Here is a 72,089-nt window from a genome sequence, read left to right on the forward strand (position 1 = left end):
TTTCCAAAATTATATTATTCCTTTCCTAAAATAATAAAATCTGATAGAACAAAATTATTTTCTACTTTCTATCATGTCCCACTATAGGGAGATAATTCTTTTGTTCTTTTTGATTCAAATGGATAAAGTACAGGACGAATGCCATTTCCTATGGTTTAAAAAATGAGTTTATATGTATATATTGTTTCACTCAGGCATTACACTAAATAAATAAATAATCTCATCTCTGTGGTTTGTATATTAGAATAATGTTTTTTGACTCTATTTTCTCTGGTAGAAATTGGCCAGTCCTAAGCATTTTTTATGAAACTATGAGATACTGTGTTAGATCCTCATTTAGCACAATACTAAGCTGACCAAGTTACAGATACTATTTGAACAGAAAGCATAGCCACAGTGGGATTCTCACAGTCAAATCTGAAACAATGCAGAATGCTTTTTATTCAAATTCAGAAGATATACATGACTGAAATTGTTGCTGTCTGAAAATGATAATTACAATTTACCAAGTTCACTCCCATGTGTAATGGCATTTAGAAAAACAAAGATGAAAAGAAAGGTTATAGAAATTAAGGCTCTTTAAAAACCCAGAAGTAGGAGTATATTTGTTGTGTTTTCAATTGTAATGTAAGTTTTCTAGTTAGGGGACTTTCCAAAGAGGATATTTGCCATAAAATGACCAGTGGAAGAGCATGAAATTCCATGTTATTTAGATTTCCTTGAAAGAATTATTTTTTAAGACTATGGCTTACTAAAATATGTGACTGAGATGAGCTAAAGATCCATGATTAAAAGCTTATTTCTTGTTTCTGTTTTAAAGAGGGATTCAATCAAACAGGCTTAGCCTGGGGCGCCTGTTCTGAGGGTTTTACTCACAAGTTTCAGGGTCTTTGACCTCCCTGAGATTACATGAAAAGTCTATCCAAAGAGGAAAAGTTTTCTGTGCAGAGGACTTATAGCTTGCATTAGATTCTCAAAAGGGTCTGGACATAACCTCTTCTCTCCCTACAATGTTACAAACTAGTGGAGAAAATGAGTTCATAGAGCTCTTGTTAAAAGCACTAAGAATGACAATGTATATATATTTCATCTTTTAATACCTTATTCAATCACTAAAAATAATCCTATACATTGGTATGAAAGGCAAAAAGAATAAATTATAAGGAAGTTTTGCTCCCAGTTTAAAAACATTGATACCTAAATAAATGGCCACTTTCATTTGTTTCTTACCTGACAGGTTTCCCAGATAAGGCAGTGATACACAGCAGGAACATGACCAAACTGTTACTGACATGGAGCTCATACATGCTCATCTCCTCGGGGATGATTCCAATTTGAAATCACTAATTAAGAGAATGATCCCAGTTTTGATCACATGACTCTGAAGATTTGGACTTGCAAGCGAAGTTGAACTTGATGACATTTAAAATTAAATTTTCTTTATCTTGCCAAAGCGCCTGCTGAAGCAGATTGCTGGACTACAGTGATGTTGAAAAATTAAAACTCACAGTTAGATTTCACTATTAGAAAAACAAAAGCTATAGTTATTGCAGCTTAGTTTTGATGCTACGTGTATTCCTTACAAATAGGCAGGCCATAAACTAAGCAGATGACATCACTTATCAAGGTCTGCTTATGATCCCTTTTAAATCCAGAAAACACTGCTGTCGATCTATTTTTTTGCAGGAATCCTAAATCAACACACCTTTATTACTCTTGACTTATCCTTGGCAGGGTACAGGGTACTAAGTCAGATTTTACTGTTGCAAGGTAGCAGAAGCTACAGGGTTATCTGAAACTTATCACTTCTCTTAATAATGTTCCATTTCCAAGTCTATGATCTAGTAATTCTGATAAAAATATTAGATATAGGCATTTTCCGGTACTAATCAATTAAACAACAAAAAAAAGGCTGATCCTTCCTTACATCACACCTTCAAACTCCCCTTCTCTACCACATTCCTCCACCCCCTCTAATTTTCATATTCAAAACTCTGCTTCCAGTCTTTTCTCTTAAAGGACAATCTGGCTGGATGCGAAAATGCTTGGGTTGCACATTTTTTTCCACTGGTATTTTGTAGTTGTTGGGCCTCTGTGCTCAGGTTTTAAATGTGGTGGCAAGGTCTCCTGCTTAGCTTTTTTTCTTTCTTTCTTTCTTTCTTTCTTTTTTCTTTCTTTCTTTCAAGATTTTACCTATCCATTTGACAGAGAGAGAGAGAGAGATCACAAGTAGGCAGAGAGGCAGGCAGAGAGATGGGGGAAGCAGGCTCCCTGCTGAGCAGAGAGCCCGATGTGGGGCTCGATCCCAGGACCCTGAGATGAGGAGAGGACTGAGCCAAAGGCAGATGCTTAACCCTCTGAGCCACCCAGGCGCCCCAGTAGCTTTTTTTTTTTTTTGATAAATGAATTGACCCTCATCTTTCTACCCAAAGGACTCTTTCTTTATTTTTAAATGTTAGTTATTTTTTAAAAAAGATTTTATTTATTTATTTGACAGACAGAGAGCACAAGTAGGCAGAGAGGCAGAAAGAGAGAGAGAGGAGGAAGCAGGCTCCTTCCGGAGCAGAGAGCCTAATCTGGGGCTCGGTCCCAGGACTCTGGGATCATGACCCGAGCCAATGGCAGAGGCTTTAACCCACTTGAGCCACCCAGGCGCCCCAAATTTTAGTGATTTTAGTAGTATATATCTTAACATTGATGATCCTGGGTTAATTTTACCTGGATCATGGTGTTCTTTTTTAATATGCACAATTTGTCTTTTGTTTTAATATCAAAGAAATTTTATTGAGTTTAGTTTTTGTATTTGTTCTATTCTACTGCTTCGGTTTTCTTCTTCAGAAATGCCACTTACAGGTGTGTGTTGTTTCCTTGGCTCTCTCTTATAGCTAGCTTTTCCCTTCCTTTTCCTTTTTAATCTTTTTTTATTACTTTTGTGTCCCTTCATTGTTGTTTTCCACTTTCATGCTCTGTGCACTGTGTGTCCTGTGGTAGGTATTTTCTTGTATGCTCCTTGTATTGATTTAGAAATGGTTTCAGCTCTTCCTTCTTTATCTTCCCTGAGTTTTACTAGTAACTGTTTCATCTTCTTTTTTCTCTGGTCCCATTTCCCCTGACTTCTCTATCCATTTTATGGTCTTCATAGCTGTATTTGTTTCATTAAATTTGCTTTAAATTTCCTGTTGGAATATTGATATCATTTTCCTAGGGAGATTGGCTGCTTTGCCCACTTTGTTTCCTAATAATGCATTGGTATAGATGGTGTATTTGTCTATTTTTTTTTAACTCTTCTGATCCTTGTGTTTTTATTTATTGATTTTTTAAAATATTTATTTATTTATTTTAAGGGGAAGGGAAGAGAGGGGCAGTGAGTAGGAGAGGAGTGGAGGGAGAGGGAGAGAGAATCCAACAGGACTCCTCACTGAGCATGAAGCCTAATGGGGGCCTTCAACTCACAACTCTGAGACCATGACCTGAGCCAAAATCAAGACTTGGATGCTTAACCAACTGAACCACCTGGTACCCTACATTCTTGGGCTTTTACAAAATATATATACTACTCTTCAGGACAACTTGAGTTTCAGAAAAATTGTGACACTAGTAGAGAGAGTTCCTATCTATCCACCCCCTTAAATTCCCCTATTACTAACATCTTACTTAGCCCAATACATGTCACAATTAATGAGCCAATATTAATACACCATTCTTAACTAAAGTCTGTACATTATTCAGATTTCCTCAGTTTTTATATAATGTCTTTTTCTGTGCCCCTGTTCCATCCAGGATCATTCTCCTTGGATTTCCCTTGGTTGCGACAGTTTCTCAGACTTCTTGTTTTTGCTGACCTTGATGGTTTTTGATAGTACTCATTAGATATTTGGTTGACTGTCCCTCAGCTGGGACCTGTCTGATCTATTTCTCATGATTAGACTGAGTTATGGGTTTTCAAGGAGAAGAGTAAAGAGTGCAAGTTTCATTTCCATCATATCACATCAAGAGTGTGTACTATCAACATGCCTAATTGTGGATGTTGACCTGATCGCTTGACTAAGGTAGTGTTGCCCAATCTTTTCTGCAAAGTTATACTCTTTCCTCCCTTTCCCTACTGAATTCTTTGGAAGGAAGTCATTATGGCAGCCCACCTTAAGGAGGGGGAAGTTAGGCTTATCTGCTTGAAGGCAGAGTAGCTATATAAATTATTTGGAATTTATCTCCATGGGTGATTTGTCTGTTCTCTCCCATCCATTTATTTATTCAACCATTTATTTATATCAGTTTTTGGTGATTATAAATAAAGCTGCTACATTCATGTGCAGATTTTGTGTAGACATATGTTTTCAAATCAACATGATTGCTGGATCATATGGTAAAAGTATGTTTAGCTTGTTAAGAATCTGCCAAACTGTCTCCAAAGAAGCTGTGCAATTCTCCTTTCCCAACAGCAATAAATGTGAATTCCATTGCACCAAATCCTCAACAGCAATTGTTATTGTCAGATTATTTTTGGATTTTAGCTATTCTAATAGCTACTTAGTTGCATGTTGTTTGAATTTGCAATTCCCTGATGATAAAGGATTTGAATATCTTTTTATGTACTTACAAATCATTTGCATATCTTCGATAAGATGTCTGTTCAGATCTTTTGTCCTTTTTTAAAAAAATATTTTATTTATTTATTTGAGGATAGAGAAAGAGAGCATGAGCCTGAGGGGAGGGGAAGAAAGAGAGGGAGAGGGAGAGGGAGAAGCAGATTCCCCACTGAGCAGGAGCCCAAAGTGGGCCTCCATCCCAGGACCCTGAAATCATGACCTGAGCTGAAGGCGGACACTTAACCAACTGAGCCACGTAGGCGCCCCTCTTTTGCCTCTTTTAGTATATGTACTGCCAAAGTGAGCACTCTTTTGCCTTTTTAAAAAAGTGAATTGTTTGCTTTTTTCTTACTGAATTTTTAAAGTTCATGTATTTAGTAGACACAGGTCATTTATCAGATAATATGTTTTGCATATATTTTCTTCAAGCTTATGACAGTGTTTTTCACAGAACGATATAAGGTCAAGCTTACCTTTTTTTTTTCTTTCCTGGATCATACTTTTGTTATTTGATCTAAAAAATCAGTTGTAGGGGTGCCTGGGTGGCTCAGTAGGTTAAGCCTCTGTCTTGGACTCAGGTTGTGGTCTCAGGGTCCTGGGATCGAGGCCCGCATGGGGTTCTCTGCTCAGCAGGGAGCCTGTTTCCCCCTCTCTATCTCTGCATGCCTCTCTGCCTAAATTGTGATCTCTGTCTGTCAAATAAATAAATAAAATCTTAAAAAAAAATAAAAAATCATTAGTAAACCTAAGTTTACTTGGTTTTCTTCCTATATTTTCTTCTAGGTGTTTTATAGCTTTGCATTTTACATGTATGTTTATAATTCACTTTGAATTAATTTTGTGAAAGGTATAAAGTCTAAGTTCTCTTTTAAATTTTTAAATTTTTACGTATAGACGTCACTATTGCTAAAAAGTCTGTTCTTTCTCTATTCAATTACTTTTGCTCCTTTACTAACGATCAATTGGCTATATGTGTGTGGGTCTATTTCTGGGCTCTATATTTGTTCCTTTGATGTATGTGTTTCCTTTTTTTACTGAAATGTCTCTGGCTTGATTACTGTAGCTTTGTCATAAGTCTTTAAATCACATGATGAGGACCTTCAAGTTTGTTTTTCTTCTTCCGTATTATCTTGGCCATTCTAGGTCTTTTACATTTCCACATAAACATTCTACTCAGTTTGTCAATATCTACAAAAGATGTTACTGAGATTTTGATTGAGACTGCATGGGATCTGTCAATCAAGTTGGGAATAACTGACATCTTAACAATATTGTGTTTTCCATCCATGATCATGGACTACACATTCATTAATTTAGCTCTTCCACTTCCTCCATCAAAGTTTTATAGTTTTTAGCATATAGTTTGTTAGATATTTGTTAATTATTTCATATTTTGGTACTATTGAAGTGGTAATTTCTTACTATCAAATTCCAGTTGTTCATTACTGGTATGAAGGAAGGAGCTGACTTCTGTATATTAGCCTTGTATCCTGTGACCTTGCTATAGTTACTTACCAGTTGCATGAAGTTTTTTTTTTTTAATGTTTTCTGGGGAATTTTTCTACATACACAATCTTGTTATCTGAAAACAAAAACATATATATTTCTTCTTTCCCAATCTTTATATCTTTAGTTCTTTTTATTATCGTATTGTAGTTAGGACTTTTAGTATAATGTTGAATAGAAGTTGTGAGAAAGGACAACCTTTCCTTTTTCCCAGTTGTAGGGGAGAACCATTCAGTTTCTCACTAAGTGTGATGTTAGCTGTAGGTTTTTTAATTGACATTCTTTGTCGTATCAGGTTGAGAACGTTCTCTTTTTCCTAGTTTGGTGAGAATTTATTATTTATTACTTATTTTTTAACATATAATGTATTATTTGCTTCAGGCATAACGGTCTGTGATTCATCAGTCTCACATAACACACAGTGCTCACTAGAACATATTCCCTCCTCAATGAGTGCTGGATTTTCTCAAAAGCCTTTCTGCATTGGATGATAAAATTATGTTACTTTTCTTCTTTAGACTGTTGATTATTACATCTTCTTGCAGAATTGATCCTTTTATCGTTGTGTAATGCTCCTCTTTCTCCAAGAGAAATTTTCTTGTTCTGAAGTCTACTTTGTCTGAAATTAATACAGCCACTCTTAACTTTTGATTAGTGTTAGGATGCTTTATCCTTTTCTATCCCTTTACTTTAACTTGTGTGAGTCTTTATATTTAAGTAAGTGTCTTGTAGACAATATATAGTTGGATTTAGTTTTTTCAATCTGCTCTTACAACCTTTTAATTGATATATTTAGACCATTCGTATTTAAAGGGATTATTGATATAGTTGGATTAATATCTACTATGTTTATAACTATTTTCTATTTGTTGCACTTGTTCTTTATTTCTTGACACCCCTGCCCCCTTTCCTGCCTTTCTTGGTTTGAACTGAGCATTTTATATGATTTAATGTTATATTCTCTCTTACCATATCAATTATACTTCTTTATACTTTTCAATGATTGTCCTAGATATAAAGTATATGTACAATGAATCTAAGTTTACTTTCAAATAAAACTATACCATTTCTTGAGTAGAGAAGGTACCTTGTAACAAATATTCCCTCTCATACCTTATAAATTTATTTTCACTCATTTCACTCAATATGTCATTCATTCATTCAATATGTTGTTGAACAAACATTTATTATATCAATTAAGGAGGAAAACAAAAGATTTTTACCTTCATTTATTTGTTCTCTGATGATTTATCTTCTTATACAGAGATCTGAGTGTCTAGCCAATATAGTTTTCCTTCTCTCTGTAGAACTTCTAATATTTCTTTTAGAGCAGGTTTGTTTTTATTTATCTGAGAGAGTCTTTATTTCTCCTTCTTTTTAAAAAAATGTGGGTTTTTTTGTTTTTGTTTGTTTGTTTTCATTTTTTGTAATCTCTACACCCAAGATGGGGCTCAAACTCACTACTCCTGAGATCAAGAGTTTTATGCTCTTCCTACCTTGCCAGCCAGGCACCCTTCTCCTCTTTTGAAGGATAATTTTATTGGTTATAGAATTCTAAGTTGGTAGATTTTTCTTTCATTACTAAATACTCCACTCTTTTCTTGTTCGCATGGTTTCTGATGAGTGGTCTGCTATGGTTATTCTTTTCTTCCATAGGTAAATTGTTTCATCTATGCAGCTTCTTTTAAGGTTTTCTCTTTTTCTATCTCTCTCTCTTTTTACTTTGATTATGCAATATATAGGTATAAATATTTTGGTATTTATCCTGCCTGATAGTCTCTGAGTTTCCTGAATCTGTGGCTTGGCATTTTTCATTAATTTTGGAAATTTTCCACCCATTTTTTCTTTAAAAATTTCTTTTGCCAACCTTTCATCTTCTTCCAATCACAATTGTGTTATAACTTCACAAATTGTCTACAATTCTTAGATGTTCAAGGCTTGCTTTCTTTCTTTCATTCTTTCTTTCTTTTTCTCTCTCTCTCTTTCTTTCTTTTTTTCTTTTTTTCCTCTTTGCATGTCAATTTGAGAAATTTCTATTGATCTATCTTCAATCTCACTAATTGCTTTCTTTGCCAGATCCAATCTACTGATATGCCCATCAAAGACAATCTGCGTTCTTTATTTCTGTCATGGAGCCTTTGATTTCTAACATTTCCTTTTGGTTCTTTCTTAGCATTTGCAACTCTCTGATTATATTATCTATCTGATTTTCCATATTGTCTATATTTTCTATTTAGAGTCTGTAATATACTAATCATATTTATCTTAAATTCTCTGATAATTCTAAAGTCGTGATGTATCTAAGTCCTGTTCTGACACTTGCTTTGTCTCTTTAGACTATTTTCTCTCGCCTTTGAGCATGCTTTGTAAGCTTTCATTGAAAGCCAGACATAATGTATTAGTGGGAACAGAGGTAAGCTGATTTTTTAAAAAAAAATTTTAAAGATTTTGTTTCTTTATTTGACAGAGAAATACACAGTGAGAGCAGGAACACAAGCAGGGGGAGTGGGAAAGGGAGAAACAACACTTCCCATGAGCCGGAAGCCCAATGTGAGTCTCGATCTCAGGACTCCTGGATCATGACCTGAGCTGAAGGCAGATGCTTAATGACTGAGCCACCCAGATACCCTGTAAGTTGGTTTTTAGTGGGAAGTTTTATGTTAGCCTGCCTAGGAGCTGGGCTATTTTCATGTCTACTGCAGTGTACCTGTCAAAGTTATCAAATTCCTCTAGTGTCCTTGTTTTTATTTCCCTGTCGTCTTTGGGTTTTTCTAAGAACTCCTCCCTGGAGTGTGTCTTCTAGCTGCTTTATTTCTAATCCATACTGGTTTCCTGTTAGTGTTGTGGAAAGGTGTGGGTAAAGAGAAGCATTCTATAATATTATAATTATATCTCATGCCTTTAGTTAGCCAGTGTCCATTGACCTTGTCCATAACTGTTTTTTAACCTCAATTCCCCTTAATCCCCTTAATAATAGTTAAATAGTTGATAGTTGATAATAGTTGATAATAGTTAAACTAGAAGGGGATAGAGTCAAAGAATGCCCTTCCCCAGTGTGAGATAAAGATCTGGTAGTATATTTTCCCCTGGAGAATAGACCTTTGTTATGGAGAACACTTTGGTATATTTCACAGGGGTTACTCCCCACCCCCCCTTCTTCCTTCCTTTTTCCAGAGTCCTGAGCGGTTCCTTCTTGGATCTTTACTTCACTTCTTGGATTTTCAAGTAAGAACTTGGGAGTTTTCTGAGGCAAAACTTACAAAATAGGCAAGGGCCCCCCAAGACTGAGAGTCCCCAAGACATTCTCATTCCCAATCTAGCCTCAAGCTATTCAACCTCCAGTTATTCATCAAAATTACTATTTATGTATTCCTTCCAGATTCTGGTTATAGCAGCTTCTGCTCCTGGTAAAAAAAAATCTCAAGTATGATTCTCTAGATTCACCCTTCTTCTCAGATTTCTTGGTGGTAACTGGCCTTAGAATCCCAGTTTTCTGACAGATCCAATATAGTCATTGATTTTCAGTTCATTCAGCTTTTTTTCTTATAAAGATAGAGTGATGATTTCTTAGCTATTTATGTGTCAGGGCCAAAACCAAAAGTCTGCTTGTTCTTTTTGTTATTACCAAATTTAAATAGCTCAAATTGTCTTAGACTAGCTATTAGGCAGAAGGTACCTCAATATGTGGAGTGTGGGGCTGGGCAGTGGGGACAGGTGAGTTTCCAAGATTTCTCTGCTTGCTCCTTTGTTGCTACCATGATGGACCTTTTCTTGTATATAGGGTTCTCTGTGGTCTAACTTCCTCTGAGTCTCAGAGCCAAATTGGATTCCAGCACCCTCTGTCATTAACCCTGAACTTCCCAGGATCCTCCACTAGGTGCTGATACAAGGAGACATAGTCTGTCTTCTAAGATGTCCCTTTTCTTTTGCAAAAGGAGGAATTTTTTGAGATTTGCTTCTTCTTTGTCCCTCTCATAATTTTCATGCCTTCCTCCACCTTCTCCAGTAATTATGCCCTGATATATTTAATTTCTGTTCAAATTGGTTTCACTCAGAATGGGATATTTGTTGATTTTTAACATTTGATACCAATAGCCTTCCTCTAAACTCCCTGTTCTTCCCCACTACATTCTGGCAGCTTCCTGCATAGGACTTGCTGATCTCAGTTTCTTTTGGCCACATTTACACATAATTTGGAGTTTGTGGATTTTTCTTTGTCTTCTACTTTTACCAAAGATGTATTTCATAGCTTTATTTTTGTTCTCCTTTTTGCTCTATTTGGTTTCCAGGAGAAGTGGGAAGATTCAAAACTAAACAGTCACCATATTCCTAACCTCTGTTCCAAAATTGGACATAATAAAAAAAAAATTAAGAAATGACAGGAAAGTGAACGCCAGGGTCACTGTGTTGCCTGACGCAGAGTTCAAAGTAAATAGTGCCCTCTGGAGTGGCCTAAAGCAACAGCCTTTATAAACACAGGACTTTCTGCCAATCGTCCTTATTCTTGTAATCTAAAAATTGTGTTTTCCTTTTCTTTATGATGTAACATGCTCCCAGGTGGGATTTTGATAAAGAAACAAGTGGTGCTGTAAATGTAAAGTAATTTGCTCTTACTTGGAAGAGTCAGGCTGTAAAAATTTGACTTTGATGGGATAATACAGGAGAGAGAGGCAATTAAACTGGTTTTCACTTTGCCAGTCCACCTTTGAACCATGACTGTATAAACAAATGATTATAAATGATTTTAAAGGTTGTTCCATCCACCTAAACACACATACATTCACATGGAAGAATTTTCTTTTTTAATCTACATAAGCACTCCAATAAAGTTTTTAGGAGAGAAATGTTTCTTCAGTAGTTTATGCCAGTTTCCTTCCTCAAAGCAGAAAATCTTAAAATAAAAATATCTTCAGTCTATGAAATTACATATGGTTTTCACATTGCCTCTGAGTAATTACTTAGACGGTAATAAAAAAATATTTTAAATACATTTGCATTTAAGCATATAATTAACTGTGTCCATGTAATTTATGTTTAAAAGAAATCTGGCAACTTATTGAGGAAGCTAAAAGAAATATCAAAATCTGTTCTTCTCAATAAAAGCAATTTTACTGAGTTTTTATAAGAATATGTGTTGGAGAAGAAATGGAATTTATGTGGTGCCAGTCATATTTTATTGCAAAATTAGAGATAAATAACAGTTTTCAATGCCTCATAAAACTGGCTTACTCTGACCCACACATTTCCATATAACCATAATGCATTAGCCTTGAAGAGCAAAATTTCTTAAAGAGACTTCCAGAGTCTTCTCACACTTGGAGGACTTAACACACTCTTTCTAGTCCTAAGAAGTACAGCCTGGCTAGTGACTTGCAACCAGAAACATAATGTTGAGGACCCCACACCCCAGTGGAAAAAGAAAAGCTGGGTTAGGCTAAGTAATATTTATCAGTCACTTACCTAGAAAGCCATACTTACAAAGGAAATGAGGATCCGGAAAACACAGGGAAGAAGTTCGCAGTGGCCATCCTGGAAATGAATGAGGAATAAGGGCAGGGGCAAGGGCATAAAAAGTCTATGTGCTTCTTAGGGCTGTGCAGATGGCTTAGCCCATAGAGGAATGGAGAAGATTTGGGGCATAGACACAAGGTTTAGGAAAAAATAAAAAGGCAAGATTTCCTTCCAACCCAAAACTAGATAAAGATTTCTCTAGATTGGGGAAACAGGAAGTAATGAAATAGAGGGTCCTTAAGTCCAACATCCTGGTCAGAAATACGAGCGAGGATGTGAGTCCAGAGAGGAAGTCGCCTCTCAGAAGGGCTTAATGCTCTGCTGCTACCTCTTGAAAACCTTCGTGATTTTATCTTTGAATTTGTTATTATAAGTGAAGTCTGATGGGAAAAGGGAGCATGCACATGAGCAGAGGACCATTTTGCAATGGTGCCTAAGTCTAGCATTTCAGTGGATTTAAAGTGAGTAAGTGCGTTACTGAGTGATCAGTGACACCAACAGCCCTGGGGGTCAGAGTCCATGCTCCCCATCAGAGGCAGAAGTCAGTTCAAATGCAGAAAGAAGGCAGTCATATTCTAAGAAACAGGAATGAGTCAAGCAAGAAACCTGACATATCCTTTCCTACTTGTATGCTTCTCTATGTTAGCCGACCACCTGTGCTGAGAATGATGACCTAGAAGGAAAGGATATGATCAGGAAACCCATAGTTCTTTTTCCTGTCAATCCTTCGTTACTCACCAGTAACCCGAAGGTACAGTGTGTCGATAGAATGTACATATATCAAGAAGTGAAAGGAAAACAATTGTGTGGTTTTATGCCAAGTTTCTACTGTTCTGGCAAAAACAAAAAATATATATATGCTGTAGCTACAAATGATGTGTCATTTAGGGATTGTGCATATGTGTTAAATGTGTTAAATATGTGTTAAATTTGCACTTAAACCTGGCATTGCACACTAGAAAGAGGAACAGTGAAACTCATAGTAATTATTTAATATTTTAATTTTTCTTTACTTAGACAAGCATTAAATAGCAAATAAAATACACTATGACAAGGTGAGAGAGAGCAGAATAAAAGAAAAAGATTTGCATTTTGGATCTTAGTGTTATTCTCTTCCTGCTTTTCCTACAAGTTATGTAGCTGCCTCTGGAAGTAGTAGAGTAGTTATCTATGTAGATTCTTCCAGATTCTGTCCTTCGAGGCAGTAGAGGGGCATATGGGCCTTTTTATTTATAGATAGAAAGGACATAGCACTCACATGTGGATGGGTGATGGAAGACAAGGTGGTCTTTTCTCCCAACATCTTAGCACTATGACTGATGCCCAGGATCTTGACATATGCCTATGGAAGGGGAGGATTCCTTGATAAAACTGAATTTACAGTATTATCTACATTTCCCATTTCTTCTATAATAAATTACCACACACTTAAAATAATGCAAATACAATTGACCCTTCTACAGGAGGGTAAGGGGCACTGATCCTCCTCATACAGTTGAAAATCCTGTAACTTTTGACTTTCCAAAACTTGACCACTAATAATAGCCTACTGTTGACTGGAAATCTTGCCAATAAAACACTCAATTAACACATATTTTATATGTTATATGTATTATATACTGTGTTCCTATATTAAAGTAAGCTGAAGAAAAGAACCTGTTAATAAGGAAAAGAAAACACATTTACAGTATTTACTGTATTTATCAACAAGATCCGTAATTAAGTGGAACTGTGTAATTCCAGCCTGTATTGTTCAAGAGTCAACTTCATATTGTCATACAGTTGCAGAGGTCAAAAGTTTAAAATGGGCCTGCAGGGGCATCTGGCTGGCTCAGTCCATGGAGTATGTGACTCTTGATCTTGGTGTTGTGAGTTTGGGCCCCACACTGGGTATAGAGATTACCTATAAATAAAATCTTAAAAAAAATAAGGGACACCTGGGTGGCTCAGTGGGTTAAAGCCTCTGCTTTCTGCTCAGGTCAAGATCCCCGGGGGTCAAGATTGGGGGATTGAGCCCCGCATCTGGCTCTCAGTTCAGCAGGGAGCCTGCTTCCCTTCCTCTCTCTGTCTGCCTCTCCGCCTACTTGTGATCTCTGTCTGTCAAATAAATAAGTAAAATCTTAAAAAATAAATAAATAAATGGGTCTGCAGAACTGTGTTCCTTCAGAGGCTCTGAAGGAGCATCTTGCCTTTTCCAGCTTCTAGAGACCACCTATATGACTTGGCTCCAAGTTCTTTTCTCTATTATTAAAGCTGCATAACATATTTTCTCTCTGCTGCCATTGTCACATTGCCTTCTTTCTTAGAAGGACACATGTGAGTACCTGGAGCCCACTTTGGATAATCTGGGATTATCTCCCGCTCAAGGTTCTTAATTTAATCCCATCTGCATCGGCAGAGTCTCCTTTTTGCCATATAAGGTAACATAGTCATAGTTAGGACTGTGTGGGATTAGGATTTGAGGGGCCTGTATTCAGACTGCCACACCTCCCATCCAGTGGCTGGAGAGTTCAACATGCAAATTAAGATTAGCTCTAACAAAATAAAACTTTCTTGTAAACTTGTTGGCTGAGACTCATACACTTTACCTCTAAGTTCAAACTGGGCAAAGGAAGAAAATAAAACAGTCACCATTAACAATTCCATCAATGCTGGTGACGAAAAGGGAGTTTGCGTTCACTAGCAAAGGATTTCTCTCCCAGATTATTATTGTTAAAATTAAGGGCTTTTAGAACAAATTTCTTGGGGCACCTGGCTGGTGGAGTTGGTTAAGTGTTGGACTCTTGGTTTTGGCTCAGGTCATGATCTCAGGATCATGGTCTCAGAGTTGTGAGATGGGGCCCCTTGTCAGGCTCTGTACTCAGAGCGGAGTCTGCTTGAAAGTTGCTCTGCCCCTCCCCCCTCAAAATAAATAAATCTTAAAAAAAACCCACACATTTCTTAAAAATACAGTTTATCCTCATATCATCAATGTTAGTTATTTTGTAGTCAAAATATTCACTATCATTTTTTATTTTCTAAATTATTCATTCTATGTTGTATAAAGTCTTATAATCTCAATATCATTTCTACTGCAAATTCTATAGATATAATTATTTAAATATAGTTAGATATAGATGGAGAGAGAGAGAGAGAGAGAGAGAGCGAGCTCTAAAGAACACTTCCACAATCATGCCAGGATAATGGGGCTAGTATCCATATTCCTATGGTATATGTTTCCTTTTAAAAAGAACTACTTTACTATTCTGCATTATACTGTTTAATATTCAGCACTAAAAATGGTGATGGCCATAGAAGTACTCAAAGAAAGTGTTTATGTGGTTGGACTGAAGTGAATTTTATGCTAATGGGGAAAAAAATCATCAAAATAACCAATTGGGAAAAAAATACAATAGCCCTTCAATTCATTTATTATGCTGTCAAATATACTGTCAGCCCTCAGTTAACACCATATAGGATGAAAAGGCACCAATACTCAGGAAAAAGCAATAATACCCTTGGTCCTAAAAGACTGGAGAGTTTATTACATCCATATAACTTAGAAGTATTTCTTGGGACACCTGGGTGGCTCAGTGGGTTAAGCCTCTGCCTTCAGCTCAGGTCATGATCTCAGGGTCCCAGGATCAGGCCCCTCTTTGGGCTCTCTGCTCAGCGGAGAACCTGCTTCCCCCTCTCTCTCTGCCTGCCTCCCTGCCTACTTGTGATCTCTGTCCATCAAATAAATAAATAAAATCTTTTAAAAAAAAAGTATTTCTTAGTTTGGCCTGCTATAACAAAGTACCATAGCAGCATGGCTTATAAAGAGAAACTATGTTTCTCATAGTTCTGGAGGCTGGAAACCCAATACCATAGTGCCAGCATGGTTGGTTCTTGGGGAGGACCCTTTCCTGGTTTGTGAGTGGCAGTCTTCTTACTGTGTCCTTACCTGGCAGAAAGAGGGCAAGAGTGTTCTCTAGGGTCCTTTTTATAAAGGCATTAATTCTATTCGTGAAGGTTCCATCCTCATATCTGAATTACTTCCTGGAGGCCCCACATCCTAATACTACCATACTGGGGATTAGGAATTCCACATGAATTTTGGGGAACACAAGGATTCTGTCCATTGCAAAATTCATACTCAATCAGAGAAACCGTTACTGCATATGAATGGTATGGTAGACAGTGTAGGACTACCCAGTGACTACTTCCTCCAACTGCTTTTTCTACCACCAAACTGTGTTCATATTTTGTTCATGTAACTGGTTTCCACTGTTCTTTAGGAGAGCACTTCTCAAAGTTCAATGTGCATACAAATTATTTGAGGATATAGCTAGATTGTAGACTCTGATTCAGCAGGTATGGGGAAAGTCCTGAGAATCTGCATTTCTAACAAGCTCCCAGGTGATGTCTGCTCTGCTCCTCTGTGGACTGGGCTTTTGGAGGTGGTGACCTTATTTCCAGCTCCAAGAGGTGGATCCTGAGTACCCAACACCAAACATGGTAACTCCAGTCTCTTGCCAGTGAAGATTAGAAATGTGAGAGTGACCCAACTGAAGCCAATATGATGCAAGCGTCATTCTGTGGGGTGGGTTTTGAGTATTTACTCTTCTAAGTAAACAGTGAAGAGACACTCCTTCCTCTTCACCTGCTGAGTCTGCTTTTGAGTCCTAGAGCTTCCTTGGCTATCCTGGGACCCTATGGTAAACCAGCCTGGGTATGTAGCTGCTCTACTGAGGAGAGCATAGTGGAGTTAGAAGGTCTAATTGGAATAAGTATTGGCTATAAAAAAATCATGTATGGCAAAATCCATGTTTGTTTTTTTTTGTTGTTGTTTTTTGTTGTTGTTGTTGTTTGTGAAGGAGACTTACATTCTGATGGCGAAAAAAAAATGCATTGCCAACTTCAGAACCTTGCAGCAACTGGAAAACATTTACGTAACTTTATGCTTTTAAGATTTCTTTCAGTTTATGTTAAAAAATATCCTACATGTGTAAAACACATAGTTAAAAAATGTCCAGACTAGATAAAAAAATTCCTAAAAGTTACCCATGCCATTAAAACATTCAAATTTGTATTGCTCTGAGATATAATGAGAAAAGTATGGTTGATTCTTACTTAAGGAAGTGAAATCCCAGTGGGTGGATGGAGCTGATAATTTAAGGGATTGTGCCTGGTGGGATTGGAGTGAGAGTAAGAGGTTTTCTTATTCACCATTGTAACAGGGCATCCCTCATTCTGCTAACATGAGTGCTTATGATTGTTTTAAAATAAGGTTGTCAAGTAACTGTCATTCGTCATCATTGCTGGGGGTAAATCCAGGAGATGTTGGTAAAAAATCAGCTTTGAAAAGAAAATAACTGACTACCTCTCTCTGAACTTGAACTGCTCAACTGGCTACCCCTATCTCCTGTTCTCCCTCCTGGGTCCTTCCATGGGCAGATTTGGTGCCATGATTCTCAATTCCAGTTGCATATTGGAATTGCCTACAACATACAAAAATAGGGATGCATGGGCCCTTCCCCCAGAGATTCTGGTTAGATAGACTTTGTGCGCCCCCAGTATGGGTCTTGATAGCTTTTTATAATTTTTAATGTTGGTATAATTTCTTATACCCAAGAGTTGTATAAAGAATTCCCACATGCACTTACCCATACATCCCCCACCATGTGTTTCTCCCTCCCCCCATGTGTATATATATGTGTGTGTATACACACACACATCATGAAGACATGATTCTCTTTTATCCCTAAATACATCTGTGTGTATTTCCCAAACACAATGAATTCCCACATATAACCCATATAACACTTATTAAACGTCAGAAAGTTACAATACTGCTATTTAATCTGTAGACCTTATTGAGATGTCAGTTGTTCTAAAAATACCTTGCATAGCAAAAGAAAAGACCCCATCAGGAGTAGTTTTTGTGTGTGTGTGTTTTTAAGATTTTATTTATTTATTTGACAGAGAGAGCACACAAGCAGGGGTAGGTAGAGGGAGAGGGAGAAGCAGACTCCCTTTTGAGCCACTGAGCAGGGAGCCCAGGTCCTCTTCCAGGACCCCCTGAGCAGAAAGCAGACACTTAATGACTGAGCCACCCCGGTGCCCCAGGAGTAGTTATTTTTTAACAGCTCCCAGGTGATGTCAGGGTGCTGCTGGGAATTGGAAATCATGGATGCATTCAGCAGAAACTGGGAGTCAATGAAAAGGGAGGAAGTTATAAATCTTCCTGGAAGATGCTTGGTGCTTGGGGAACAGGTATTTGCAGAGCAGCGCAGGAGAGGCACTGGGGAGAGTAAAGTCTGGGAGGGGTTGGGCGAAACTGCACCAGGGCCTAGGCATGGGAACTCTACCGGCCTTGATTTGGGGTGAGGCATGGCGACCCTGAACTTCCCCGTTGGCCCTGCCCCCCCCACCTCCGTTTCCAGAAGGTGTGGATGAGGGATTTTTGAAAGTGTGGAAATCTTTGGTTTCTCCTCATGGGTACCTGACAGCCCCCAGGATGGAAACCGGTGGGCTCATAAAACCATAGCAGCTGTTCTCAGCCCTTATCCAGAAAGAAGGTGGCTCAGTGGGAGGCGGGGGTGCAAGGTGCAGGGTTGTGACTTGAAGATGTGCATCTGCTAGGGAGCGAGAAGAACTGCTCCCCCAGAAGGACCCTCCATCCCTTGTGCCTGAACTGCCTTCTAGGGGCTGTGCAGGGGGTGGGGATGTGCAGCCCCCAAAGCTGCCAAGAGTGAGTGTTTAGGGCTACAAGTGAGGGACTAGCATGGGACGCACTCCATGGCTGTATCTAGGAGTATTTGGTAAGCAATAGAGTAACAGTTCAAGTGGGTGAGGAAGAGATAAAAGCAGTATTTGTTAACTCCGAGTTGAGTATTTGGTACAAGATGGCGGAGCTCCTTACTCTGTTTGTTTTGGTTGTCTATTACTAGGTAAGAAGCCACTCCAAAACTTTGGGCTTGAAATGACCCTTTTGTGATTTATCATTTAATTTTTTAAAATTTTTATTTTTTATTGAAGTATAGTTGACATACAGTAATATTATGTTACTTTCAGGGATATAACCTAGTGCTTTGACAATTATATACTTTATAAAATGCTCACCACAGCTAAGTGTATAGTTACTATGAGTTGCCAAACATGTTATTATAATATTTTAGCTACTAAAATTATTAAGTTTGTATCATTTGTTAGTTATTGTCACGTGATGTCATTTCTGGGGGCAAATCCAGGAGATGCCAGTAGATGAGTTTTGATGACTAGCTACCTCTCTCTGGACTTGAACTGCACAATTGGTTCACTGTTATCTCCCGACCTATTTTCAATTCTCCTTATTGTCTACTCTATCCTGTGTGTTGTCTGGGGCTTAGATGAACAGATTTTTATTTAGTTTATTTTGATTCTCTTCTGGGCAACTACAGTTGGATGGTAGCCAGTACTGGAATATCTAAGATGGCTTCATTCACTGGTCCTGGTGTGGATGAAGGAAAGGCCAGCAAATGGGACAGCCACTGTGACTTTCTGCGTGGTCTCAGTGCTCTCTCTCTGTGTATCCTCTCCTAAAGATGTATTCATATGTTATCTGAACTTTTTGCATGATGGCTCAGGGCTCCCCAAATTGCAATATTTGGAAGCTGCCAACCTCTTGGGCATAAGCTGGGGTGGGATACAACATCACTTCTGCCACATCTTGTTAATTCAAATGAGTCACAGGGCAGCCTCATTCATTATAGAAAGGAGTACCCAATGGGCTGAAAATCTGCAAGCATGGTTCCTGTGGGGACCATCTCTGGAGACTAGTTACTGATTTATTCAGGGGCCACTGATGATGTTCTAGCCAGATGCCATAAAAATGACTTTTATGGGCAGAAAGTTAGAGCAAATGTTTTTGGCTGTCACCCTGATATGTAGCTGGACCTCAGCAGGTAATTGTCACGTGGTTGTTCCAGGGGTACCACATCCTCACCCTGGATTCTCAGTGTATGCAACCATTTCTATGTCCCGAAGGCATCGAGCGAACAGAGGGAGCTATGTGACCAGGGCAGTTTGCATTTAGGAGGAAGGCTGTTTGGGTCAGTTGGACGATGCTGTAAGGACCTTTCCAAAGCCCCCCGTGCATCCTAATATACCTCCCAAAGACCCGACCTCTGGGGTTGGCTAGTGAGCTGGGGGATCCTTAGAATGTCTAAAGTGGAATGTGCTTACCGCTATGGTAAATGATTTGAAGAACACAGACTTAAGGTCTGTTTTTGCATATTTGATTTTGTGGTTTGAGGCTGGCTACATTTTTTCTGTTTTCATAGGAAAGAAACAAGAATCTTAGCTCCCTTGAAGTCCTCATTTTTCTGCTTTCGGCTTCCACATTTAGCAAGTTTTTCTGCACAACTTGTTAACTACCTACTCTATGTGTACCCCGTAGGTTTAATTTGGAGGATGAGAAAGTATATTTAAATGTGATCTGAATAGTTTACCAGTAATTTGCAAATGTATACCAAGGAGAATAACATTGGTATTGATCTTAGCTTTTTATAGATGATTAAAAATTTTAAACTGACAGTTAACTAAGCTTGCATAAGGCGTTTAGGGCTGATATCATCAATCCTTTTTTCCCTCTCCATAAAATCATTTACATATTAAGGCATCAACACATAGGTTTTAGTTATCTTTATAAACAGTCTCTATGTTATACTCTTATTATTTAAGTTCAGGATCTACTAAGCCACCTTAATATTCAGGATTTGGAGGGGAGGCAACATTTAAACTTTCGTCATGTTTACAAATGCGACTTAAATAGCCATAATTGCTCCAGTTGAGTTGCTTTGTGAAACTACCTTGTAAAAAATCTAAAAGATCAGTTTTCCATTTGGGAATTCTGACTACCAGTCATCTGTTTTCATAGGGGATCTGTGGAATCAGAAAGCGAAGAAGAAGCAGAAGCAAGCCTGTCCCTCTGCCTCCCTCTGACACCCACTCGGAGGCATTGCCAATCCGTGTTGATGCCACTTCTAAGTAATCCGGTGCTATCGCTTTTGTTGGTAAATTACCTTCTAATAGTACCGTCTTCTGGCTTCTCCATCCCAGCTGCTAAAGAATGAGACTTTACTATTTCGGACATCTCTATGTGGAATAAATGTGGCTCTTTTCTTTCCCCTGGGAAACCAAGTTCTATGGCTCTATTCTCAGTAATAAACAGTATTATGAGTCTTGTTACATAGGAAGTACATAAAACCTGCTTTGGATGATGGATTTTATATCTCCAAAGAGGGTTCAACAGTGTATTTAAAGCTCTTATTATGCTGCTTGAATTCTATGTTGCGTTTTATAGTTTAAAAAATGACATAGTACAAAAATAGAAAAGAAAAGAGAAGATGATTTCACAGTTTCCCAGGGTCAAGGCAGAAATATACAAATCAGAGAGGGAAAGAAAATCACATTTAAATATATAATCTACTAAGTGAATTTTTTTACCTTTATTTTAAGCTTGTTAAATTACAATTTTGCTAAGCAGATATACATGATATAATAATTTTCTATATAAAAGATAAAATGAACTTGAGAGATTTGTATAAAACAAAATTGTTAAAGTAAGGAATATGGGTTAATTAACTTGCCATATGAATAAAATATGTGGCTTCCTTTAGAAAGTAAGGACTTCATGTAATTTGCAAATTGCTCCCATAATGAGTCCATTTACAATGAATATAAATTGCTACTCCATTTTCATAATGGACGAATGAGGTTTTAATGAATTGCACTTACTTTAACATTCTACAGAAAAATGGACAATATAGAGTTGACATATTATATAATTAAATATTCTTTATGAAAACTTAAAGGTTTTAACTTGAAGATATTTTTAAAAATCTGTTTTTTATTACCTTTAAAATAGATCTTTCATCAAATTGGTTTGAAGGTTGGTTAACCATCATGTAAAAGTAAATGAATGTCCAATGAAAAAAGCAAGTACATTTTGGTGGTTTTGCAAATTGTAAGAAAAAAAAATATGGCTTTGGGGTGCCTGGGTGGCTCAGTGGGTTAAGCCGCTGCCTTCAGCTCAGGTCATGATCTCAGGGTCCTGAGATCGAGTCCCGCATTGGGCTCTCTGCTTAGCAGGGAGCCTGCTTCCCTCTCTCTCTCTCTCTGCCTGCCTCTCTGCCTACTTGTGATCTCTCTCTGTCAAATAAATAAATAAAATCTTTTAAAAAAATATGGCTTTAATCACAGAGCAGGATCAAATAATTTCTGTAGACAATAGCCAAAGTTTAGTATCACATTGCTCTTACGTTTTATATAATATGATTTATCCGCGCATTAAACAAGTATTTATTGTTTATTATCTCCCACCCCCAGACTAGGTCTGTGATTCCACAGTGGCATTTGAGGAATTAGAGGCCAGCTTGTCAAGCGATCTCCAGGGCATTCCTGTGACTTAGGGAAGTTAGGTGTATAGCATGATGTCCTAGAGAGGCTTAAATTTGTGCTTGTTTTATTGAACTCTGTAGAGAGTGCCAGGAATTTTTCTCCTTTAGAGGAGAGTGAGATTCTGAGGATAATTTTATTTTATTTATTTATTTTTAAATTTGAGAGACAGAGAGAGAGAGAGAGAGAGAGAGCAGGGGCAGGGGAAGGGGCAAAGGAAGAGGGAGAAGGAGAATCTCCACTGAACAGGGAGCCCAACATGAGGTTCAGTCCCAGGACCCTGAGATCATGCTCTGAGCTGAAGGCAGACACTAAACTGACTGAGCCACCCAGGTGCCCCTTGAGGGTAATTTTTGACCTCATTCTCCAAGCCACTCTAGTTTCATCTGTACTCTGTACCCCAGAAGCTTAGGGCATTTGGAAAAAAGGGAGTAGCTTTATTGTCTGGAAATGTACTTTTTGGAAATGTAGTTGGAAACGGATTTTTCTTTTTATAATCCTAGAAGGAGGCTTTTCTTGTTTTTTAAGATTTTATTTATTTCTTTGTCAGAGAGAGAGAAAGAGAGAGAGAGAGAGAGAGAGAAGGCAGGGGGAGTGGCAGGCAGAGACAGAGGGGACAATTCACAAGACAATCCCTGCAACTCTCTATCTAGGATGCACTAGAGGGACTGGCTCTGAATTGGCATAGGAAGGCCAGAGAGTGATTTTCTACAGGGTACTACTACTGTCCCACTATTTTCTGGAGCTTATGGTTTAATCAATATTATTAAGGATTATATTCATAATACATATTTTCTGAGTACCTACTATGTGTTGGATCCAACTCCAGAAGCTCTGTGTAAAGCTGCAAAATACAATAATGGTTCTCGACTTTGTAGAGTTTGTAACCTACTTAAGAGAAAGAAAGAAAGGCTGGCATATTTCCTTAGATACACGCATATGGGTAAATTTGGAGCATACTAATGGTTTTCATAGTGAGATTAAGTTCCTGAGAGTAGTCTAGGATTTGGGATGTTGGTCAAGGGAGATCTTATCTGTATTGTGTGAATATCTTTTATAAGAATGTACTTGTGTATTTTTGTGTAATGAAAAATTAAACCTTTCCAGAAAATTAGTAATGCATCCTTAAAAACAAACATTTACTTCACTTTTTGATTAAAAAATTTTTCTCAACATTTTATTGTAAAAATTTTCAATCATTCAGAGAAGTTGAAAGAGTTATACAGCCAACACCCAGACATTCACCATCTGGATTCTACGATTAATGTTTTCATATATTTGCTTTATCTCATATCCATCCATCAATATAAGCTTTTACAATTTTCTTCAAAGTAAGTTACAGTTCATCACTGCACTTCTTCCAGTACGTGTATCATTAACTGGAACTTCATATTTGTTTACAATCCAAACATACTTTTTGTTAACGCTATCTTGTTATTCAACACAAAATGCATGAAATGCACATTCTGTTTTACTTATATGCCACTGGTTTCCTTATGTAACTTGTTCAAGTAGGATCAAGATAGAAGTCTGACATCTAAAACTGATTTTTATGACACTTTTCCTTAAGGGACGTGCCTTTTTAGTCACTTTACATTTAACTCTTATTAATGAAAGGATCTGTTGGTAGAGCCATTATTCTTTCTAATGATAAATTCCCACTCCAAGCTAAAATACCTAAGACTCTGGAACATCAGCAGTAGGCCAGTTAGGTTATTAGCTGAGAGGGAGATGGTTTACACTTCCAGAAAACACTAGGTAGTATTTCCATGGCTTTGAAAATCCTGCCACTCTTGGGTTTGGTAGCTTTTCCAACACGTACACAAAGCCCATCTGTAATGAGGGCAGGAAACTTGTCTCTTCTGTTTATTGTTTTATCTTCAGAGTAACAATTCAGTGAATGACACATAGTTGACCCTCAATAAATATATGTTGAATGAATGAATGAGGACCTAGTATATAGATGGTATTCAGTAGAGATTTTGTGAAATTTATTAATAAAATTGAAGGTCTGTAGAATTTTAAGACAATGGTGACCTGCTGGCATTGGTACTTATGGAGTCATTATCTACCCTCACCTCCTTCCAAGACCTCAAAATACAGATTATCACAAGTAAATTTCGGAAATATTTAATTCAATAACTTCATGATAGAGACAGAACTACAAAATCTCACAATAATTAATTGGTAAAACATTAGTTAATTGTCCACAAATATCAGAATAAATATTGATTTCCTAGCTTTTACAATGAATACAGCATATAAACTTGTCAATTTCTTTAAGTGAGGTATTGAAAAGCATTATGGTAACATGATCTTGATACTTTGCAAATATCATATTAAAATGTTGAAAGGACACTTGGGGTAAATATGTGCAATTACATAAATGTGAACTGCCCATTCTTTTTTTTTTTTTAAGATTTTTATTTATTTGTTTGTTTATTTATTTATTTGAGAGAGAAAGAGAGTGAGCACGGGAAGGAGCAGAGGGACAGGCAGGCAGACTCCATGCTGAGTGCAGAGCCCAATGCAGGACTCCATCCCAGGACTCCAAGATCATGAACTGAATTGAAACCAAGAGTCGAAGCTTAACAAACAAAGCCACCCAGGTGCTCTGGGAACTGTTCATTCTTAAAGTACAATAGTAAGAAAAGATAAATAGGGTGAAGAGTATGGGCTTTGAAATCAGAAATACTGGACTTCCAGTCATGGGACCCACACTGCCACATTTCCATATGAAGATGATGCTTGTTTCAAGAAGTAAATCAAACAAATTGCTTAACAGAATTCCTGGAGTTAAATACTCCATATTTGATAGTTTTCTTCTTTGTTTAAGAAAAAAAAAATATATATGGAAATTTAAGTGACAACAGTAAGTAACAAAAACTTATTTAGCACCTTTTTAGAGTGATTATTTTATGTTTGTTTTTTATAATTTTTATCAAAATTATATATATAAATAGGTTAAACATTTTTTTTTTATTACTTTAATAGCAAAGAGCTGAAAAAATGTCAGGTCCCACAAAGGAGCAGAACCTGACCCAAGGCCCGCAAGGCATCTCCACCCCACAGGGGTGCGGGCTGGGCCAGGCAGGGCTGAAGGCAGCAGGAATGGGAACAAGAGACCAGGCCCACTGGAGAGGCCCTGCTAGGGTGGGCAGCCTGGTGCGGGAGATGTAGTGTAAGGACTGAGCAGGCAAAGCCTATTCAGGTCTTGTTAAGTGTCCAGAGTGGATCCAGAAGGCTGAGGGGGTCATCAGTGGCCCGGGCAGCCCTGAGACCCTGACCATTATGAGCTTGCAGAAAGTTCTGCTTGCTCATCCGCTGCTTTCCTCATAAGGAGTTGTCCAGAGAAAAGGCCTCGGGAGTTAGGGAGGCCAACAGCTCGAGGGAGGAGGAGGGGGGCCCCAGGCTGGGGGCCTCAGGTACTGGTTGTTCCTCCTCAGGCTGGGGGGCCTCGGGCTGGGGTGAAGAGAGGGGGGGTGGGGAGGAGGGCGGGAGCTGAGTGGACTCTGGGAGGCTGACTGGTGGCAGGCCCGGGGGCTCTACGGGGCCTGGGATGCTGGCAGCCGGAGAATCCAGGGCCCCAGGAGGCCGGATGCTGAGCTTGGCAATGGTAGCCTGGATGGAGCTGATGGGCATGTCCCCGCCGAGGACCAGGTCCTGGGAGTCCTGAGGAAGGTGGTTCTTCTGGCTGACGCTGGTGCCGGCTGACGGTCTGCCCGGAGGAGGCACACCATGGCGCTGCAGGACCTGCTCCACAGGTCTCACCACCGCCTCGTGGCAGAACCTGAGGTGCAGTTTCTCCTGCAGCATGTGTTTCCTCTGCTGCCGCATGCGCCGCACCAGCCGAGGCAGCTCGGGGATCCCATTCCCAGCCTCCACCTCCTGCACGGCAGCGTAGAGCAGCGCGAAGGCTCCCGTGCGGCCCACCCCCGAGCTGCAGTGCACGACAACGGGCGTGTGCAGTGGCCGCTGGTGCAGGTAGTGCGCGTGCACCTCCTGGATGAAGCGCAGCAGGTTGCCGGGGCTGTCCCGCAGGCCCAGCTCAGGCCAAGTGGGGAAGTGGAGGTGCAGGAGCGAGCGCTTGAGGCTCTGGTCCCGGAACTGCAGGCTCAGCACGCGCTCCACATGGGTCTCCGTGGCCCGAACGCTGCTCAGGGCCAGGCTCAGGGCACCGTGCACCATGGGCTGGCCCCTCTCGGTGGGGAAGTAGCGTGCCACCTTTTGCTGAAGAAACTTCTCCATCTCTGCCTCAGACACCAGCATGACAATGACCGACACCTTCTGCTCATGCACCATGAGCCAGAAGTCTGCGGCTGTACCGGGCAGCGGTGCCTGGGTGGCCACCAAAGGCGGGCAGTAGGGTGAGAGCCCTTCCACACAGCTGGCGTTGATGTAGTCGTCCTTACCCAAGTGCAGCACCACGCGGTTACTGTCGTAGGGCATGACATCCTGGTGCCGGTTCTTTAGGGAGTAGCAGCGGGCAATGGCAATGGACCGGCCACGGGCGTCGTGTTCCTGGGCATCCTGCAGCTCTCGCCACATGGCGTCCAGGGCCGCTGCGTCCCCCAGCTGGCCTCGAAAGGCCTCCAGCTCCCGCTGCAACTGCTGCAGCCTCTCGGGGTGCTCGTAGGGGTCCCGCTCAATCAGCCGCAGGGCTTGTGGGCCGCGGCCCTCGGCCGTGTCCACCTTTGTAGGCTGCAGCAGGGGCTGCCCACCCCCAGGGGGCTGCGTGCCTCCGTGCTGACTCTCCGGGCTGGAGGATAACAGGTCTGCGGCCGCAGTACCCCGGCGCGCACTTGGGGGCGGCTCTGCAGCAGGGGACCGAGGTGGCACCCGGCCAGGCCCTGGTGACGGGGCAGGTGAAGGCACCAGATGGGGGTTGGGGGTGGGCTGGCCAGCAGGTGAGGGACCCCGGATGGAGAGAGGGGCCGCCTGGGGGCCCAGGGGCCTGGGGGAAGGGGCAGGACCATATGCCAGGGTGGGATGGGGAGACTGAGGTGGACCAGGGGTGGGGAAGGGCAGAGCCCCTGAGTGGGGGGGCAGAGGGTCCTGAGAGGGGCCCGGGTAGAGGGGGGTGTGCAGGGGTGGTGTTGACTGTCCCAGGACACCAGATTGAGGGGCAAAAGGGTAGGGAGCTTGTGGGGGGACACGCCCTGGAGCCGGGGGTGGGAAGAGGTTCGGATGCTGGAGTGGAAGGGGCTGCTGGGGGTCTGGGGCCCAAATGCCACTCCTGCGGGATGAGGCTGGGGCCCAACCCTAGGGGCTGGAAAACCTGGGGGAATCCCAGGAGGAAAGTGGTGCTGGGTTGGGGGAGCTGTGAGGGGCAGCTTGTCTCCCATAGGGTATGTGTAGGGTGCGGGCAGTAGTTGCGGCTGTGGTGGGGGCACCGGGAAGCAGGGCTGGGGAGGAACAGGGCTGGGGTTTGGCCGTGGTGCGGTGTGGCTGGAGATGGGGCCGTGGTGCGGTGTGGCTGGAGATGGGGCCTGCACACTATCTACAGTGGTGGTGGCTGGCCGAACCCCCATGGCCATCTCAGGGCCTGAGAACTGGGGAGGTGGGGCTGAGGGCAGACCTGCAACTGGCGGGGGGGGGCCTACACCCCTATAGGGACTGCTCACCACACCATGCTGTGGGGAGGACCGGGGGACAAGGCCCAACTCCGGTGCGTAGGCAGGGGCTGAGTAGAGGGCAGGTCCAGGGGCGATGGCCATTGCAGGGTGGCCTGGGACCTGGGGGGCCCTGGGCTGCAACACCTGGCTGGGGCCTGAGTAGGTACAAGGAGGAATGGGACCTGAGAGATAGTGGGGTGCTGGGCCCACAGAACTGGGGAAGGGGCTGGGAGGAAAGTGGAGTGGGGTAGCAGTTCCCAAGTAGGTTTCCGGTGGCCGTGGGCCATGTCAGGGGGCCGTGCCCCATGTCAGGGGGCAGGCTGCGCAGCTCCTCGGGCAGGTCTCCTGTCTCCGCTGCCTCCCCCTCTTCCCTCTGGGGCAGTAGTGGCTTCGGGGCCGTGGGCCGTGGGGGCGGCTTCTTCTTTAGCTCCCTGTCCAGGAGCTGCTGGCACGCAGCCTCACGGGCCTGGCAGGTGGACTGCGCCCGCTCCAAGAGAGCAGCCACCTTGCTCTCCAGGTCCGCGTAGAAGTCCTTGCCCTCCTGGGACTTCTTCATCAGGTCCTCATAGGCTTCGTAGGAGGCCACCAGGGTCTGGAGTGTAGAGTTCCACTTTTGGTCCAGCTCACTGAGCACCTGCCGCACGGCCGCATACTGCACGTTGGCCTCGGTCAGTGCCCGGAGGACGTTGTCCTGGGCCGCCAGGTTCTGCTCCAGGTACACCCGCAGCTGGTCATACTTCTTCAGCTGCTCCTCAAACAGCTTCTTCATCTCTGAGTGGTCGGCAGTAACCAGCGAGGCTGTGATATCATCCTTCTGGATCAGCTCCCGCAGCTGCTGCTCCAGGGACACACGCTGGTCCTGCATCTCCTGCACCTTGGCGAGGATACGCTTCAGGTTCTGCAGCACAGCCTTGTCCTCCGGGGTGAGGGCTGGTGTGGGCAGGGCAGCCCGGACCTGGTCCAGCGGCCCACTGAGCAGGCGCAGGTTGCCCACGTGCAGATTCATGGCCCGGTGCAACTCGCTGTTGGTGAAGGAGGCCTTCTCGTGGACCTCCATGTACTTAGCCCAGTCGCGCCTCACCTCAGCCAGCTCTGCCTTGGAGCCCGCCGGGCTGGCCCCGGCCTGGCCCAGGGCCTCCTGCAGCTTCTGCTCAAGCAGCTCGTCCTCCTCCAGCAGCTCCCTGATGTCTTTCAGGGAGGCTTCCACATCCGTGAACACACCTGACAGCGCTTGCATGGACTGCACAAGGTTCCTGACAGTATCAGGCCGGACACTGAGAGCTGCGCACTTCTCCATGAGCTGGGGCGGGATGTGGTTGTACGCATCAAGGTTGTCCACAGTCTCAGGGTCCAGCTGCATTGAATCCATGAACTGATCCAGGACCTCATTCTGGTCCTCAATCTTGGCCATCATCTCCCAAAGCAGCTTGGCCTTCTCCTCACTGTAGAGCGACGAGGCTTCGTGAGCAGCCATAGGTACCAGTTTGGCAAAGATGTCAGGGCCTGTAACAGCAGGGTCTGTGGGGTTCACTGGTAAGGGCTTCACCAAGGGGGCGCCTTTTACAGGCTGAAGGGTGTCCAGTGCTGGGACAGCCTCGTGGTAGATGAAGTCATTGTCCTTTTTGGCAGAATTGTACTTTCCCCCAATGACGTCCATAGCAAAGCGCAGTGCGTCCTGCACGGTGTCAGGCTGGCCCTTGGCCAACTTGATGGCTTCATTGAGCTTGTCCAGGGCACTCTGGAAATATGCGACCCGCTCCCCAAACTTCTGCTGCTCCTCCGCCTGCTTCCCCATGTGCAGATGAGCCACAGCTGCAAAGTAGTAGATCTTCATCTGGACAAGCTTCTTCCAGTCCTTCTGGATCCGGCCCAGCAGTGAGGCGGTGTCGGGGTTCTCCAAGGCCCGGCATGCCTCCTTGTAGTAATCTACTACCTGTGCACTGATGCGGGCCTGCAGAAAGCTCTTCCTGTTGTCCAACATTGACTTCTCCAGAAGGCACTCCTGAGCCTGGCCCAGCATGAGGTTGACGTTGAGAGAGAGGATCTGGCGACTCATGTCCACACTGTAGGCCTGAGGGAAGTGCTCACACAGGTAGGCAAAGGCGCCTGCTGCACACTGGAAATGCGTACAGGAGACCTTCATGCCCTCCTCAGACACCCGCTTGTCCATGGCCCCCAGCATGGAATGCAGCGCCCCAAGGTTGTAGAGAATGCAAGCCTGCTCGTATTTGATGTCCTCATGGGCCACAGACTTGCCAGAGAAGATCTCGGTCCAGGTGACAGGAACGGCGGCCTCCTGGCCCGAGCCCATGGGGACCCGACTCTGCAGGCAGTGAAGCTGGCCCAGGTACTTGCGGAGCACGCTGCAGCCCTCAAAGTCCCGTGGGACACGGACAGCATTCTGTCTGAGCAACTCCAGCTTCTTCAGTTCCTCATTGTAGGCTTCTGGGTTCTCTCCGTAATTCTTTAGGACAAACTTCTTCACGGCCGGCTGGAAGAGGAAGTCACCAGCCTCCTTCAGGTCCAGCCAGATCATGGGCATGCGGGGTATGGCCTCCATGGCGGCTGGCGCCCGCCGCCCACCGAGCCGCTCCCCTAGTTGCCCCAGCTGCTGCCTCAGCCGTGCGCCCCGCCCCTCCGCAAGGTTAAACATTTTAATGTATTACAAAATTTAGTGCTATTCCAAATATCTTTTTAATTCCATTTTCTGCTTAATCCCAGCATATGAATATCATTGATTTTTATGTATTGGTGTGGTATCAGCAGCCTTGCTAAACTCACTTATTAATGTTAATAATTTACCTTTAGATCCATTTAGATAGTCTATGAACACATCATGTTATTAGCAATTGATGCCTGCTTTTTTGTTTTTTTTTTTAATTCTTTCATCTTTTCTTTAATTATATTGCCTCCTGACTTTGAAAAGGCTCTCTTATGCAATGTTGAAGAGAAGGGGTCAGCTCTGTCATGTTTCCTATTTCAGAGACTAACCTTTCAATGTTTTAACCTTATGATGTTAGTTTTAGGATTATTGGGGGAGAAATAGCCATTGTTATATTAAAATTTTCTGTTATGGGGCGCCTGGGTGGCTCAGTGGGTTAAGCCTCTGCCTTCGGCTCGGGGCATGGTCTCAGGGTCCTGGAATCGAGCCCCGCATCAGGCTCTCTGTCCGGCAGGGAGCCTGCTTCCCTTCCCCTCTCTCTCTGCCTGCTTCTCTGCCTACTTGTGATCTCTGTCTGTCAAATAAATAAATAAAATCTTAAAAAAAAAAAAACAAAAAACTTCTGTTATATTCTTAGATTGCTAAACATATTTGCCATAAGTATTAAATTTTATCAAATATTTTTCTGCAACTATTGAAATAATTGTATATTTCTTTTTCATTTCAGAGAGTAGAAAATTTTGATGTTAAAATAATCTTGTATTCCCATAACACCATCAATTTTGTCATGATATTTTTTATGTTTTTTGTATATTTCTGGATTCTGTTAGATAATATTACATTTAGACTTTTCACATTTATGATCATGGATGAGATTGCCCTTTGATTTCCCTTTCTCATTTCTGTCTGTGTTGGTTTGTGCTATCAAGGTTTTGCTACACTGTAGAAAGAATTGGTGAACATTATTTCCTTTCTGTTTTCCAGAGTAGATGTTCTCTCCTCCCTAAATGTTTAGTAACATTTTCTGGGATTTATATAGGTATTAGGGGACTGGAGTTGGTTTTTTTTTCATTTTATTTTATTTTTGTGTATGTGCTGTTTTGTATGTGCATTATTGGGAGTCATTTAATTATAGATTCATTTTAATGGTTATAGGATTAATCAGGATTAATTTTAATAATTAAAAATTATTTCATTTTTTAGTTTTTGATAAAATGTAATTTCTGAGGGATTTTTCTATTTCATCCAAGTTTTTCAATTTATTAGCATCAAAGTTGCTATAAATATCATCTTTTTGATGGTTGAAGGATCTGTAACTACTTTTCATTACTATTATTGGCTATTTGTTTTTACTCCTGTTTTTGACTAGTTTCATCCCAAATATAGAAATTTTGTTAATCTTTTCAGAGAGAAAACTTTGGCTTCATTGATTCCCTTTATTCTGTGTTCATTCTCTTTTACTTTTTGTTCTTATATTTATCATTTTCTTTTCCCTCCTTTCTTACACTTTATTATGCTATTCTTTCTCACACTCCTTGAAGTAGGTAAAGGGGTGTGTGCTCAGCTCCTGAATGTCAGCCTTTTTATTTCTTTTCCTCTGGATATCACTTTAGAATAGTGGTTCTCAACCTGAGACAATCCTGCCCTCCCCTAGGGACCTTTGGTAATATCCATAGATATTTCTGATTTTCACAATCGGGGGGGGGGTGTGCTACTGGATTTTAGTGGGGTACTGGCTAAACATCTTGCAATGCACAGGACAGCCCCCAACAGCAAGGAATCATCCAGCCCTAAATGTCACTTGTACTGAGGTTGAGAAAACCTGTTTTAAAGCATTCTGCAAGTTTTGAAATGTAACATTTTGTTATAATTCAGTTAAAAATACTTTCTAATTTCCATTTTGATTACTTCTTTAACCATGTGTGATTTATAAATTTTAAGCTTTAATTTATAACCATATGGGAAATTCCTTCTTCTTTTTTTTGACTGACTGAAGCTTTTAATTTCTTGCTTTAATGAATTGTGATCAAAAAACATACTCTGTATGTTTTCAGCCCTTTGAAATTTCTTAAGACATGCTCCATGGCCCAGTAAATGATTAATTTTGTAAATGTTCAGTCTGTCTTTTAAAAGAAAATGCTTCTGCAGTTGTTAGATGAAATGCTGTTTATATATTAGATTCGTTTTTAAGATTAAATTATTGATATTTGGGGTATATATTTGAAAAGTTATCAGAAAAGTGGTTTTAGGAGCCCCGAGGGGTCTTAGTCCGTTAAGTGTCTGACTTGACTTTGGCTCAGGTCATGATCTCTGGGTTCTGAGACGGACCTGTGTGGGCTCCATGCTCATCACAGAGTCTGCTTAAGACTCTCTCTCTCTCTGGCCCTCTACCCTCCTCTGCTTTCTCTCTATCTCTCCAAAATAAATAAATATTTTAAAAACTTATTTTAGGATCTTCCTTTAGAATTGTACTTATTTGCTTTCTCATTGTATTTCTCTCAGATTTTGCTTTATATATGTTGAAGTTGGGTTTAGGTACATAAAAATATAGAATTGTTACTCCTTTCTGGTAAATAATCATTATGAAGAGAACATGAAAAAGTCTCTTGATCCTGAATAATGGGTTATTTTTGTTTCTTGGGATTTTTTTGCCTTTAAGTTTACTTTGTCTCACATTAATGAAACTATATGATCTTTCTTTTGTTAAGTATTCTATCTCTTGCTACTGTTTTACTTTTAACCCTTGTGAATCCTTATGTGTTTTAGGTATCCCTTGCAAATAATGTATATATAAATCACTGTGACAAGCTTTGCCTATATTCCATTTATATTTAAAGTAACTAGTGAAATATTTGGGTTTACATCTACTGTTTTACTATCTGCTTTCTACTGTCACACTAGATGTCTATATTCTGTGTTCTCTGTCCTGTTCTAATTTCTTTTATTTTGCCTTTCCTCCTATTTTTGGATTGGTAATTTAATTTTTTATATTTAAATTCAATTATCCAACATTCATTTCAGATGTAGAGTTCAGTAATTCATCAGCTGTGTATAACACCAAGTGCTCATCACATCATGTGCCCTCCTTAGTGCCCGACACCCAATTAACCTGTCCCCCGACTCCCCTCCCCTCCAACAATCTTCAGTTTGTTTCCCAAGAGTCTCTCGTTGGTTTGCCTCCCTCTCTGATGATTTTCCATTCAATTTTCCTTCCCTTCCCCTATGATCCTCTGTACTGTTTCTTATGTTCCACACATGAGTGAAACCATATCATAATTGTCTTTCTGTGATTGACTTATTTCGCTCAGCATTATAATCTCCAGTTCCATCCATGTCGAAATAAATGGTAAGTATTCATCCTTTCTGATGGCTGAGTAATATTTCACAGTATATATATATATATATATATATATAATGACTGAGCCACCCAGACATCCATATTTTGGTATTCTTGAATTAGTATATTGGTGTATTTTAATGGTTTGGGAAGTTCTTAGCTGTTACCTTTTCAAGTATTGTTTCTGCCTGATTCTTTCTTTCTTTTCCCTCTGGAACCCTAACTAAATACATACCTTTTTGTGGCAATCTCTATGCTGCTCACCTTCTCTGTATTTCCCATCCTTTTGTGTCCTTGTACTTCATTCAGAATCATTACTTTTGGCCTATCTTCTATTTTACTAATTTTATTCTTGGCTTTCTCTAATCTTCTGCTGAGCCCATTCATTGAGTTCCTAAATATTTTTCAGTTCTAGAATTTTTATTTATTTATTCATTTTTCAAAATTCACATGACTTTTATATATTATCAGTTCTTTGGCAAAGCTTTTAACAACTTGTCTTTTATCTTTTAAACTTATTAAGCATGGTTGGTTTAAAGTCTGGATTGGATAATGTCAATGTCTGAAATCTTTGTTTCTATGTTGTCTTTCTAAAAGTTTATTTATTTATTAGAGAAAGCATGGAGATGGGGGAGAAGGACAGAGAGAGGGAGGGAAAGTCTTAAGCAGACTCTGCACTGAGCACAGAGCCTGACTCGGGGCTTGATCTCACAACCCTGGGATCATAACCTGAGCTGAAACCAAGAGACAGATGCTTAATCGACTGCACCACCCAGGTTCCCCTCTTTTGTTTCTGATTCATTTAATTTGTGTGTATAACTGTAATTTTGAGCTGGATATTGTACTTTATCTATGGAAGTTATTTTAGGCTGAAGAAGATGGTGTTTTTCACTGAGAGGATTTTTATAGCTTTTGTCAGACCACTATAGGCACTAGCAATCTGAGATAATCTTAATCCAGTGTCAGGACTTGATATTTTCTGAGCCAAACAAATGATTGAAAGTCAGACTGCTGTCCTTGAGAGCAGCTCTCAGGTGGTATACTTCTAGCTCACCGTTACTTCAGTGCAATCATGGAAGATTTGTCAGAGTCCCCACTTGGTGAGCCCTAAACTTCACGTTTCATTTAACTAGCAGTCCTCAGGACAAAAGTGATTCCAAACAGTAGGCTCATGTCTATACATTTCCAGTTTCTCCTGAATCTTGACCTGGTAATTTTTTATAATTTCCTTTAGAAATTTTATTTATTTATCTATTTATTTGTGGAATTTTGTGCTTCTAAAACAATTTTTTTTTTTTAAGAGGAGGGAAGGAACAGAGGGAGAAAGAGAAAAAGAATCTTAGGCAGCTTCAATGTCCAGCATGAAGCCCAATGCAGGGCTTGATCTCAAAACCCTGAGATTATGACCTGAGCTGAGATTAAGAGTTGGATGCTTAATTGACTGAGCCACACAGGTGCCCCTTAAAATAATTTTAAAAGTAATTTTCTAGCAACTGAATTTTCTGCAGTAAAGGAATTAGTCTAAATAACCTAGTACACGCTTATTGGGGCCTGAGATCTTTCTTCTTGTTTTTTATTATTTTCTCCCTGCCTTGAGTTTATTCTACTTTTCATTTTAACTTTTTAAGTCAATTATTGGCTTATTAATGGTTAGGATGTTTACTCTACATCACTAATCATATATGATAATAAATTTCCATCTACCACTTTATGTTATGCAAGTTTTATTACACAAATCTACAATATTTTCATCATTATTGTGTTCTAAATATGTTCTCATTTTCATTCACACTTCTATCATTTTTCTAGCTCACTTGTTTAGAAATGCATGTCCTTGTGGTGCCTGGGTGGCTCAGTCAATTAAGTGTTTGCCTTTGGCCCAGGTCATGATCTCAGGGTCCTGAGATTGAGCCCTGCATCAGGCTCCCTGCTCAGAGGGTCTGCTTCTCCCTTTCCCTCTGCCTCTCTCTCCTGCTCATGCTCTCTCTCACATAAATAAATAAAATATTTTTTTAAAAATGTTTGTCTTTAATTTTAGACAAATAGATTTTTTTCCAATTACATATTTTGTTTTTGTTTTTTATTTAACTGCATTGTGGACATGGTAGGTTTGATGCCAGTATTCTGTGTTGAAGTTTTCTGTATGACTCAGTTTTTGGTCAATTTTTGTATAGGTTTCGTGTATCTTTAAAAGAATATGTATTCCCCAGTTGTTGACTTCCATGATGAGAGGAAAAACCTTTCTCTTTACATTATACAATATTTTCAATGTTTTTTGATAGGATGTTTCAGAGATATTCTCAATGACTTTTTACTTTTTGAGAGTTATGCTAAACAGTCCTTATATGATGGTACGTTTTCCAGCTTATACTAATTTTTCAATTAAAAAGTATTTTGAGTATTAAATGAATATAACTTTAGAACATATTTCAATCTTTCAAAAGCCTTGAGGTTATATCATGTGTCTTGAATTTTTTTTTTTTTTTTGGCTACTTGCCATTATTTGCCTTATAGTTTTCTGTCCTTGAAATTTTCTGTCACTTTATATATTACATAGATGTCCCAAAAACAATTGGGTTTGGTATTTTAATCCAGTCTAATGATTGTTATAATTTAACTGAGTATTTAATTAATTTACATTGATTGTGAGTACTGCTGCGTTTGCATCTACTTCTGCCATCTTATTTTGTGCTTTCTATGTGTTTTCCTTAATTTATTTTTCTACTCTTTTTCATTTTTGAATGTATTTCTTTTTTTAAATTTCATTTTCTCCTTCATCATTTTGAAGATTATACTCTATAAATCCATTTTCACTGTTTACCCTATATCTTAAGGTATAACCTTAAGTCTACTGTTAATATGTGTGCTTCTTTCTGAAACTATGCAAGGGGGAAACTTAGGACATTTTAGATAACACCCTGCTAATTTAAGTGCTATTGTGTTTGCTGTATTTCAATTTTATCATGCTTTTTTTTTCCACTCTACAAATAATTTGTCATTATTATCGTTATTAATTCATACATCAATACTTGTTTAAATTTGCCCACATGCTTACTGATGTTTGTCTACTGTTCTTTCTGGCATTTTAGAATGATTGCAGTAATTTTCTTATGCTTAAACTGCATGATTTAGACATCTGACTTTAGTGAGTTTCTATTGTTGTAAGTGATAAACTCAGTTTTTGTTTTGTCTAAAAGTGTTTTTATTTCATCATCATTTTTGAGAAGTAATTTTGCTGAATATTTAATTCTTGATTGATAGTCATTTTTTCCTCAGGATTCTGAAGATATAACTTTACTTTTTTTTGGTTTTTATTGTTGTTGTGAACTTAACCATCAGTCTATTCATTGTTCATTTTTTAGGTAAAATGTCTTTTTTTCAGGCTACTTTTAAACTCTTTTTCTGCATTTTGACAATGCTATCTGTATATACATATACCTTTTTATATTTTTCCTTTTTGGAATTCATTGGACTTCCTAAATAAAAGATTTTTGTCTATTAACACATCTAGAATTTCTCAGCCAATTATCCCTTTGGTACTGCCACTTCAACATTCTTTGCAAAATCTCCTTCTGAAATATTTAACTGACATATAGTGCCCTTTTCAAATCAGCCTCTGTGCCTCTCCTATTTTCCTTCTCTTAGTCCTTTTGTGCTACATTTTTGAAATTTCTTTAAGTCTCTTTTTGGATTCACTAATAAATTCTTCATGTTTACCTTGTTTTAAACCTACTATAAAGTTTTTAAATTGTTCTCATTTTTTAAAAGTTCCATTTGCTTTATTTTCAAACATGCTTAAAAAAAAAAGCCCATTCTTTACTTAAGTTCCCCTGCCTATCTTTGATGCTTTTAAATGTATTTAATAAATTTAATTTATATTCCATACTCCATAATTCCAAAATTAAGTGTTTTGCTAGTTTCATCCAGATGCCTGTAGATTTCTTCAGGCACTCACTCACAATAGAGTGGAAATATTCTGAGGTGAGAATAAAAAATTAATCCCTCCAGAGGAGATATCAATGTGCTTTTATCCAGTTGCCTGAGGGCACTAGCAATTGGAGAATACTTTAAATTAAATTTGTTCTTGAGGCTTTTTGTACTACATTTGTAGAAGGAATTCCAGCTTTTAACTGATAAGAGAATTAAAATAGAGGATTTTCCAGGAAAATAATAAAGTTTAGCAATAGGCCTCTGTGGGACTCCTTACTCTTAAGGGACTCTTCCATGACCTAGAGGAGGCCTACCAGTGTGCTTATGTGGACATGTTTTATTAGTATTGTCAAAGGATATTCAAAACCATAGTTGCTTTTAAGGCACCTGGGTCGCTCAGTTGGTTAAGCAACTGCGTTTGGCCCAGGTCATGATCCCAGAGTCCAAGGATCAGGTCCTGCACCTTCTCATGGTCTCTCTCACTCTCCCTCTCTCTCTCTTTCTCTCTCAAATAAATAAATAAATAAAGTATAAAAAATAAAACCATAGTTGCTTCGAACCACTGTCTACTTACACTGCAATGGTTCTCCTCTGTCATACTTTCCTTTGTATTGGGTGCTGTTGGAGTAGCCTCCTGGTTTTTTGGTGTTCTGAATAAAATCTGAATTGGGAATGTAAAATTTTAATGCAATTTGGAAGGCCTGATTTGATTTATTTATTTGAAAGAAAGGGTCACAGCGAGAGAGGGAACCCAAGCAGGGAGAGTGTGAAAGGGAGAAGCAGGCAGAGGGAGTCTGGAGCAGATGGAGCTGGGAGCTTGATATGGACTCAATCCCAGGACCCTGGGATCATGACCTGAGCTGAAGCCAGATACTTAACGATTAAGCCACCAGGCACTCCTGAAAAGACATTTTAGAATGCTTTAATAATTTAAGTCATTAATCGTAGGTTTCTACCTAGATATGTTTTGTCATCTTCAAATTTATTTCTTAGATAACTGAGATGTAATTCAGATTAAAAATGGAATTTGAAACAAAAACAATAAAGATGATCAATGAAGTTAGGAGAAATTATCCTGACATCAAGAAGTAAATTGTAACAATTTTTTAAAAATCTTATACCAAAAACAATATTTCAGGAAGAGGAAGAGATAACTCAAATAGAAATAGCAAATAGACTCTTGGATTGTTTCATAATCCAAATGATGAAAGGTTATGAGATACACAAACACATTAGCAAATGATTAGCATTCCGTGATGTTTTGACAGGAGATATTAACATTGAAGATGAAAGCATGAAACTCATAATACATCAGTATGAAGACATAGATGACAAAGTACTAGTTGAATATCATCAATTCAAGTATTTAAGATATATCAGAGTGTAACAAAGTGTAAAATGTTCTGAAATCTTCCACCTCACAAATGAAGACATAATAGGGATTTTGCCATAGTTCACAATAATCTTTAAAAATTGTGTTACCAATAACAAATTGTGAAGCAGAAAATTTCAAAGTATTGATTTAAAAACATTGTTTTTGGTCAAACGTGCTAGAAAAGCCTAACTTATCTTTTATCTTCGCAGTTAAATTGACATGACCAAAGTTCTGTCATAGAAAGAGCTGATCAAGGAATTGGCAGCCAAAAAATGTAGGCAAAGACTATTAAAGTCGTGTATTATGCTATTATTTAATAGAACGTTTTATGTTCTTCTTCTGGATTTTCTGATCATTGTGATATTGGCCAGCTTTTCTAAAATTTATATTTTGTTGTGATTTCTGTTCTTATTCTAAGTATTATAAATACTTAACCTTTTCTTTTTCTCCTCCCCCTCCCCCTCTCCCCTCCCCCCTCCCCTCTCCCCCTCCCTTCCTTCTTCTCCTTCTCCTGCTCCTTCTTCTTCTTCTTCTTCTTCTTCTTCTTCCTTTTTGAGAGGGAGAGGTGGGTAGGGGCAGAGGAAGAGAGAGAATCTTAAGTAGGCTCCACACCCAGCATGGAGCCCATCGTAGGGCTGGATCGCATATCTGAGATCATGACCTGAACCAAAATCAAGAGTTGGCTGCTTAACCAACAAAGCCACTCAGATGCTCCAAGCCTTATATTCTTAATCCTGTATTATTTTTTTTAAGAGGCCTCCTTCCATAAATTGCTGAAACTTTAGACTGCTGAAATTCTGGGTCCAGAACTGGTTTCTTAGGAATCCTTGGGGAAGCATTATTTTTCCGTGTACACAGGGCCAAGATGAGACAGGCAAGGATCCTTGTCCCTCTCTGTGTTGTAGACATATTCTCACTGAGATGAGCCTTTTGGTGTTCTGGCTTATGCCTCCATCTCCTATCTCATCATCAAAAACCAGAGCTGCAACGTCACTAGGATACTGCAAACCCCAAAATTAACCTGGTTGCTTACTTATACCCTAGATTTCCCAATTTCTTTCTTCCTTTATTTCATGTGTGTGTATTCTTATTTTTCTTGTCAGTTCCACAACACATTTGAAAAGAATTTTAACACATTTTTTCCCCAGAATTTTTGTTCTCTTTAATAAAAGGAACTTTTAGGTATTGAATTCAGTAGGCTGTCTGAAATGAAAATGCTTACAAATTTAATGTTCAAAATTATATAAGATTTTTACCTGAATTAGTAGGAATATATATATATATATATATATATATATATATATATATATCACATTCTCTTTTTCTATCAGGTTATCATAGTTACAACATGCACCACATTTTTCTTCCTTCTGAGATAATATCATTTATCAATTTGTTCCTATCTCTTACATAATAGTGACCATCAACCCTTGTAATATGCCAAAATTATGGCTTTCTATCAATTCTCGGCGGCTGGCAACCAGCTAGAGTTAAATGGTTCAGGCCCTTGATCTAATTTAAGATATGATTCACTAAAAATATTAAAGATGACAAATAATAATGCCATTCATTTTCACACTGAGAAAGCCTTGAGCAAGCTGATTCATTCTCACCAGCCATTCTGGAAGGAGACCAAGGCCAGGGAATCGCTGTCCCTCAAGCCCCCAGCCTCCACCCGGGGCTGTGACAGAGGTTGCTGCAGTGGTTGGAACATTTAGGATTGCACACATACACACACACACACACAGACATGGAAGCACAAACAGAATGTGAAGGCTGATGACAAGAGTGACTGGTATCCAAGGGAGGGTTAATATTCCCCTTCCTTCCGTCTTAAAGATGGGCTGCAGAAAGAATGGAATCTTTTTACTGTTTTATATGTTGGGGCAGGTACTTATAACTTATATTGTGGTTAGCATCCAAATTAAAGAATAAAACATTATCTCATAAGGGGCTACTTCAGTGGTCAGAGAAATACTGTTTCTACTTCCTCATTTTATTTTTCTCACTTCTGTGTCATTCAAGATACCAACTTGGCTTTTATTTCCTGCCCAACACAAAAGATCCCAGACACCTGCCTGTCAGTTTGCATCCACCGTTTTGCCTTACTGGCCTTTTTGCTTGTAAATTGTGAAGAATAAGTGTACCAGACTGGAAATTCATTTCTGGAATCTATGTAAAGTCTCTTTATCCTCAGAGGAGGCATTTCTACTCTTTTAACTCCAGGCTGAAACTCACCATAGGTCTGGCAATGGACTGAATCCTGGGAGAACACAGTAGTAAAATTTGCTGCTGGAGTTAATACTGAAATCACTCCAGCTACTTTTGGGATGCATGCATTTTTTATTAAGTCTCCTTCCACAAGTCATAGCCCAGATGTTCCCCAAAGCTATGCCTACAAAGCCTGCTGAAAGGGAAGTCTTTTATTCATGTCCACTGCTAGCCAATCACAGCACTACCACCTTTTCAAAAGGACTCGTTGGTTCTACTAACTGAACATTTATTTATTTTGTGTTCTAGAATCTGTGGGTATAGTGATGATAGGCACTCCTTCCTGCCCTGCAAGTTTCTGGTGTGGTTCTAATAGAAAGAAAAAGGAACCAACACTTATTGAGGGCCTGCATGTTCTCACACTTTGTTCATGAGCTAACAAGATATTATTTAAACTCTATGGTAACTCTGTAAATAAAATTTAGAATTCAAATCTAGTTTTGTCTGATTGCAAGGTTGATATTCTTGGTACTACATCCTGGCACTGGTGATTTTCATACTTTGATTGCCAGATTCTAAATTTTGACTACAAAGACATTTTTTTTCCTTTTGTCATCTTTTCTTCTGAGCCATTCAGAAGCTTGAAAATGCATATGTACGGTATAATTTGTAAATGAAAATCAGAAACATACATGTATATATTAATACATATGCCTCAGAACATATGATAATCGTGGAGTTAAGTGAAATTATTCATGTTTGGTTATTTATTTATGATTGTTACAGCAAAAGATATAAGTAGTAGAATTATTTTATTGTTCGACACATAAATTGGGGCACCTGGGTGGCTCAGTCGGTTAAGCATCTGACTTTGGCTCATGTCATACTCTCTGGGTCCTGGGAGATCAAGCCTCGCATGGGGCTCCCTGTATTTGTGTGTGTGTGTGTGTATAAATTAATGATGTCATGTAAAGCTCTTTCTGTTTTTATTAAGTTTTTATTTCAATTCCATTTCAGTTAACATACTGTGTTATATTAGTTTCAGGTATACAATACAGTGATTCAACAATTCCATACATGACCTGGTGCTCAGCATGACAAGTGCCTTTCTTAATTCCTATTAACTATTTTACCCATCTCTCCTCTCTGGTGACCATAAGTTTGTTCTCAGTTAAGAGTGTTTCTTGTTTTGTCTCTCTCTCTCTTCTTTTTCCCTTTGTTCATTTGTTTAGTTTCTTAAATTACACATATGAGTAAAATCATGTAGTTTTTGTTTTTCTCTGACTTATTTAACTTAGCATAATACTCTCTAGTTCCATCCATGTCATTGCAAATAGCAAGATTTCATTCTTTTTTATGAATGAGTAATATATGTTATATATATAATATATATTATATATATATAATATATATAAATGGCATGCACATATATATTATATATATATAATATATGCATGCCATTTTTCTTTATCCATTCATATATTGATGGACATTTGGCTGCTTCTATAGTTTAGCTATTGTAAATAATGTTACTATAAGCACAGGGGTACATGTCTGCCTTTGAATTAGTGCTTTTGAATTTTGGGGGGTAATTACCCAGTAACCTTTGAATTAGTGATTTTGTATTTTGGGAGATAAATACCTAGCAGTGAGATTACTGGATCTTAGGGTTGTTCTCTTTTTAATTTTTTGAGGAACCTCCATATACTCACAGTGTCGGTACCAGTTTGCACTCCCACCAACAGTGCACAAGAGTCCTTTTTTCTTCATGTCCTTGTCAGCACTTGTTTCTTGTGTTTTTGATTTTAGTCATTCTGACATGTGTGAGGTGATCTCTAATTGTGGTTTTGATTTACATTTCCCTGATTATGAGTGATGTTGGGCATCTTTTCATGTGTCTGTTGGCCATCTGGATGTCTTCTTTGAAGAGATGTCTGTTCATGTCTTCTGCCCATTTTTTATTTGGATTATTTGGTTTTTGGGTGTTGAGTTGTATCAGTTCTTTATATATTTTGAATACTAACCCTTTGTCAGACATGTCATTTGTAAATATCTCTTCCCATTCCATAGGTTGCCTCTTATTTTTGTTGATTGTTTCCTTTGCTATGCAGAAGCTTTTTATTTTTATATAGTCCCAGTAGTTTATTTTTAGTTCCCTCACCTCAGGAGATCTAGAAAAATGTTGTTATAGCCAGTGTCAAAGAAATTACTGCCTGTGTTCTCTTCTAGGATTCTTCTGGTTTCAGGTCTCATATTTAGGTTTTTAATCCATTTAGAATTTATTTTTGTGTATGGTGTAAGAAAGTACTCCAGTTTCATTCATTTGCATGTAGCTGTCCAGTTTTCCCAACAGTATTTGTTGAAGGTACTGTCTTTTTCCCACCACATATTCTTGCCTCTTCTGTCAAAGAATAATTGCTGATATAATTGTAGGTTTATCTCTGGGTTTTCTATTCTGTTTCATTGATTTATGTGTCACTTTTGTGCCAGCACTATGTTACCATATTTACTATAGTTTTGTAATATAACTTAACGTCTGGAACTGTGATAACTCCAGTTCTTCCTTTTTTAAGACTGCTTTGGCTACTTGAGGTCTTTGTGGCTCCATACAAATTTTAGGATGGTTTGATCTAGTTCTGTGAAAATGCTGTTTGTACTTTTTATAGGGATTGCATTAAATGTGTAGATTGCTTAAAATGTATAAACATTTTATGTATATTTTACCAATATTTCTTTTTCCAATCCATGAGCAAGGAATGTCTTTCCATTTCTTTGTGGCATCTTCAATTTCTTTCATCATTGTTTTATAGTTTTCAGAGTACAGATCTTTTACCTCTTTGGTTAAGTTTATTCCTAGATAGTTCATTATTTTTGGTACAATTGTAAATGGGATTTTTTAAAAAATTTCTCTTTCTACTGCTTCATTATTAGTATATAGGAATGCAACAGATTTCTTTACATTGATTTTGTATCCTGAGACATTACTGAGTTCATTTACTGGTTCTGGTAGGTTTTTGTTTTGAGTGATTTGAGTGTTTTGAGTGGTTGGGTTTTTTTTTTTTTTTTTTTTTTTTGTGGAGTCTTTGGGTTTTCTATACATAGTATCATGTCATCTGCAAATAGTGGAAGTTTTACTTCTTCCTTACCAATCTGGAGGTGGTTTTCACCCTTTCTTCTATTCATGTGATATATCATGTTGATTGATTTGCAAATACTGAAACTGTTAACTTTTCCGGTTATGTGGCTGTTTATTTGGGGGAACTATTTGGATCTGTGTGATTATGGAATTAGTGAAGTTGTCAGCTATAGTGGGCTTATTGTACTTACTTCACTTGAAATGTCATAAGGGAGAAAAGTTTTATGCTTAAAACACTGCAAGATGATTAAATGAAGATTAAAATTACCTGCTAGACCACTAGATGAATGCTGTATATATTTTGTATTATTTGATGGTTCTTAGCAGCTGTCTGGAATAAGGAGATTTTTAAATTTATTTTATTTTATGTTTTCAGAAGGAATTTAAAGCCCTTTCTTGCTCAGAGTGAGAAACTATACTGCAGGATTAGTCAAATATTTGCCCACACTGGTCTTAGAAAAATTACCAGCTAAAAACAAAAACAAAAACCTATAAATGTTTCCTTCAGAACTTAACTATTTAGAATGACCAGGTCAATCCATATCTTTAAATTTCAAATGCCATTATAGAAGGAAAATATCACTTACTTGTGGAGCATAAGGAATAACATGGAGGACACTGGGAGAAGAGGAGGAGAAGTGAGTTGAAGAAACCCGAGAGGGAGACGAACCATGAGAGGCTGTAAACACTGAGAAACAAACTGAGGGTTTTGGAGGGGAGAGGGGTGGGGGTTTGGGTGAGCCTGTTGATAGATATTAAGAAGGGCACGTATTGCATGGAGCACTGGGTGTGGTGTATGAATAATCTTGGAACACTGAAAAAAATTAAATTTAAAAAAATCTAAAGTAAAAATGACATTCCTAAATCTGAAGAAAGAGTGGGATAGTAATATTGTTGATAAAATGTACACTTACAGTTGAAAAGCCAAATTTTTATATTCATTGATGAGAATTCTGCAACAAAAGAACAGTTAAAACAAATAAGTGTCTTTTTGTCAGACTTTGATTAAAAAAAAATCACCGGTATTGCAAACCATCTGATACTCATATACAAACCTTAAAATTCTTTTAAATTTTATTTATTTGAGAGAGAGAGAGAGAGCACTAGAGAGAGAGAGCATGAGTAGGGGCAAAGGAAGAGGAAGAAGCAGGCTCCTCACTGAGCAGGGATCCCAACGTGGAACTCAATCCTAGGACCCCGGGATCATGACCTAAGTCAAAGGCAGACAGTTAACCAACTGAACCACCCAGGTGCCCCATAAATGATTTAAAACTTAAATGCTAAGGTAATAAATTAATTACTGGGTTATTATTATTACTATTTTTTTACCAACGTACCTTCTCCATGAGCCCTCTTTGCATACCAATTATGAATGCACTTAATTGCTCAGAACAAAAAAAACTGATTTTTTTGGTGGCTTGAATAAGTAACAGTTTATTTTATTCATTCAGTGGGAAGCGGGTAAGTAAGTGTTGCCGAAGTTGGTTCTGCCATTCAATAGTGCCCTCAAGGACCCTGCTCTTCCTAGCATTGTGCTCTGTCATCAGAATGTGTTGGCTTTTACTCTCATGATAGTCCCCAAATAACTGTGACAAACCAAGATGTCATGTCCACATTCCAAGGAATGATTAAAAGGGCAACTTCTCCTGAGAAGGCTTAGCCTTTTTATTTTGGACAAGATTCCTCTTCCCAGCAAACTTTTTCTTTATCTCTTTAGCCAGAACTGGGTCACTTGTCTATTCTGGGCCCATTATTAGCAGAGGAATTATCATAGACAGTTTTATCTGCTGAGGCTAAAGAGGCTTCCATTTCCCAGCCATCAAGAGCTCAAGAACTCTCCACCCACTCCCTCAACATAAAAGTGGCACAGTGGCTGTGAGCAATAATCATCATCCACAAAGGGCAAAAATATTTTAAGGCATTCAGAATAATAACTTTTGAGTCAGAGCATAATTCTCCTGTTGAAATTGCTTGAGATAAATATTTGCCAAGTTCTTGAAGTTTGAATATAAATGTACATGTTTCTTACAAACAACAAAAAAAATAAGGGTACAACATCCTATCAAGATATTGTTAAAAAAGATAAATCACACCATTAGCCTGTATCATCTAAGAAATCCTGAACTAAGTCTAAATAAGGCTAAGCTAAAGCAAAATTGGTCAGTTTCCACCTAAAAAAATTTTAAATAAACTCTTGGTTATTTTTGATAAGTTATATTTCTCTCATAGTACAAGACACTTTTAAAATTCAGACTATATTTCACTTCGGTGCATAACACAAAAGGATAGTTGGCAGTGCCATGTTTGTGGGAGAATGCGCCAGAATGTTCCTAATCACTTTCTTAGAATTTTGAAAACTCAGTGTTAAGTCTGAAACTGTGAAACATCTGAGATTTTACCCTAATTGCAAACTAACAAGTCAGCATGCCATGATTTTATGTACATATACTGCAGAAGACATCAGACTCTTGGTTGGTCAGAGGCAAAGATAATTTATCATTCTCATGTAGCCAGGGCAGCATCTTGTGTCCTTTTCCCATGTCCTAGTTCCTGAGAGACAATGTAGTAAGTGCCAAATGGATATCTGTGCATGCAGTGAGGCTGCATAGGAGAGAAACCCCAAACTGGGAGACATAAAACTTTTATGGGCTGTGGATACATCTACCTGTCTTCCCCTTTGGAAAGAAAGATGACTCATTACCTTGGAATTTAAGCAAATCTCTCTGGTCGGTGGTGGGGCAGGGGACAAGATGAATAATACATCTTTACTATCCTGGGATGTCTTCAGATCTCTCCAGAAGAATATATTATCTCTGGCTTCCAAGACTGTTTGCTGTACAAACATAGGCTTTAATTGGAAGGATATGTTTCTCTCAGGCCCCAACGGAATATATGAAATCAGTGGAGAAGTGTTTGGTAACACTGAGTTGATATTCTGGAATCTTATCCTTAACAGAAGTCAGTAACTACCACAGACTAATGGGATTTAGTATTGAAACCAAATAATAAAAATACTAAAGAGTTTTTTAGTCATACAAAATAAGAGATATTAAATTTCTATCAAAGATTTTTCTTAAATCAATGGGGAATTCCCTTCCACATCTCTGCCAGCCCATTTCACAGCCAACACTGCTGAGGAGACCCTGAAGAAGGGAAGGGGAGGGGAGGAGAGAGCAAATTATGTAGTTTAGATTTATCTTACACAATGGATGTAAGATACTTAGTTAGTAGCTTTTTACCTTAATAGCACTTGAGAAGTTACACTACTTGTACTAGTTAGTTAGGCTATTACTATTGAAATACCATAGATTGGCTGGCAACAATGTTTATTTCTTCAAAGTTCTAGAAGCTGGGAAGTCCAAGATCAAGGTCATGACAGATTTGCTGTTGAGTACAGACTCTCCTCTAGGTTTGCAGACAGCCACCTTCTTGCTGTATCACTACATTGAGGGGATAGAAGATTAGAGTACACATGCCCATGAATGTGTTAGGCTCTTCTCTTCTTATAAGGGCACTAATCCCATCATAGCAGCTCTATCCTCATGACCTCACCAAACCTAATCACCTCCCCAAAGCCCCACCTCCTCATACCATCATATTGGATTAAAGCTACAACTAACTTGGGGAGGACACATTCAGTCCATAGCACTTTCTTTGAATAGTGACTGCTTTTTTATTTTATTACTTATTTATTTAAGTTATTTTTCACCCAAAACCACACCAAATAGATACGATATATAAAGTAATATTTCAACATTAGAGTTTCAGGAACAGAAAGGCTCACCAATTTTCTTGACTAAGCAATTTCAAGACAGAAACTGTCAAATGAAGCCAACCAAATTATCTATTATTTTTTGGGCCCCAAACATTTTGATTCATAGTAAAGGCCAGGCAGGAAAGATGAAGGGGTAGCATCTTCTATTCCTCTTCAGGTTTTTGTCCATGACTGCTGTTTCCCCAGGTGTTACAGCTTTCTTGTGTTTAGTTTACATTTGACTGTAAAGGTGATGATCTGTGATGGAACATTATTTTTTATTTTATTTATTTATTTGTTCAGAATATTATTTTTAGATGACTTTGAGTTCAGGACTATTATAAGCAAACAAAAAGTTGAAAACTTCATGAAGAAACTATTGCCAGAAAAGAGAGTGCAATAAACATTTATCATATCAGTTTTTTTTTTGTATAAAATGTACTTACTTATTTTTTTTGTCCTACATTGTCTTGTTTTCATTGTTTACTTTTTATTTTTTACTCTCTGTGAAATTACTTGGCTTTCTTGGATTATAAGGGAACATGCCATGCTTTTCTCCTATTAAAATTTAACAGTTTTTCACTTTAAGAGCAAGGTTATCAGAAATGAATCAAAGAAATTAAGCAGGAAATGGGATTAACCATTTGTGAAACTATAGCTCTATGAAATCTCCCCCATTTCCTTTTCTCCCAGACAGATCTGATGGTATGTGAATGATGGTTCCCACTTCTAGAATTATTATTGGGTTATCTCTTTAACAGCCCTCTCTGATTAAAAAAAGTTTTAAGACACTGCAATTGTCCTGCCATCTCTGGGCATTATTTTTATGGAGATACCAGTGGTAGAGAAGACAAGACCTGAATTACAAGGCGGGCTAGTTTGTTTTGTTATGGGAAAGGCTTTTCTGTTTTGTTTTAGAAAAAACATATACTCATTCAGGCCTAAAAGATATGTGGGATCTCTGGACAGGCTAATAACTTTGATGCCCAATAATCAAACTGATGCTCTTTGTTTTTCAAAGGTTCCAAGGGGGAGAAGAATGTGGGGGAAAAGGGCCCCCTAGTGGCTGCCCTCGTCATTTCTTCTGTTGGCCCAAGCCATTCAGCTCGGGCCTCAAACTTGCATTTAGCTCCACAAAATAGAAGCCCCGTCATTCCCAAAAAGACAGTTTGGGATGTGAAAAAATGTTCATCATCACTAGCCATTAGGGAGATTCAAATTAAAACCACATTGAGATACCATCTTACACTATTCAGAACGGCCAAAATTAGCAAGAAAGGAAACAACGTGTGTTGGAGAGGATGTGGAGAAAGGGGAACCCTCTTAACACTGTTGGTGGGAATGCAAGTTGGTGCAGCCACTTTGGAGAACAGTGTGGAGATTCCTCAAGAAATTAGAAATAGAGCTTCTCTATGACCCTGCAATTGCACTACTGGGTATTTACCCCAAAGATACAGATGTAGTGAAAAGAAGGGCCATCTGTACCCCAATGTTCATAGCAGGAATGGCCATGGTCGCCAAACTGTGGAAAGAACCAAGATGCCCTTCAATGGACGAATGGATAAGGAAGATGTGGTCCATATATACTATGCAGTATTATGCCTCCATTAGAAAGGATGAATACCCAACTTTTATAGCAACATGGATAAGACTGGAAGAGATTATGCTGAGTGAAATAAGTCAAGCAAAGAGAGTCAATTATCATATGGTTTCACTTATTTGTGGAGCATAGCAAATAGCATTGAGGACATGGGGAGATGGAGAGGAGAAGGGAGTTGGGGTAAATTGGAAGGGGAGGTGAACCATGAGAGACTATGGACTCTGAAAAACAACCTGAGGGTTTTGAAGGGGCCGGGGGTGGGAGGCTGGGGGAGCCAGGTGGTGGGTATTATAGAGGGCACGTATTGCATGGAGCACTGGGTGTGGTGCAAAAACAATGAATACTGTTAGGCTGAAAATAAATAAAATAAATAAATAAATATATAAAATTTTTAAAAAAGACAGTTTGGGGTTTAGCTGTCGTTAATTGAGCCTGACACTTAAAGATATCAGCAGTCACCATAGCTACTTATCCAAGTATTTCTTCCAATCACAGCCAGTGTTTTCCCTGAGCAGATTCTGTAAATGAGATTTTCTCCATCTTGGCATGTTTTGAGCGTCTTGTAAAGATTGGCTCTCTGCGCAAATGCCAAGTTGACCCACCTATTAATCTGTCACTTCAGTCACTCAACAAATTCTTTAAAAGTGCCCACTCTGTTCCATGCATTGTGATAGGTACCAGGATATGGCCTATTCCCACAGAGAACCTACAATCTGGTAAGGGAGGCCTAGAGAGAACAGGTATAGACATAAGATGGGTTTAACTGGATGATATCTGGGAGCACTTGACCTGGTCTGAGGAGGGTAGAGACAAGATTCCTGGAAAGGGTGAGAACCTGAAGGAATTATGGCCCAGTTTAAGAGACTGGAGAGGGTCAGATTGAGTCAGGCTGAGGAAGTATCCTCTTTGAAGGGCCAGAGGCCAGAGGAAGCCTGGAGAGAGAGTATCCAAAGAAATGAAAAAGCCCAACAGAACTGAGATGTGGGAAGAAATGAGAGTGAAGTTTTATGTAGGCAAGGTCATAAAGGAACTCATGCACAAAATTAATGTGTCAGGGGGTACCTGGGAGTTTCAGTGGGTTCAGCATCTGACTCTTGATTTTGGCTCTGGTCATGATCTCAGGATCATGAGATCAAGTCTCACGTTGGGCTCCACTCCCAACGTGGGGCCTGTTTAAGATTCTCTTTCTCCCTTTGCCCCTCTCCTCCCCGAAACCCTCTCTCTCCCTCTCTTTAAAAACAAAAACAAAAACAAAAAACCCTTCCAAACAGATTAGAGTTCAGGATGTCCATAAGCACAATGAGGTACCCCTGCAAGGTTTGAAGCAGAGCCATATCATGAACAGACTTGGATTTTGGAAGAGGTACACTTGTTACAGGTCGAACAAGGGAAGATGAAGGGCAATATTAGAGACACAGAAACCTCTTTGATGGCTGTCTTAGGTCTGGCCCCCCCGGAGAAGCTGGCTCCAAGATGAGGATTTTTGTGTAAATAATGAAGTAAGTGCTTCCCAAGGAGACCTGTAAAGAGATGGGGAAAGTAAGACCTGTACGGGAGGAGGCTATGCAGGGTAGAGCCTCTGACAGAGTCCCCACTGCAGCCTGATCCCAATAGGAACCCTTAACAGGAAATTGTACTTAGGCTTTTCACCAACCTCAAAGCAAGGCAGCTTGGCTTTGATGCTTCTACTAGTTGGTTGGTCACTGGCCGTGGCTCCTTCCCTAGGGCAGTGTGGCCCCCAGGCACTGCCAGCTCTCCTCCTTTGCAAGTGACAAGGCTCCAGGGGTCAAGGGCAGTCTTCTGAAAACAGCTCACAAGCATAAGCCACAAGAAAGCACTCAGAAGCTGGAGAGAGAGAGCTAGTGTGGAAATGAGTGTGAGCAAGAGAGACCAGTGATGATGTCAGTGGGGAAGGAGAGAAAGAGGCACATTTAAAGCACACAAAAAGATATATGGGAGATGTCAAAGCACAGGGCTTTGGTCAGCAATGAAATAGTTCTTACATTTTTAAACTTTTATTGACAAGTATTATATACTCTTTTCTAAACAGTAATAAGATTATAAAACAAACAATAAATGTGTAACAGTTTATGTTTAAATAATGAAGAACAATATTTATGAGAGACAGTTGGCTGCAGTGAGCAGGATCTGAGGCTTCTTTATAAAATTAAAAAAAATATACTGGTAGCACTGGCCAGTTTTTTGAGGGTGATACACAGACAAGATAGAAATACTTACTGATTCAAAGAAAGGGAGGAAACCAAGGATGTAAACCTTACTGAGAACAAATCAGTGCTTAAGCAATAAACATATAAATTGCCATTTCCCCCAGGATTTTGCATGCATCTTCATCAGGCCTCTGCTTTTTTGATGAGCCCAGTCAGGCTGCCCAAAAGGCTTTAAAAGGTAGAGCTGAACTTCTCCTCCACATGCCTTTAGTTAATATCTTAGACTTGATTTAATAAAAGGAAGACAGCATATTAATTTTTTTTCTGAAAGGTTTGATTGGATGCCCTTGGAAAAAACAAATAGATCAACTAATTTGAGAAATTAGTTTCAGTAGCTGATATTAAAATTCTGCTATCTCAATGAAATATTTCATTGGCTTTCAAGTGGATTTCACTAATTGAGAGACTGGCTTGAAAAACATGCAGGAAAACACAGTGTACTGATTTAATTCAGTAATTTCCTCTACAACTCCTTAGAGAAATGCGTATCTGGCAAATGGAATTTTCATTTAACAATCTCAAAATAGCAGTCAAATAACTTCAAAGAGTTTTATCAATGAACTCTTTGCCTAACGTCTATTTTGCAAACATAGGCAGCATTGCCATTCTGGGAAAAAATTATCCTGTGTTTTTAGAAACAGGTAGCATTTCTCTAAAAAGAGGAAATCAAGTTCCAGGAGGAGCTGGCACAGTAATTAGGTACTAAGGAGGAAGTCCATGTTGCCTAGTAAAAAGACATACAGGTTCGAATGAGATTAGTTCTTTTTATTTATTCATGACTTTCAGACATATCATTAATTTCTTTTAGGCTTGATTTCATTCAAGGGACAAAATGCACTAACAAATTCTAACATCAGATTTGGTTAACCTTCCTTAGAAATGGGTAGACGCTCTCTGGTATATGACCCTGAAGGACTGGCCTTGAGGCTCTTTCCTTAACAGTGATTGGATGTAAAACTTGATAGTTGAGCCATTGACCAGAGCTGTGAGGTGGAGGTAGATGGGGGGCTTTTGGGGTTGGAAGCCCCCTGGGATAAATTCAATGGTGGGGTGGGAAAGAAGGACGAAAGACGGTAAACAGTTGTTAACAGCAGTCTTAGCTCATATCACAGGCTTTCGTTTGTTTTGTTTTCTTTCCCAGCCTCTGTGTGGTTCTCTCTGATTTATTTAGAGAAGATCCATGAATAGAACATTGTTTTCGTTCCCTGAGAAAAAAATGAGATGTATCTGCACCAAGAAAACCAACTGACTTTGGACTGTAAAAAAATCAACTATCGAATCATTTTATCTACTCAACACTCAGTGTTTTTTAAATACTCAGTGTTTTTTTTAAAAAGTAAATAGCTAATTGTTTGGGTGTCAGCTATCATAAGCGCAACTACCATTAGAACGGCAGGTTCATCTTTAATTTGTGTGAAGCAACCCTATGTAAAAATTCTTGGCGATTTAACTGAGCAGAAACTTTATTGATGCCTGTGTATCCCCTTATTTGCTCTCTGCTACTTGTTCCATTTCCCTTAATTATCAAATGACAAAATGACCTTATTCCTCTAAAGCTACTAATTTAACCATCCTTCATCCTGTGTATCAGGATTTACTATGAATCACAGACCATCACATGTGACCTTCTGTTTCCTGCCTCGTGCTCCGTGTTTTTCTATATACACACTTATCTTTACCTTCTTTCCTCCAGGCTCAAAGGATGAAAGGCCAGTTCCTCCTTCTTTTCAAGTATAGCTATACATCATCAACCTGCTGCCCCACAAGGACTGAGGAAAAAATGTGGTTAGAAAGGCTTACACATTATTTCTTTTAAATATTGTAAATTCATACACTCCTCCATTTGAGGCAAAAATTTTCTCTAAATAAATCAGAACTGATCTGTCCCTGGATAGTACTGGAGACATCCAGAATTATTCTAACCCTAATTTTTCTATGTGCCACATTTCTGCATTGGTCGTTCTATAACTCTTTTTGTAGCATTTTTTCCATAGTGGATTACATTTTCCATATTTATAAGTGAGGTTTCATTTGCTATATTTCATTCAATTTGGATGTTTCCTGGGGACATGCACAGATAACAGAAGTCTATTAATCTCATTAACTGTTGGATTTCCTCAAGGTTTAGGACTAGAATGTCTCCTTTTCTTGCCTACCTCTGCTTCTTAGGTCATCCTATTTACATTGACTGACTGAGTTACTAACTGACTGCCCATTGCCCATAGAATTTTATCTCCAATCTAAGACTCTCTTCAGAACTCCTCTTTATACACATAATGGTTACTTACATATACAGTGGTTTGTTTGATAACTAATTTGTTATCCATAAGTGTTTGAATAAATGAACAAGTCAGTTACATGTTTCTAAATTCCACTGGAGGGAGATTGGGGCAAGAGAAATAACACATTCCCTGTATTCAAAACTCAGGACCTAGCTCATCTTCTGACTGAAGTTATATAATTTTTAATTTTATCCTGAAGTTTGTTGCTTCCACAGATTCAAAAAATGTTTCCCTCCAAAACAGTTTTTCACTCTAGGTTTTATGTGCTGTGTTATTTACTACTGAGCCCCTTCTGCCATGGAGTGAAACAAAATCTTATTGTAGGTTTAGATTTGCCTTTCCTCCTGCCGTACTTCTAGTACCACTATCCATGGACTTCCTAAATGCTTATACACTCATGCTATTCCACGACCTTCCAAATGAGAAATTGCCTTCTAGTGAGAGAAAGCAATGAAGTGATGTACATAGGATTCACTAGTCTGACTATGCACTCTAATTCCTATATGTACCCTTTATAGAATGGGGGCATGGTTTATAGCACCAGCTGGGAGAACATACGTGATGAGAGTTGGGTGCTGTCTTGTAAGATGTGTATGTACAAAATTTTTTTTTTCCCCATAGCCTACATGTGGGCTCGAGAACTAAGTAATAAGAGGGAGGATGTGTCTGTCACTATTTTTTTATTTTAATGAATCAGTTGGAAAAATGTGTTTTCTCTCCCTATGACTAGCAGCTGCTGGTTTAGAAATGAAAGCTTTTATATACAAATTGCTTTCCTTGAATTATAAGCTGAGACAACCACTGGGCAACTTTGGGCTTTTGTGGCCTTTGCGTGAGCAGGTCAAAGTGGGTTTCAGTGTTGGCTTTCACAACGGATGGTATCAAGGACATAGGGCTGCTATTAGACAGGGGACAGGAAGGAGTGAGCATAGTGCTGGGGTGTTCCCTGTGATGGTTAGAGCCCTCAGAGTTGGGGGTCAGGCCGTCTCACCATGTAAGGAGCCCTGATCAGTTGAGATCATAATAATTTGGAATGAGGACCAGCAGAAAGGAGTCATGAATAGCCAAGGAACTAGTGGTAAAAATGAGTATCACCACCCTATGGTTTCTACCATACTTCCTTGCAGTAATTTGTATATTTACTTATGCTAACGTTTAAATTTATGTTCTCTATAAGTTAATTCTCTCCTTTTCCCAATATTCTATTGTGCTTTATATTGGGTTTTAGAAATCATTGACTATCTAGTTGAGTCCAAAGGAGAATATGAGAGACAGGATCATGACAGAACCAGAAAATTGATATCAACTAGATTTGGGTGCATTAAATACCGAGATTTTTAACTTCTCTCCCTTTGAGAAGGGTACACTTTAAGAAATGAGGGGAAATTTTTTTGTATACCTCGCAGCAATGGCTTGGGATGGGAAGCAGGAGGTTAAGCAGCCGCAGTAGTGGAGCGTGGAGGATGCTTGTACTTTCTGTTTGCTACTCAGCATCCAAACCTCTGCTTCTCTTTGGGAGGTCTCCTTTTATGAGTCCCGACAGGAGGCAGAATCTATTTCTACCTAGAATTTTTTTTTAAGTTTTTTTTTTTTTTAATTCCATCTAGTTAACATACAGCATAATATTAGTTTCAGGTATAGAATTTAGTGATTATCACTTAACAACACCCAGTGTACCACACAAGTGCCCTCCTTAATCCCTATCACCCATTTAACCCAACAACCCATCCACATCCCCTCTAGTAACCCTCATCTTGTTCTCTATGGTTATGCGTCATTTTCTGGTTTGCCTCTCACTTTCTCCCCCTACCATTCGTCTGTCTTATTTCTTAAATTCCGCATACGAAACTGAATCGCTTTGTTATACCATACACAAAAAAATATATTCAAAATGGATGAAAGACCTAAATGGGAAACCATCAAAATCCTAGAGGAGAACATTGGCAATAACCTCTTTGACACCGGCCATAGCATCTTCTTACTAGACACAGCTCCAAAGGCAAGGGAAACAAAAGCAAAAATAAACTATTGGGACTTCATTAAGATAAAAAGATTCTGTGCAGCAAAGGAAACAACCAGCAAAATGAAAAGATAACCCTTAGAATAGGAGAAGATATTTGCAACCAGCATATCTGAGAAAGGGTTAGTATCTAAAATCTATAAAGAATTTATCAAACTCAACACCCCAAAAAACAAATAACTTATTTTTTACTTAGAATTTTAAAAGGCCTAATGCTCAGTTATATAGCCTTCTTAGCAGCTGAGAAGCATTCACCTGACTTAGGTAACTTAGGCCAGTCACACTGGCTTGGTCTGCATTGGAGTCTGATGGTGGAGATACAGAGCCACTAGCACCTGCGAAGAATACATTTTGCAATCTGAACAGCATTCCAATTTTAGGCACCACCATAGTACTCAGTTTTTAGTGGAAGTGAAAGTGCTATTCCTTCTAGATGGATTTGTGCCAAGGTGTGGTGCTGCCCTGCCCTTGTTTTCTGCTGTTTTCCAAGCTCGCTTCCCTGGCCCCTGTGGCAAGTCGGGAAGCTACCTAATACACTTTTTTCAATAAATTGGCTTTCTGTTTACATCATCCAGGGTCCCTTTCTGTTTCTTCAGCTAAGAAGCCTGAGTTGTGCCCCGAGGGCACCCACAAGCAGCATATGAAAGGAAACTCCTTCTCTTGAGAGTTGATCATTCTAAACCCACACACATGTGGAATGTAGACTATGTCTCTGAAGGTTCCCTAGGACCCAACTCACTCAAAGACCTCCAGCATGACCCATGTGGTTGCATATAAACAGTCTATAAACAGCTGTTTATCCTCAGTAATGGAGTGAGGTTGATCCTGTGGTCAGTCCGACTGCATGATTCACAAACTGTCTCAATGTTCTGAGTCATAGGAAACCTCAGGTGGGCTATAAAGGCCCAAGAAATGTTTGTGGTATTTTTGTCCTGATGTTGCAATAGGAATACGATCTACAAACCCTGCCTGCTGGCCTCAAAATACTGAAAAGGCATTAGCATACACTTTTTAAAAAAACAAACGCGTGAACTAAAAAGGGGGCAAGTAGAAGGAAGTGGGATCCAAAAATGTGTTGGTTGTTATTTCATTCACAAAGGTAAAAATGACTGAAGGATGGGTCAGAGTTTTTTGATACCTTAGAGTAGAAATCAACAAGGAGCTTTCTTGTTTCCAAAACAAGAGAAAAATGGGTGAATTTTTTTCTGAGCAGCTCATGAGATCATTAGCTAATCACAGGGCTTGGCTAAAATGGGCAATTTGAATGATCTAGTTGTTTATTAGGGGAAAAAAAAGGTAGGTAGAGCATGCTTTTTTTTTTTTTTAATATGAAAAACATGTGGCTATTCAGAATTCTCATGAATAGGCAAGAAAGACTGGAAAATGTAACCATGGAAAGCAAATCAGATAACAGAGGTGAAAATGGGGAGTGTTTTTGAAAGCAATTTGAGGTTGAGTTGAACCTCAAGGGTGTGGAAGGTCCAGCACTGCAAGGAGAATTCTGTGGCATAGCCAGGGAGAAAAAACCAGCACCTAAAAATATATAGAAAGATATATTGTGAAATACCCTATAAAGGTAGATTCACCAAAGCAAGACTCTTTTTGGCTGTGGAAATACAGAAGGCGATTATATGAAAAGTACAAATAAGGACATATTACTATGGGTGAGCATAATACTTCATAATAGTGGTTTTTAATACTTGTTTAAAATCATTTATAAAATAGTTGGTAGTCTCCAGGATTAAGGTTGTTCTGTGGTTCAGAGCAAAGGTTTGAAATTTGCCAGGTCTGGATTCAAATCCCGACTCTCTCACTGTATGTTCACTGGGGCTGCCAGAACAAAGTGTCACAGACCAGGTGACAAACAACGGAAATTTACTTCTCTCCATTCTGGAGGCTGGGAGTCTGGGATCAAAGTGTTGGCAGAGTTGGATCCTTCTGAGGGCCAGGAGAGAAGGCTCCTCTCTCCATGGTTGTAGATGCTTGTGTTCTTCCAGTGTCTTCACATCATTTTCCCTCTTTGCTTGTCTGTGTCCAAATTTCCTCTTCTTATAAGGACGCCAGTCTGATTGGATTAGGACCCACGTGATGACTTCCTTTGAACTGAGTTACCTTTTTAAAGACCTTACCTCAAAATAACAGTCACATTCTGAGATACGATGAGGGAGTTAGGACTTCCACACATGAATTTTAGGGGAGACACAATTAAGCCACTAACCGTCACTTACTGTGCTTTCTTAAACAAGTTACTTAATTCTTTTGAGACATTTTTTTCTATCTTTAAATCGAAACATCTTGTAAGATGAGAGGTAAACCACCAACAGTCAAGGCTGGCACATAATATGGATTAAATAAGGATTAAAAAAAGGCAACAGATACTGTTGTGATAAAGGATAGCGTAAGCACAGAAAAGGAAATCCTCGATATTTAAAAATTCCATTACTCCAGCCTGTCAGTGAGTTCAGAAAGTTCTCCACCCTCCACAGAACTCTTCTCTGACTCTCCCAGTCAGGGGTGCCTCTGAATACACATCAGCTCCTTTCTTCTCTTTCCTGATCCACACACAACCTGTCAATATCTCTTACTCAGTCGAGAAAATAAGCAGCTGACTAGGGGGGGAAAATATCCAGTTTCCTGTTCAGATATTGTTTGAGATGAAAAAACAGACAAAAAATGAAGTGAAAAAGGAGAGTCAGAATAAACTAGATTTCTTGGATACCTGCAACCTACTTCTCTAATCATTTTTAAACCAGCTTTGGGAGGGTCTGGACAGTTGGAGATGAAGCTGAGAGAAGCCAGCAGAGGGCAGCAAAGTGCCAAGCAGTTGGGTCTGTAGAGCCACTCTGAGCCACAGGACGTCTGGGAGCCATCTTGGCAGGTGGGTCTCCTTCTAGGCCCTTGGTTCACAGATTTTGCTGCATTAGAGCCACACAAGAGAGGTGGGGGGAGGGGGGAGAAACATGGCATTAACAACTCCTGATGTCTCAGTTAAAAAGTTCAGACTACCAATTCAATCAATTTTGGGGCCCAAAGTTAAGCACCGGTATTCCTTGAAGAACTTTAGTTGTACCTAATGTGTAGCCAAGTTTGGGAGTCACGCATTAGCTGTGGCAGAGCTAAAGAGGTAGAGTTAGAGGTTGTACTGAAGGGAATGTCAGGGCATAGGTGTCAGTCCATTAGAAGCCCAAAGGGCCAAAATTAGGATTTGAGAAAAGACTGGGACAGAGATGAGTAAAACTAGCCAGCGCTGTTACTCAGATTATAGCCACCATCCTAGGGAAGTGGGTTTTGACAGTTTCTAAATTGTGACCAGATTACAAGGTATTAGTATGCTTTGAAGGTAGACCCTTCAAACACATTGGAATTATTGGAGTTGCTAATAAATGAGATGGCATTCAATAGGGTTACTTGGTAAGAAATGGCAAATGCAAAATGAAAACAGACCAAGTTGGTAAGAATATGAAAGATACAAGGGTGAATGTTACCCACCAAACAGGTGAAGGCAGGAATTAATAAGAAACTCCTACCTACGAGCCCTGGGTGAGTGACCAAGGAACCCACCCCACTGACTGGGTCTAGGCTCACCTTTGGTGTTTCAATCACTTGTATGAAGGAGAAATGTAATTTGAAGAAGTTTCAAAGGAGTACGATGAACACTGAAGTCTGGAGAAAGTACAAAGGAGGGTTGTTAAAGAGTTTTGTGAAAGGAGAATTTATAGATCATAGAATTAGTAGAAGATAGAGGGAGGAAAAGTTCTGACTTTACTCACCACACGTTCTGTTGTTGGCACGAGTCAGAATATGGATCAGGAGAGTTTAACATGTATATGAGAAAAGAAAATTGTGACAATATATCTGTTTGTTCAAAGTGTGATCGCTACCTGGATAAGTAGTTTGAGGTGGAAGTGATGAGAATGTGTTAGTCAACTACATTTGTCAACTACGTGTGTGTGTGTTCCCATGCGCAAGCATGCTGGACTTAAATGATATCGCCATTTCCAAACTCTGTTATCCTAGAATTTTAATAATCAATTTTGAAATCCTGAAAGAACACAAATATGTTTCTTTGAAACAGTGACTCTTAAAATTCAGTGTGCATCAGAATTGGTAGAACACGATAGCTGGGCCCTCAGAGCATCTAATTCAGAGGAGCTTGTGAACTTTTCTTACAAGTTAAAAGGAACACCAATGCCACTTGTGTGAGGACTACTCTTTGAGAACCACTGTTTTCAAAGACAAATCTTATTATTCTGTAAAGAACGTAAGTCATGACTGCAGAGGCACATGGAGAATGTTCACCTCTGCTTAGCTCGGTGATTTCCACTTTATACACTGGAGTCCCTTTGGAGAATGTTAAAAAACTCAAGCCTAGAGGGTATGTCATCCTTGACCTGGCAAGCAGTCTGGGCATCAGCATTTTTAAATCCACAGGTGATCAGGTAGGCAGTCAGTGGAAACCATGAGCTAGCTAGCTGGAATCCTGCTCTAGTTGATCTTAAGTCTCTGGATAGCCTCAGAAGTTATGCAGTCACGATCACGAACATTCCTGGCTGATGTTTGTTGAGTGCTTTGTATGGGTCTGCACAGTTCGAAGTTCTTCATGTGGATTATGTCATTTAAACTTCACAAGAAGAGATGTACTATCCATTGCCTACATGAACACTGTTTAGGGCCTGTGGCTCTCCAACAGATTATAAAAATGGTTGAGAGTTGGCCAAAATATATTGGCTCCACAACACAAAAAAACTGCAAAAGAAAAATTAGTATTAACCGTTTTTACAGTAAAACAGTAAAACTCTCTTCAATATTTTAAAAATGATGTCTTATATTTAATAAAGTATTTAAATGCCTTCTAAAATATGCTGACCGTTTTGTAAGGTAAGACTTGCAAACTGCCTCATGCCTGTGAATGTCTTCAAATGGCCCGGCTCCCTGTAACTTGTCAGAAGAGATATTAGTAACTCCACTTTGCAGATGAGAAATTTGAGGAACAGAGGATTTAAGTAATTTGCTTTAAGTCACACAGCCAAGTAAGGAATGAAGAAAAATATTTTAACTCAGAGACTGACTTTGTGAGACATTGAAATGACATGTAATGTACATATACACGTGACTTTTGACAAAATTCCCCAGGGGAGTTGTAAAGGAATTTCAGTCTGAGGCTTTTAAAACCCTTTCAGAGAATCTGTCTATGGATCCCTATTCTATTTGGTCTGAGTTCAACAGGGTGGCCACTCAGGAAGCCGCATGCAGACTGTGTGGGAATGGTACCCCAGGCTTGGACACCATACCAGCCCTGCATCAAAGCCACTAATTCACACATCTTGGCTAGCAGCTCAGACCCTGTTGGATATCGCCTTTAAAGAAGAGAAAGCTCAAGTGTTCGGAAGACACCCTTGGCTCACTTTAAAATTATAGACTCTTGATTATTATGTAGGACTTGATCCCCTCGATTTAAGAAAAAAAAAAAAAAGGAAAGGGTTTCAGGGTGGGTCACCCTGTTAAGTGTCTGACTCTTGATCTCAGCTCAGGTCTTGAACTCACGGTGAGTTCAAGCCCTGCGATGGGCTCCATACTGGGTATGGAGTCTACTTAAAAAATAAAAAGATAAAAAATAAAATAAAGGGACGCCTGGGTGGCTCAGTTGGTTTGACGACTGCCTTTGGCTCAGGTCATGATCCTGGAGTCCCGGGATCGAGTCCCGCATCGGACTCCCAGCTCCATGGGGAGTCTGCTTTTCTCTTTGACCTTCTCCTCGTTCATGCTCTCTCTCACTGTCTCTCTCTCAAGTAAATAAATAAAATCTTTAAAAAAAATTAAAAAATTTTAAAAAAATAAAAAAAAATAAAAAAATAAATGGAAACTGCAGCCCAGTGACTGTCTCTCAATGCACCAGTTTACAGGGGAACGAGAACTGGAATGCAGATGCCGGAAGCCCCGGGAACTAACAGATATGAATGCCTACTGGCATTTTCTAGAAGCCAAAATTCAGTGAAGAGATGTGTCGTGTCTCCACTACAAAGGTCTTTGCAAGATGCCCTGAACTCTTCTTGACTTACCATCAGAGACTGCCTATGTCCTCACAATTGTTAGAGAGGAGAGAGTATTAAGCTGACAGCTTAGCAGACAAGTATTTATGAAAAAATCGTCACACTCAAGCATGGTAGCTGATCATCTCTTTCAGTTTGGAATTTTTTCTCCTCTCCTGCCATCTGCTGGTGCTTCTGAGACACACTTTCATTCCTCTGTCCCTGTTCCCGATAATCATTCCTATGATACTTGTTTAGTTTTCAAGGTCATTACAGCTCAAATCAGGCCACATTCTTAGGAAATTCAGAAATGTTTTTGTGATGTTCAGGACAAAGCCATGACTTGTGATTCTTTTTATACGCCAGAATATTTAATTTCTGCTAAATTTTTTACTCCTCAAATTTGAGCTTATTTATTATGTGACATTGTTCAATAATGTGACTGGAATATATACATGTCTACACTTTAAATAGAATGGAAAATCAAGACATGCAACTCTGTTACATTGGTTATTTATCTAAATATAAGAACCACTAGTTGCTGTGGTGTCAAGTATCAAGAGAAAAAAAACGCTGTTTAATAATTTCCTTTTGAAATTGTCGGAGCTGAAGGCAGGCCACCCCAAGCCCTCCCACTTTGTCATGAAGAGTATTTCAAGCTAAAACAATCAAGGGCCAAAAGACTGAAAAAGAAACTTTGTTTTTCTCTGTAACTGCTTAAAAAGAATTTAGACAGAGGACCTGCTCCAGGAAGAAGACTCTTGATTCACATTAATTCATAATGTGAATTAGGTGCAGTGACTTAAAACTTAAGTCTGTTTGTTAAAATTCCTCTCTCTGTCCCATTGTTTCTGGATGGCCCAGCAACAATTTGTTGGCCAAACATTGGGTCTTTTTCATCTTCCTGAATTGCTTTCCTTCCTTTTAAAGTCCAAGACCGCTTACCTCTTTTCCTTCGTTCAGAATGACATGTATACCACATTTTGACTGACTTTGAAATCTCTTGTCTGTGTGGGTTCCTGGTGAGTATGTCATTAAATTTGCTTTTCTCCCATTAATCTCTTTCATGTCAATTTAATGCTTAGACCAGCTAGAAGAATATTGAAGGGTAGAGTAAAACACTTCCTTCCCAAAGACATGAATCCTTGACCCTAGCTATTATTGCTGAATTTCTGGTATTAGGTAGTTGCCACTATTATATCTGGAGTTAATGAAAATCTGTTCAGGTTCACTCACATTGTTAAAAATTAGATCCATCTAAGTTATCTGAGGTTTTTTGTTGCCTTTTTACCAGTCATGGAGATTTTATATAACATCCCAGATCTCTAACATTTCTGAAGAAATTGGAAAAAAACCAAACTGGCCACCTTTGGCCTACTCTTCCATTTGCCAACTTTTCTGTAACTTGCTCTATGTATTGGGCCTCCCTCTTAGGGTTTTGGCACGGGGTCATCAATCTTCCTCCTTAAACTCTAGATTGGCAAAAGCTTCTCTCCAGGGCACCCCAGTCACGTCTACCAAGCAGTGGAGAAAAATTTGATCATAGAAAAATCAAACCCCAAATTACAAGTAATGAGTAGAGGGATGAAAGAGACCAAACCGTCACGGCCAATCTTTAAGTGAAACCAGCAATTAAAACGATGAAGAACAGAAAAATAAAATACATACTTTGGAAGAGTTAACTGAATCTTTTGATTTACCAAATGTCAACATGTAATTAATTTGTGTTTTATCTCAATTCACAATGGCAATCAATAACGGAGAAGCAGCCTGAATGTGATTTGTTTATTAAAGGATACGATGAACACTAAGTGCTTGAAAATTAGGTTGAAAATTCTTAACTGAAGAAATATTTTGAAGTATTGATATTGTTAGTCAAAAATTTGTTGAAGTGCTTGATAATTACTCATCTGCTAAAATAAAGCTAAACATAATTTGTTGACTAAATGACAATACTAAATGCTTGAAAATGATTGATTCTACCTTATATGTACCATTTTTATCTACCCTAAACTTCCAGCTCAATTTCTCAGTCTCATTTATATAGATGGGATGAAAAAAATGAAGTATCTGGAAGTCTTTAGTGAAATTGAATTAATTGGTACCAGTGTGCTTATTGTGCTAATGTACAATATATTTTTCTAATGCCTTATTCCAAAGCTTCTAGTTTCTTTTTTTTCCCAGCCTTTTTAAAAAAATTATGTTCAGTTAGCCACTATATAGTACATAATTGTTTTTTACGTCGTGTTCAATGCTTCATTAGTTAAGTATAACACCCAGTTTAAGCAAAAGATGTTTCCTCACATTTACAGCCAGACTATTATTGTTCTCCTTCTCACTGTAATAAAATTTTAGAATGAGAAACACCACAAAGAAACAAAAAAAGAAGGAAAGAAAATTCATTTACTCTGTGACAAGAAACAGCAGGAACAGAGTATGGACTTGATTTTCCCAAGATTAGAGCTAGGAAAAGAAATAAATTCTCAGGTTTCTGGCCTCTGTGTCCAGTACCCTGCCCTTTGCAATCTAAAGGAATTCCAAGCATAATCAACAACGTAAATTGTAAATGTAAAATGACATCAACACACTATAATAGTACTTCTTCACCTGTCAGTTTTCTCATGAGGTCCCTTGAGTGGACATATTTTGCTATGATTTATAACCTGGTTCAGTGACATAACAGCGTAGGCAGGTTAGGAAAATCGCAGAAACACTGCTCCACGCGAATTCTCCTCTACAAGGGTGATTCCAAAATTGCATATCTTTGATGTCTTTGTCAGTGCTCTACCAGATATAGAAATCCACAGACACCTACCCAATAAACTTCCAAAGGTGTTGTGAGTCTTCTAGATCATGCGGAGAAGGCACTAGCCTGGAAATACAGGCTGAGCGGAGCATCCATCCTTGAAACCCATAGCAAGGGGTGTGGAGCAGGGCACTCACATGGCTCTGAGACCCCCATGTGACCAGTGGCTTTGCAGACAAAAAGTGACAAGATACATGAGCTATTCTGGTTTTAATTTTTTATTTTAAGATTGTGTTTTTTGTCTTTTGGCTGGAACAATTTCAGGCGAGGGTGTTCCAAGTTTCTGGGCTGTGGATCAGGGAGAGAGGAAGGCTGAATGCTTCTTTCACCAAAGCTGCCTTTGCTCTTAGTTCCTATAGGTATTTTTGACACCATGTTCAGAAATTATGTTTTTAAAAATAAAACACTAAGTCATTTGCCCACTTTCTGATCAGCTTATTGTTTTTCAGCAGGTAACTTTAGCTTTTAGATGTGAATTCAATGTACTTGAGAGTGTAAAGTAATCCTTTAGAAAATACACACAGCACAAACACATTTGCTCATAAAAACTCCTGACTCTTCGATAAGCACTGAACCAGAGATAGGTATATTCTCAGCGCATGTCACTAAAAACACTCATATAAAACCCCCTCTAGTCATTCAAGTTTAGACCTGTGTACAATATAGCTTTTGTTCAGCAGTTTTATTTTAATCTGAATGTGAAAAGACTTTCAGCAACTGTTCTTTATGGGCCTACGTGCCACATAATGTTGACAAGCGAGCTTTTTATTGATGCGTAAAAGCCTTTCTAGTTAAACAAGTAGGCACAGTTATCTATTTTTCCTCTTAATATGAATATGAATCTTGTGCTTCCTGGTTCTGGTATTTTGGAGCCTTGGAGAGGGGTGGAATGTCTTGTGCTTTCTAGAAAACGCACCCAGCATGATGCTGCAGCTAAGCTCCTGCTGAGTCCCATGTTTGCTGCAGGATGACATTCATTGTCATACCTTTTAATTCCCTACCTCTACCCCCCTCCCCTTTCTTTTTTATCAAAACCATCTCTTGGTTAGGGACAATTGGGTTTTATTGCCCTAGATCTAGGCACTTGGAGGACTCTGGTGGTGGCCAGCTGCCTTGGAAGCTGTCTAACCATAGTGAGACCAACACACTGGAGAGGACATGTGTATGCACTCTGGTTGACAGCCCAGCTCAGCCCCAGCTGACAGCCAGAATACAAACTTCCTGCCATCCGAGTGCGCCATCTTGGATTTCTGGCTCATTTGAGCCCTAAGGTGATTCTGGCTCTAGCAGTTCTCTGGCGGTTGTCTCAAGTGAGAATTGCCCAGCTCAGCATTTTTCCCAGAGAGAATTTTAGATGGGAGACTCATTGAAAAGTTGGAGAAGGATCTGGGGAGAGCTGCTGTTAGTGGTAGGTTTATTTCTTATAAACCCATAATAATCTCAAACATAGCTTTTACATTTCTGTCTTTCCAGGTAAGATCAGTGGGACTCTCTCATCCCTCTATCTTTTCTTTCTTTCCTTTTTTTTTTTCTTTCAAGATTTCATTTATTAGAGAGAGAGCACAAGCAGGGGAGAGGGACAAGCAGGCTCCCTGCCAAGTGGGGAGCTGGACACAGGGCTCGATCCCAAGACCATGGGATCATGAGCTGAGCCAAAGGCAGATGCTTAACTGAATGAGCCACCCAGGCGCCCCTCTATCTTTTCTCTATCTCTTTGCTCTTCGTACACACCCTCTGTCAATCTGTCTGTTGCCATTTTGAGACAGACTTTTTTTTTTTTTTTAAAGACCTCACTCTAACTGAATTGTCACATGAATATTTGCAGTTTCTCTGTCCCTGAACAACCTTGGAACTGACACCATTTTTCTCTCTGCTGTTCTCTTTCACTTACCCTGCTTCCTGAGTGTGAATCTATCCCATTTCTAGTTGCTGTTCAGTGATCTTTTCTCTCCTCCTGATTCTTTGCCCAGTTTTATTTTTTCTTTCTTCTAAACGCTACCAGTCCCCACCTACCTCCTGTTTTAAATTACATTGTTATCAATTATGGATGTTTTATTTAGAACAAACTTACAGGATGGTAATTGTGGAGAAAATCTGGAAAAAGAAAAAGAGCTTATAGTTATTTAGTCTGGAGAAAGTATTGTTGAGAGAATTCCACATATGTGAAACAGAAAAGCAATATACTTTAGTTATTTAATGAGAGGATGTGGCTCCATGTGGATAGGATGTCAGAGGTGATTAACCACCACCAGGAAGGCATCTTCTGGCTCCCTTAAGTTGGCTGGAAGTTTTCTCTTTGTTCTTCACATGATGTCCTGTACTGTGTCTTGTTGATCCTCATTTTGGAAATCTCAATTTAAAGGCACTGTATCTACAGTAGGCCTTTTTCATTTAAAAAAAAATCTCAGCAATCTGTTTCCCTCATAGCACTGATTGCAATTTTGTAAGTACTGCAATTTAAAAACTTCTGTGGCTTCATAATTACTGTTTCATAATTACTGTTGTTAAGGGCTTTCTCTCCTACTGGAATATAAGCTCCTTGCGGAGGTGGGGCAGCTCTGCTATCTTTGCTGCTGATTCACAAATACCAAGCATAATATCCATATGTACATAGTAGGTGCTCAGTGAAGATTTGCCAACCAAATGTTTGACCCCTGTAACGTCATCCTCATAGCTGAGTAATAGTACTGCTATTGTTGCAGAAACTGAGGGTATAATGCGGGAGTCAGACCACCAGTTATTGCACTGGTATTATTTAGATAAACAGGGAAACGATGATCATAGATAAGCTTATCAAGAACACAGAGCTTGGTTATGATGATCTACCTCACTGGATTTCTTCTTTCTCATTGATAGACATACTAGGAATATTGGAATTTTAATAAAGACAACTCTTAAAGCCTCCCCTCTTGCCCTCACAAAAAGCATTTAAGTTCCCAAGAAACTGATTGATCTTGCATGTATTTAGGTGTAGTTAGGATGTCACGACAGGCAGGGGGTGGCAAGGGGTTGGAATGAGCTATTTTGAGATGATGCAACTTTCTAACATCCCTCACATCATTCCACACTGGGTACTAACTTCTCTGCCAATTCAATCATCATCTTGAGGAAGTGATTTTGTTTTCAAAAGGAGGAAGGTTGAGTGCTTTAGGCAAGTGTGCCTGACTCCATTTTTTGCCCCCATTTTGCAGGAAGTGGGATCGGTGCCATCTGAATGAATTTCAGAAAAGTGAAACTATGGAGTAGAGAGAGCAGGGGAATAAGTGACCTGGTGACTGTCAATTGCTTTTACGCTACCCACCAAATCAGTAACCTCATTCAAACATTCTAAGGCTCATAGTTTTTACCTTTTTTTAAATTAAATTTTTTAAATAATACATCTTTTTTAAAAGATTTTATTTATTTATTTGACACAGAGAGAGAGAGAGAGGCAGGCAGAGGCGGGGGGGGGGCATTGAGGGGGAAGCAGGCTCCCTGCTGAGCAGAGATTCCTGACATGGGGCTCGATTCCAGGACCCTGAGATCATTACCTGAGTCAAAGACAAAGGCTTAACCCACTGAGCCACCCAGGTGCCCCTTAATAACACATCTTTATTGAAAGTTTTTTTTGTTGGTTTGTTTCTCGTTTTTTTATTTTTTTTTTTAGGGTGGGTTGTTTGTTTGTTTTGAGAGAAAGAGCTGAGTGGGGAGAAGCAGAGGGAGAAGGAAAGAGAGAATCTGAAGCAGGCTCCATGCTCAGTGCAGAGCTCAACATGGGGCTCAGTCTTATGACTCTGAGATCAGGACCTGAGCTGAAAGTGAGTTGGACGTTTAATTGACTGAGCCATACAGGTGTCATTCATATTCTTTACCTCTTAAAATCGGACATGATAATTGTGAAGTTTCAAATAAATTGAATATGCAAAATGCTGCCACACTATAGGATATCAATCTTTGCCAAATGCCTGATGAATAACCCAGGGAATCCTAACATCCTAAGATTCTGTGGTTATTACAAATGAAATATGAGTATTTACCCTAATTTTTACATATAGCTTGTTATTTCCCTTAAATTAGTAAACTGCAGATGGCAAGAAATATAAGAATAGGTGAAATCCCCTTTTATTCCCTTTTTACTTTATTTCAATGTGTAGTATACATGCAATGAAAGTGTACAGATCTTAGGTTTATAGCTTGATGAATTCTTCTCTAATACGTACACCCATATAACCACTACATATATCAAAATAATTTCCTGCACCACAGAGGGCTCCCTCATGCCCCTCTTAGTCAATAATCCCCACCAAAGGAACCACTTGGGTGGCCAGTTAGTTAAGCTTCTGAATCTTGATTTTGACTCATGTCAAGATCTTAGGGTCGTGAGACTGAACCCCACATCAGGCTTCATGCTCAGATTCTCTTTCTCCTCTCTCTCTGCCCCTCCCACTCAAAATCCCTCTCTCTAAAAGAAAAGAAAAGAAAAAAGTAGCCACTAATCTAACACTACTCCATTGAAATATTTTATCAGGTTTTGAATTTCACAGAAGTGGAATAATTCTGTCTATTCTATTTTGTATTTACCTCAACATATCCATGAAATTTATCCATGTTTTTATGTGACTACTAACATTATTTTAAAGAAAATTCCTGAACTCTACAAGGAAATAGTCATTTTCAGAAATACGAATATTTCTTCATCCTCCCTCAAAATCATTTATCCATTTAGTTTTCCCCAAACACACTCTACATGAATTTACTGTCCTTTATGTCCTCTCCAAATAATCTAATTCTATTGTTACATCTGTGTTTCCACTCACTCCTCTTCATCTCTGCCATTTGGATAACCTGCCCATCATATCTAATTATGCAATTGAATTCTGACTCCAGTTTGTAGTGCTTTCAGATAAACAGTGATGCTTTAGATTTCAGCAGTCAGGCATAAAAGAGCACAGTGAACTGAAATTTTCACAAGTCCAGGGATGAAGGCTTCCTGGTATCCCAAGGGTGATTCATTTATTTCTGCATTGCTAGTTTCATCATTCAGTTTGATTTATCCAGGGAAACAGTATGTTGAATGTCCCTCAGGGTCAGTTTTTGGAGTAGTTTTACTTTAATTACTACAGACAAGAAAAAGGGAGTGAGAAAGCCAAAAATATAGGAAAACCAAATTTAACTGTTTGATGATGTGTTGAATATGACTCTTAACTTAAAGACCTAGCACTAATCTAAGCCTGGATATTGATTGGGCTCTGAGGACTTGATGTCATTAAATATCCAAATTATATCACTGATTGTTATTTTATTTATATGCTAAGCAAGACTTTTCTGATTATACATTAGCAGCTTATGAGTTTTACATTGACAGATATACAGTTCATTGCGAATTAATTGATCAGTATGGAGATCGTATCTGTCAGCCTTTCTGAGCCTTGCCAAGTTGAATCTGTATCCTTGGTCACAACAACCTTGTTGCACTGGAGTTTTCAAGTCTGGTAAACTGAAGGTCTGTCTCCAGGTTAAGTGTGTGCAGTTAACTTTTTCCAGGTAGTACTCTGAGGAAACTGTGCTGCGTTGCCCAGATATCTCCATCAGAACTGAATGATTTATCGACCCATCTGTTGAGGGGGTGGGAGGGTTGGTTGTCTGCTGTTGCCTTTCATTGGAATTGTCTCTGCTGAGTCACCTTGTCTAAGGTCTTGTTCCTTCCTAGGGCAGCACCCATACAGTGACCGGTCAATGTAGGAGAATGTTCTCTGGTCCTAACTGGGGACAAGTCTGAAGGGCCATCTATTTTCAGAGCTGCCCATGGAGTCAGCTGTGGTCTTTCTTGAGACTGCATCATAGCTCAGTTTCTCCTATATAGTCCTTCTTCTGCTTTCCACACTTGTTGGTCCCAAGAGCACTTCCTAACAAATGTCTTGTATACTGTATCAGATGTATTTCCTGAGAATTTTAAACTTCAGTACATCCCTTCTGCAATGGACTGAATGGTGTCTCCACCATTCATCTGTTGAAGCCCTAGTGTCCGATGTGACCATAATGGACATAGGGCTTTTAGCAAATATTATGGTTAAATGAAATCACCAGGGTGGGACCTCAATCGTGTAAGATTCGGGATCTTCTAAGAGGAAAAGAGAAAGAGAAACTCCAGGAAGGTCCATGCGCACACAGCGAAAAGAGCAGCTACCTGCAAGTGAGAATAATTCTCACCAGAACGCAACCATGCTGATATCCTGATCTCAGTTTTTCAGCCTCCAGGATTGTAAGAAAGTAAATTTCTGTTCTTTAAGCGACACAGTGTATGGTATTTTGTTATAGCAGTTCAAGCTGATAAATATGCCCTCTCTGATTTCATGTCTCCAAACTTTGAGAATAATGAAAAATCATGTTCTTAGAGCTTTTTTATTTTACTTATTGAAGCTTAATATACTACAGAAAAGTGCACAAATCATAAGTATACACTTAAATGAATTTTTACAAAATTTAATAAACCACTCCCTAGGAAGAAGGAGAACACAAATTACCAATATTAAGAATGAAAGAATGATGTATTTCTTGGTCTGGGTGCTGATTTCATGGTTGTAAAAATTCATTTAAGTTTATTAAATTTTTTTATCTCTTGTAAGAACAAACTTTTGACTCTATTAATTTTTCCTATTATTTGTCTGTTTTCTATTTCATTAATTATACTATTTTCTTTTACTTACTTTAGTTCTACTTTGCTTTTTTTTTTTTTTTGTAGTTCCTTATGGCAGAACTTTACATAATTGATTTTAGATTTAAAATACACATTCACTGGGGTCCCTGGGTGGCTCAGTTGGTTGAGTGTACAATTCTTGATTTCAGCTCAGGTCATGATCTCAGGGTCATGGTATTGAGCTCCACATCAAGCTCCACACTCAGTGTAGAGTATGCTTATCCCCCTTCCTCTGCTTCTTCTCCCCAATCCTCTCTCTCTTTCAAGTAAATAAATAAATAAAATCTTTAAAATTATAAAATAAATATTCACTGCTGTAAATTTCCCTATAAGCACCAAAATACTTTCCTCTTATTTGATAATATTTTATTTTAATTATATTCCATTTAAAATATTTCTAATTTCCTTCATATTTTTTGACCCA

At 39.2% G+C, this 72,089-nt stretch overlaps 1 protein-coding gene across 1 annotated transcript; it reads right to left on the minus strand.

Moving 5' to 3' along the window:
• Positions 1-24,992: 24,992 nt before the first annotated feature.
• LOC101682196 (tyrosine-protein phosphatase non-receptor type 23-like) lies at positions 24,993-30,211 on the minus strand. Its single transcript, XM_045088975.1, is given in 3 exon segments — positions 24,993-27,220; positions 27,223-27,907; positions 27,909-30,211. Coding segments are annotated over 3 exon segments (4,965 nt in total). The 5' UTR covers positions 30,180-30,211; the 3' UTR covers positions 24,993-25,211.
• Positions 30,212-72,089: the final 41,878 nt, after the last annotated feature.

The sequence above is a fragment of the Mustela putorius genome, unplaced genomic scaffold (assembly GCF_011764305.1).
Source record: "Mustela putorius furo isolate JIRA1106 unplaced genomic scaffold, ASM1176430v1.1 tig00003834_pilon_pilon_pilon, whole genome shotgun sequence".
In the NCBI taxonomy this organism is placed as follows: Eukaryota; Metazoa; Chordata; class Mammalia; order Carnivora; family Mustelidae; genus Mustela; species Mustela putorius.